At 38.9% G+C, this 72,089-nt stretch overlaps 2 protein-coding genes across 3 annotated transcripts; one reads left to right on the top strand and one right to left on the bottom strand.

Annotated features, from left to right (window-relative positions):
* Positions 1–9,219: 9,219 nt before the first annotated feature.
* Positions 9,220–34,480, top strand: LOC104239157 (copper-transporting ATPase PAA1, chloroplastic). Its single transcript, XM_009793706.2, has 17 exons — positions 9,220–9,802; positions 9,881–9,934; positions 10,530–10,683; positions 14,610–14,684; positions 14,801–15,078; positions 16,716–16,949; positions 17,182–17,280; positions 17,415–17,564; positions 17,721–17,867; positions 18,138–18,188; positions 18,285–18,463; positions 21,121–21,259; positions 23,259–23,356; positions 23,457–23,697; positions 32,087–32,290; positions 32,934–33,014; positions 33,515–34,480. Exons 1-17 carry the CDS (start codon positions 9,341–9,343, stop codon positions 33,761–33,763), a joined length of 2,895 nt encoding a protein of 964 aa, XP_009792008.1. The 5' UTR covers positions 9,220–9,340; the 3' UTR covers positions 33,764–34,480.
* A 105-nt stretch (positions 34,481–34,585) lies between these two features.
* Positions 34,586–45,999, bottom strand: LOC104239155 (potassium transporter 7-like). Of its 2 annotated transcripts, none has more exons than XM_009793703.2 (10): positions 45,314–45,999; positions 42,756–42,984; positions 42,406–42,654; positions 42,203–42,253; positions 41,063–41,323; positions 38,071–38,123; positions 37,796–37,910; positions 37,325–37,579; positions 36,061–36,583; positions 34,586–35,664 (listed from the first exon to the last, which is right to left on the bottom strand). In XM_009793703.2, the coding sequence occupies exons 1-10, from the start codon at positions 45,602–45,604 to the stop codon at positions 35,130–35,132; spliced, it is 2,562 nt and encodes an 853-aa protein (XP_009792005.1). In that variant the 5' UTR covers positions 45,605–45,999; the 3' UTR covers positions 34,586–35,129. The 2 variants fall into 2 exon arrangements, with proteins under 2 accessions (XP_009792005.1, XP_009792006.1); XM_009793704.2 differs by having other exon boundaries at positions 45,303–45,392.
* Positions 46,000–72,089: the final 26,090 nt, after the last annotated feature.

The following is a 72,089-nucleotide window of genomic DNA, read 5'->3' on the forward strand; positions in this document are numbered from 1 at the left end:
ATAGACTCTTACTACCGTACAATAATGCCCTAGTAATTTCTCTTAATATTTTAGATTTTAAATTAAACATGTTTTGGTAGACCCAGGAAGTTCAGCTAGTATTATCCAATGGAGAGTACTGGAGCAAGCCAAGTTGACCGAAGTATCATCCGACCACAAATCTTCTCGCTGGGTTCAATTTTGCAAGCATGACAACTCGAGGAGAAATTTTGTTGCCTACGAATGCTGAAGTAGTAATGAAGACGATCCTTTTTGAAGTAGTAAACGATGATATGGGCTACAATATTATCATTTAGAGACCATGGATATATAAGATGAAGGTTCTGCCATCAACATATCATCAACTGTTGAAAATCCCAACTCCCGTAGGAATTAAAAAATAAAAGGAGACCAACCGTCGGTAAGGGAAATGAACACGATCTCAGTTTCCAGTAGCAAAGGGAAGGATCATGCAACATAGCAATTATAGGAACCGACGTATGCTCATATGCTGAACGAAGTCAACCAGAAGGATGAGGAGTCGGAATCCTATCAGGCACCAAGATATTTCCAGGTACTAGAAGAAAGGGACGTAATAAAGTCCACAGTGGAAGAACTCGAACAAGTCGCATTGTTTGAAAAGTTCTTGGAGAGGAAGTTTCACTTGGGGACAGGACTAAACCCCGAGCTCAGGCCAGGATTCACAAAATGTCTTAAATTTAAAATTGATTATTTTTCATGGTCGCACCAGATGTGGCTGTGCATAAGTTAAGTTTAGATCGGTGAGGCAGAAAAATGCCCTATTACCGAGGTCACAAACAAATTCTTCAAAGAAAAGGTAACTCGTTTGCTTAATATTGGTTCGATCCGGAAGGTAAAGTATCCTGACTAGCTAGCTAACATAGTAGTAGTTCCTAAGAAGAAAAATAAACTTCGCATGTGCGTAGACTATACAGATCTAAATAAGGCGTGCCCCACATACTCGTTCTGATTGCCAAACATTGATCAAATGATTGATGTGATGGCAGGGCAGGGCACGAGTTAATGAGCTTCCTCGATGCTTATTCGGGTACAACCAAATCAAGATGAACCCAGAGGATCAGGAAAAACTTCATTCATAATGAACTTTGGCACATATTTCTATAATGTGATACCTTCGAGCTAAAGAACGTCATAGCCATTTATCAGAGGCTTGTAAACAAAATGTTTGAGAAACAAATAGGGAAAACCATGGAAATTTACATAGATAATATGTTGGTTAAGTCTTTGAACATAGGTGATCATCTTAAACACTTACAAGAGACCTTTGACATTCTAAGGAAGCACAACATGAAGCTTAACCCCCGAAAAATGTGCATTCGGAGTCAGCTCCCGTAAAATATTTGGGTTCATGGTGTCGCAAAGGGGGATCAAAGTCAATCCTAATAAAATTAAATCCATCAAAGACATCCTTGACTAGCTATCAAATGTGAAAGAGCTTCAAACGTTGACAAGAAGACTAGTCGCATTAAGCAGGTTGAGTTCCCGGTCTTTAGAAAAATGTCATCACTTCTTTTCACTTCCCAAAAAGAAGAACAACTTTGAATGTACTTCGGAATGCCAGCATGCTCTGAAGGATTTAAAAAGGTATTTGTCGACCGATTGCTGATTTACTTAGCAATCTCGGAGGTAGCGGTAAGTTTCATTTTAGTCGTTGAAAACAAAGGTACGAAATCTCCTATTTATTATGTTAGTACAAATTTAATGGGAGAGGAAACTCGCCACCCACATCTGGGAAAATCGGCCTTAGCTTTCGTGGTCGCCGCTCAAAAGCTTAGGACTTATTTCCAATGCCATCTGATAGCCGTGGTGATAACCTTTTCCCTACGGAATATCCTTCACAAACCTGAACTATCAGGGCGACTAGCCAAGTGGGCAATCGAAATGAGTGAATTTGACATAGAGTACAATCCTAGAACAATGATTAAATCACAAGTTTTGGCCGACTTTGTGACCAATTTCTGTCCAGGATTGCTACCTTTGGCTATCAAAGAAGCAGTGACAGTATCGGAATCGACGTCAGGAGTTTGGACCTTGTTCATGGATGGAAATTCCAATGTGAAAGGGTCCGAGCTCGGCGTAGTGCTGATCATGCCTTCGGGAGAAACCCTGAGACAAGACATAAGAATTGTTCCTCTTAAGTCGAGTATGAAGTTTTGATTGCATGACTCGAGCTGGCTTAAGGACTAGACTCCAAGGTCTTAGAAATCAAATATGATTCCCAATTGGTAGTAAATCAGGTCTACGGGATCTTGGAAGCCAAAAGAATCTCATGCAACAATATATAGTGAACGTCTAGGCTCTACTTGCATGGTTCAAGGAATGGTCAATTATACACACCCCGAGGGAAGAAAAGGCGGAAGCAAACGCACTAGCCAATTTAGGATCGTCCACAAAAATGAAGTGATCAGACTCTGGTATGGTCATACAGCTTATGCATTTGGTATTGGACATAGACGCCTATTATGAAGTAAACACGACCAATTTGTTCTGGGACTGGATAAATGAGATCCTTGACTATCTTGAGCACATAAATCTACCTGAAGATCCCAATGCATCTCGGACGCTGCGCACGAAAGCAACTCGATATTGCTTTAGGGGAGGTCAATTGTTTAGAAAATCTTTTCAAGGCCTGTTGGCCCGATGCTTCGGAGCCTCCGAAGCTAATTATGTCATGAGAGAAGTTCACAAAGGAATCTGTGAAAATCGCTCGGGTGCGGACTCATTGATATTAAAACTTATTTGGGCAAGATATTACTAGACCCGGATGGAACAAGACGCTAGGAAATATGTTCGGAAATGTGATAAGTGTCAATGCCATACACCGTTGGTAGCCAACCGATAGAGTTATTACACTCGACTCTATAACCTTGGCCATTAATGAAGTGGGGAATGAACATAGTCGGTCCGCTACCACCCCGCCCCTGGTAAGGTAGGATTCTCTTAATTTTAATTGACTATTTTTCTAAGTCGGTTGAAATAGGTCCTTACCAGAAAATCGATGAGCGCGACGTAGCAGATTTTTTGTGCTAGAACATAATTTGCAGGTTTGGGATACCAAAAGAGATAGCCTGCGACAACGGGCCACAATTTATAGGCACAAAGGTCATAAAATTCCTTGAAGATCTTAAAATCAAAAGAATCACATCATCACCTTACCACCCGAGCGCAAACGGTCAAGCAAAATCTACAAACAAGTTTATTATCCAAAATCTCAAAAAGAGATTGGAAGCATCCAAAGGCAAATGGCCCAAAGAGCTGCTGGGAGTACTATGGGTGTATCGAACAACGACCAAATCAAGCGCGAGGGAGACTCCTTTCTCTCTAATATACAGAGAAGAAGCCTTGATCCCGGTGGAAGTAGAAGAACCTACCCTGAGATACTTCCGGGAGGACGAAGAAACAAATGACGAAGCATTATTGGTCATATTGGAGTTGCTCAACGAACGCAGGGACTTGGCGCATATAAGGATGACAGCCCAAAAACAGAGAATGGGAAGATATTACAATCGAAGAGTCAACCTCCATTATTTCAAAGTAGGAGATTTGGTTTTAAGGAAAGTAACTCAAAACACCAGGAGCTCAAGCTAGGTATGACATGGGAAGGCCCATACCGGTTTTCAGCTGTCACCGAGAAAGGGTCATACAAATTGAAAAATCAAGGCGGAGTAAAGTTGCCGAGCAACTGGAATGTGGCACACCTCAAAAGATACTATTGCCGATGAGCACTGCCTATACTGAAAGTATATGTTGCACTCTTTTTACCTTCGTCTAGTTTTTATCCCAATTAGGGAATAAATTTGTATCATCGGGACCAGGGACTGCGCGGCCAGTCTCATAGAAATAAGTTGTACAAATTAGCCACAAGTAGTGGCAGTTTCTTTTTCGCACAACAAATGTTTATGGACTTTCGAAAATGGAAGGAATTAAGTAAAGTCCTTTTATTTTTATCTTGTTTCTTGTCCGAACGATGAATTAATTTTATCATTTGAAAGTTAAACAAGTACTTCAAATGCTAATGCTGGAATGAACATGAGACATCCTTTTGAAGAGCACCGTAAACATAAGAAGGCACACTCTTATGACACTCTCACAATAAATGGTTGATTTCGGAAGAATTTATGCTCGGAATTCAAATGCTATTGAGGAAAACTGCACCCGAAGCCTTGCATAATTCGATGCAAAGAGAAAAACTTGTCCAATACTTAAACGAAAAAGTATTTTTATATAATTACGTGCCAAGCAGCACAAATACAAAAGTTTGAAGTAAGAAACAAAAAGGAGAGAAATAAAAATGCTAAACTATTGCATCCCTAGAATCTGGGGGAAGAGAAGCATCTGCGCCCCTAAGATAAGTAAGTGAATCTGTCGCCGGCTCAAGGTTTTGACCTTCATAATCATCCCCTTCAAGTTGTTCACCCATTTCTGATAACTCAGAAATGGAACCAGAGGAATCAGTCATATCAGGTTGGACCGGAAAGCCTGTTCGGGCAGTGGACTCCAGCTCACAGGCCTTGGCGATCTCCGCATCAAAGTCAATGACACCCGTTTTGGCCTCTTCCAAGGTTTTTGTCCTCATGCTATACATAAAGTATATTTTTTCAAAAATGAGGGGAGTCGCTCGGTGCTGAAGCTCTTCCTTAAGCTGGTTAACCTCGGTCGAAAGGTTATTTCTCTCAAAACTAATGGCCTGAAGGTTGACGTCGAGGTCACGGATAGTGGACTTGTAAACTTTATTATTCTCCATGACCTTCCTATACTTCTCCTTCATCCGGGCATGCTTCTACTCAGCAGCATTAGCTTCTTCACCTTTGAAGCTCAAGGCTGCCTCCAAATTATTCAGTCTTTCAATAGAGGCAGCCTCACGATCGGTAGCAACAAGAACGACATTTTGGACCTCAACCCACTTTGCCTTGGCTTCTTCAAATTTTACCCTTAACAGGGCGGCCTCTTGGCTGGGGATCACTAGTTCTTGCTCGTTTTGCTGCAACTGAGCCTCGAAGTTAATGGCCTCAGCAACTTGTACTTCCAGTTCTAGGAGGCGAGCACCAATTTGATCCCACTCGGCCAACAATTGATCCCACTTAGAGGTGAGTTTCTCTTTGTCAAGGATCAACCTCGGAAGGCCCTCGAAAGCAAGGAAGTTAGCCTACAAAACAAAAGTACAAATTAAAAATCATGCCATAACAAAGATATAAAGAACAACAGATGGAACAAAGATCATACCACCACTATGTCATGTATGGCATTGTTTACCATACACTCTCCTAAGAGAGACTGTATTTTATTCCTATCCTTCTTTGAAGCCAGAGGCTTCAGATAATTGGCAAGTTCTACCGGTCGGGACATCAGATGACATTCGGTAGAAATTGAGAGGGAGACGCTCCTCCTCCTCCTCTAAGGATCTACGGAGGGGACTGAATAGTTATGCCCCAAGTTCCCATAAACTGGGGATTGGGGAGGATGTACATCCTCCTCTCGGATGACTGCGGTCGGTAGAGAAGATGTAGTAGTTGCTGGTGGCAAAGAAGGAGATGAAGCTGATGGCGTTATAGGTTAGGAAGCAGATACGGAAAAAGGAATGCTAATTATTGGTTGCTCAACAACCGAAGATGTAAGAGGCTTGGTACTCAGCCTCGCAATACTGATAACAGTGGGCTCGAACATGAGAGTTGGCATCCTCAACCATATCAAACTCGCCTAGAGCGCTTGGGCGTCGTCATCGGTTGGTATTATTAGCTCAACAGATTGAGCATTTTGTTGAGCTGATGAAGGTCATCGTCTTCTATGCAGAGAAACCCCTTCATCACTGGCTTCTCCTTCACCATTGATGCCCATAGTGGTTGCAGCAGGCTCGGGCACGACGCTCTTCGCCTTTTTATTTTTTCCCTCGACCATAGAGGAACATCACCTTTTTTATTGCTTGTTGCCGGGGACTCCGAGAATAAGTACCTGCACCGGATGCAGATCCGGCGACACCCGTTTGAGTGAAGGCCTCCTGCAGAAACATCGCCCCATCTTCAGGATCAGCCAAAACGTCCTCCTCGGGGATGGTAACAAAGCTTTGTGAAACACCTGAATTCAACAAAGGAAAAATTAGTCGGTTTTCTTATATGTGGGATGAAGACAAGATAAGTTCGAGAATCAACTTACCATGATTTTTGGCCTTCCACCCGTATTTGAGGGCCCGTTCTTTCCATTGACGGGTCTCGGGCATGGTGATATCCAAAATCTTCTGGACCCACTGGTCCAAGCCTTCGACCATTGGTGGTGTCCACTGAGTTACTGAAATAATGAAAAAAGAAGGATCGATGATAACATGGAATAGCCTTCAACTAGAAGAAAGGATCGACGGTTTATTTACGTGTACAATTCCATGATTCAGGAAATGATGGGGTTGTGAACGGGATGATGTCCATGGTGGCAATTACAACGAAACACTCCATCCATCCACGGTCGTTGTCATCATCCATGTTGGTGAGTAGAGCACGGTGACCATGTTTACTGAAATTTATCATTCCCCCATGAAAAATCTTGGGGGAGTAAAGGTTCATCAGTCGGTCCAGGGAGAGCTCTTCCCCCGTCTCCTAGCATAGACGCCGAAGATAGGTGACCGTTCTCCACATAGAAGGGATCACCTATGCCAAGCAAACCTGGTAACGGAAGCAAAACTGGAAGATAACGGAGTCAAGCCCTCCACTCAATAAGAACGGGCCCAAAGTAATGGGGTACATGTACACGTACATAAAATCCTTCTTGGAGAAGGTTACCGACTTTGCTAGGTCAAGAGCGATCATGTTCAAATCCTAGAAACAACAGTCTTTCTTTATAGTAAGGATGCTAGACAGATGAATGGAAGAAGAGTATATACCAATAGTCCATGTGTGGGAGTTAGTAGAAGGAAACTTCCCTTAAAATCCTTAGTCGTAGTAAGTTTTCTGGGGATAATGGTGTTCAGCGTAGGAGGAGCATCTTCATTAGTACTTTCTTTGTTCTTTGAAGAACTAGATTTTTTAGAAGAAGAAGCCATAGTTAACAAAGGGAAATAAGGTTTTCTCTTAAGAAGAAGGTTGAAAGTAAGAGTGAGTTGAGTAAAGAAAGTTTGAAAAATTATGAAGTATAAAAGAAGAAGATTGATGCGTATTAGTGAAGGAATAGGCGGTTAAAATCGTGGCCATGATTACCTCGAGAACTAGTGAACGTGTTGCTAAATCATGGGAGGCATGTTCGGGGCATTAAATGCGGATTGACGTGCGTCTAATCAACTGTCATAAACTTTTCAGAGGGGGTCAAAGAATTTTCCGCCAAGAAAGGTATCTTCACCAACTTCCTGGTGATACAAGGATATGCCACCGGAAAGCAAGGGGATATCTGTATACAAGGATATGCCACCGGAAAGCAAGGGGATATCTGTATAAGGCAAATTATGTTCATATTAAATACTCGCATAATAGAGCGGTGCGTGGAACCGAAGACAGATGGAAAGCAAAACAAATCGAAATCAAGTCCAGGGGCAGCAATCTCGGTTGTCCCCGAAGGGAATGTTGCTCATAAAGACAAACAAAGGCCTGCTACCTGGGAACATTCAATGAAGAATATTCTATAGCATTAAGTACATGGTCTGTAACAGAGAATATGACATTCATAGCTTGCCGTTATATATTTTTAATAGCCCCCATAAATGTTATTTAAGAGGGGCTTGATTCAAGGACCTTGTTCCCTAGGTGCAACTATAAATAGTGAGTTCAATAACCATTGTAAAACGACAGATGATCTGACAAACTTATGCTATAAACTGTTGAAAGCTCAATAAATATTTTATTTTCTTACTTATTATATCGTTATTATTGCTTTCGGAAGTTCTGCTTCCGGAACAAAGTTCTATGTCGTCTTATCTCGACTTCAACGCTAAGTCTTATATTTTTATTTAATCTATTTATTATTTTGGGATCAAATCAATTGGCTTGTCTATAAACCATGTATAACTTCAAATATATCATTTACGGGTAAACATATATGGTAGTAACATAGAAAGAATCTGACTAAAAAAGAACGAATATTGAAAAATAAATGATATCACTAGATAGGAGGTTGTAACTTTAAAGCAAATGATTAATTTTATCCTAATAGTTAGCTTAACTTACATCGATCTCACGTTATCCTTTTTATTTTTTTAAATTTATCTTTCTCCTTTCCTATCCATGGTCCAAACTCCACAGTTCACTTGAAAAACGAGCAAATCCGAATGATACACAGAAAGACCCACTGGTGGGCTGGTGATATGATTGACATCCATGTTTATCACGTGCTTGTTTACAATAATTCTTAGAGTAAATATTAATCCATCCGTTTTAATTTATATGAACCTATTTGACCGAACATAAAATAAAAATAATAATTTAAACTTATGATATAAAATAAGGCACATATAGTTTGTGTAGTTATAAATCATTGTATAAAAATAAATTGTTTTCATATATGAAAGGAGTCGTTTTTTTTTACACGGATTAAAAAGAAAATAAATTTACTTAAATTAAAATTGAGTGAGTATTATTTATTGCACGAAAAAAGACGTCGATAACCTACAGGCTACAATTGACAAGAAAAATAATGAAACTATTAACTAGAACTTCATTTGAATGTTCATTTTTGTAAGAATGAAGAAACATATCAACTTATAGGTTTAAAATAAAAAATTCGAAATATTCAAACCGATTAATTTGAGACCGAACTTAAAAAATCAATCCAATCCGAGCTTATTTGAATTGGATCGTCATTTCTTCAATCAAAAAATCAAAAATTCAAACCAAAATTTTCATGTCCATTCCAAACTGCTCGAACATCCACTCTTACGTCTCTCATAATTTTTTTGGTAAAATCACTCAAAAGTGTTTGTATATTTTTTGGAATGATTTGCCAAATAAGACAAAAATATATTCTAAAAAAATAAAAAATCAAAACATCTCAAAATATAACTTGAGAGCTGCTTTATGGAATGTTTTTTTTTTTTTTTTTAAATAAATATTTTCTTCAGAAAACGTACTGTAAAATAGATAGATTAGTCATTAGTCCAGTAAAAAGGATAGAGAAGTAGGTGGGGTTTCCTTACACGTGACCGTAAAGACTGGAACGCCACCTACCGCTAATTGAATTCATGTTTTGTAATTACCAACTTACCCCTAGGCAAGTTCACGCCTCGCTCTGCTACTGACTGCTTCATATTCGGAAGAGAGGCAGTCAAAGGTGATAGAACCACAGCCATACTACTGCCAAGTAATCCGTTACGTTACTGCAGAGAGAGTAGCTCAGTCGAAGATCTACTATGGAGTCGTCACTATTGACATCACCAGCGGCAATTTCTCGTTTGGGAGCATCGACAACTCTTAATTGCAATTGCAGTCCTTTAGTTTCTCAACTTCACCGTCACTTTTCTACTCGGCCGACTCACTTTGTATTGCTGAGTCAACTCGCTCGGCTCCATCTTCGAGCCGTATGTAACGGTGAGGTTCGAGGTTTGAACCGGTTCGGACCGGTTTTGCTGTCGAAGAGCTTGGCAACGGCGAATTTGCGCCCGGTTCGGAAGGATTTGCGGAGCGTTTCTGGCTCTGCAGCTTCGTTTGCTGCTGGCAGTGGAGGAAATGATGGCTCCGGTGGTAATGGCGGCGGTGGCGGTGGCAATGGAGGTGGTGCGACGGACGGCGGTAAGGAAAATCCTAGTGTTGTTGCTGAAACGAGTGAAGATGTATCCGCTTTGTCCTCTGACGTCATTATCCTCGATGTTACCGTAAGTTACTCGTTTTAGATATTGCAATATTTGTATTGACATTGAATATTCCTCAAATTTGTGTGTGCACATTTCCAGGGAATGACATGTGGCGGCTGTGCTGCGAGCGTGAAGAGAATTTTAGAAAGTCAAGTAAGTATTCAAAATACAGATTCTTCTCTTTAATTAAGCTTTCATGTTCTATAGCCCAAAAATACTGCAGTAGATTGATTACAAGGTTTGCTTTCGTAACTAAAGGAGGAGCTATCTCTGTTCTTCTTTTGGACTGTTTGGTTCCTTAAATAATATGAAAACGGTTGATTGCATCAACATAATTATTAGCTCTCAGTACCAAAAGAAAAGCTAAAAAAAAATTCTCTTGTCTTACTTAGCCTAGAGTGTTTAATTTTCCCAACCATGGGTGGATCCATATTGTGGACTCAAACCTCTATATATAGTTTAAATTAAAAGCACTCTCTCTCTCTCTCTCTTATGAACCAAGTCTGCATTCATTATCACAAAGGAAAAGTGGGTGCGGTGGTACTTTGTAACCACTGAGTTAGAAGTCCGAACATCCCAAGAACAGTTCAGTTGTCTATGATTTTTGGAGTGCATAAATTGCATAATTCACAGATATTTATGTGTTTAGCTAGCCTTTTCTTCTATAACTTGTATTCCTAGTTCACGTGTTTTCTATTTCCTTATTCGTATTTCTTTCACTTGATATTATGAGTTTCTTTATCAACAGCCACAAGTTTCTTCTGCAACTGTAAATCTTACAACGGAGACAGCAATAGTGTGGCCAGTATCTGACGCGAAGGTTGTACCAAATTGGCAAAAGCAGATAGGGGAGGCCCTTGCTAAGCATTTGACTACTTGTGGGTTCACATCTAATGTTCGAGGTTAGCATTTTCTTTATTGTTGATTTGATCTGCTTCCAATTGTACTGTTGCATTTTATATGTTGTATCATTAGCATAACAATCTCATTGAAAATCTCCAAATGTGGATTGTGTTTGAACTAACTTTCTCTGACTAGCATTATTGGAACTGTAGGTGTATATGTAAAATTAACACTTCAAATGCCGGACAGGGTGCTATACTAAGGAAATAGATTGTGCATAGAACATCTTCAATGGTTGCATGTTTGTGAAAGATTCTGCAAGAGCAGTTGCAGACTTCCTATATATCTTTTTGGTGTTTAATCTTCCTACCATCTCAAGGTTCCTCTGCTTTGGTAGTGACCATGCTAAGTTTTAGGTCGCCACAGTTGATTTACAAGAACCTATAGTAACTCCGGACCATTTTTTGGAGAGCGATTTAAATAGCTGCCTGACATTGTTTCCTTGTTTATTATTTATCTAAGGTGAGTGGTAGTACACTATTGATTAAGAGGAAAGGAACAAGCTATGAGATTACAACAGAAACCCACCCACCGTCTTCTCTCTCTCTCTCTCTCTCTCTCTCTCTTTTTCTTTTTTGGGGTTGAATGATATTGCTTTTCATCTTAAGAATAGGAATTTAACTAAGAATATCTCTCTGGGTTTGTGCTAAATGAAAGAATAGTATTCTGTTTTTGGACCATTAGCACCTCTTATATTTCAAGCAGATCAGAGACTGCAATAAACTTGGGGTTTTTATTACTCATGTGAAGCTTGGTGGGTAATTGACAGGTGAGGGAGCGATTGAAGGGGATTTTCCGTCATGATATGCAAAAGCTTTGTTGAAATGAGCAACCATTGTCCTTCATGGTATGTCCCTGTTATATTGACTAAAACCCTTATCACCAGCACCTCTTAGTCACTTCTCCCTACCTTTGATGAAAATAGAACATTTAGGTCAAAACAATGATTTTGATTTTGACAACAAGGTCCTTTTCATCTATAGGTGAGAGTTTCAGCGGCAAGTATTGGTGGATTTGTTGAAGAGAGGGATTTCTATGATGAAGAGGCTCGTGCATTTTGAATAATTGTACCAAGACAAGTTTATAAATGTTATTAGTTAATAGGAGCCATCTTCCTGTAAAAGTTCACTGTAGTAGTTCAGGTTATTAGTTAATGGAAGATCATTAATCATTTATTGTTGATTCATTTCACACTTTCGCTCCATTTTGTATATCTTTTGTGTATTAGTTTAATTTATTAAGTGATCTTCTATTTATGTTGTCAAACACATGTGATCTCTATTCTTGTGTAGGTTCTTTACCTTTTGGTAGAGAGTTATCCCATATTAATAAAATTATCAACCTTATTAAAAACACATATGATTGTCTAATGTTTTATTGGTTAACTTAAACTGTTGTGGGCGGCAGCCTATTAATTAAAAGGCACTCTCCTAGAGTCAATTCGCATAAAAGGTAAGGAAGGCACCGTGAGGAAAAGATCTTTGCAACTGAAGTAGACTGCATGAGATAATTGTAGGATTATAAAGTTAGTGATGAAAAGGATAAATTTTTGGCAACTCATGATCATCAAATAGGAGAAAGTAGTTTAAATGGATGCACTTCTGAATTTTTTCCTGGATCTGCTTTTCAATGTCCAAATCTTAACTTCATTTCATTATCTTTTGAACTCAGAACTCAGAGGTATTATTTTGATTAAAATAGTTTCCTTCACTTCACTTGTGTAACAATCCAGTTCGCTAGTGATATTGTCCGCTTTGGGTCTAGGCCCTCACGGGTTTAAAATGCGTCACTAGGGTCTAAGGTTTGTTAACTTATATACCCAGCATCCCTTTTGTGTTTTGCCGATGTGGTACTCTGTCTAAAGTCTGGGATATTACATACACAAATTTTTAGCAAAAATTATTCCTTATGTTTGAGGGTAGACTCACCATTGTCCTTTAAATATGACCTTGAGCATTATTTGTCCTTTAAGTTTATAAAACTTGGGCATAAATAGTCTAACTGATGAAATGGACCAATTAGAGCCTTAGAAACTAACGGAGTCAGGTGCCCTCCTCACGCTGTGTTTTCTCCCGACAAACCCTTCTTCCCCCAATTTGTTTTTCCACCATTGTGTTTATCTCTGCCACAGTAGTTTATGCCAGATTTTATCTTTCTAAGTGTTACACTAAAAATTAATTACAAGAATGCCAGTGAGAACAAAGTTGATGCTCTTTTTCGGCCGCAAAAGGAGGAACAATTGTGGTTTATGGTATAAATATTAAATTCTATGTATATAAAAAAACAACTTCACAACAAAAAATTCAATCTCGAGATCTATCATCTATGTAACGGACTTCCCCGATTTCTCCTTAAAATATCCTCAAATGTATCTTAAATTTTTCTGATTGTATTATGTAAGTTTTAATTTGCAGAATCTTCCTCAAATTATCTTGTATGTAAAAAATCATATCCGAGTTTCCAAAAATATTCCAGAGCAGATGCTCGTAATCAATCTCTAATCTTGCTAAATTGCTTTTATATATAATCTTCATGATCAGATGAGTTCTCAGCCAGTGAGCATAACGTGCTTCACCAACTATTAAAGGGTAAGCCATGTACTGAAATTTTAGGTATTTTCTAGGGTTTAAGGAATCTTCAACATCAATAACACGCAACTACAAATTGGCAATCCATGATTCAGTAGTAAGTTGGCTATGTTTGCTCCCCGACGAGCACGTTACCCGTCTTTGTTGAAACTAACTTGCGCCAATAGCTGGAAACACATGTCGAAAGCGGCAATCTAAAACTTGAGCACGTCTGTAGTATTTTGCCTTTGCCTAAATCTGTGGCTCTGTGCCGTCTTGATGGAGGCGTTTGACATGCTCGCAGGGAGAAAACAAAGACAGGAACGTGCTGAAGGGGAGAAAACAGAGGTAGGGGCTTTTGAAACTTCTCGCGTGCAAGTCACGTGGAATTCTTCCGATCCGTTAGTTTCAACCTCATTCTGTTAGTTGTACTGTTTGTGCCTAGGTTTTGCAAACTTAAAGGACAAATAGTGTTCCGGTCCATATTTGAAGGACAATATTGAGTCTACTCTCAAACATAAGGGATAATTTTGACCAAAAACTCTTACATACACCCTTTTTATGGACTCAACGTCCTCGCTAAGGTTTGCCCCACCGCATGGGATTCCCCTAGACTCAGCACTGAGATTTGCCCCACCTAATCGGGATTTTGCCTAAATTCAGTTGAACTCTGACCCATCATCGGCAAGGCTGACACAAGAGCGACTTTGATACCATCTGTAACAGCCCAGCCTGCTAGTGATATTGTCTGCTCTGGGCCTAGACCCTCACGGGTTTAAAACGCGTCATTTGGGTCTAAGGTTTGTTAACTTATATACCTAGCATACCTTTTGTATTTTGCCAATGTGGGACTCTGTCTAAAGTGTGTAATGTTACAACTTGTGCCCCCCGCCCCCCCTCTTGCCTCCCACTTAATCAAATTCAAGGTGCATAAAATGATAGTGGAAATGGTTTGCATGTGTAAAGGAATAGCGGTACAGCTGTGAACATGAATAATGGTTAACATTTACTGGATGAAGTGATTTTACAACACCGTATTTTTTTTGATGAAGTTGTACGACATCATAGTTTGTGTTTGTATAAACTCAATCTAGTTAAACTTGTTTGGATGATTAGCATAATTTCTTGTTTTAATGCTTTTCTTTGGACCTCCTAGCTTTGTCCCAACACTTTGTTTATGTCCTGGAAGAATCAACTAGAAGTCATTTGATCATTGTGGTTATCCCCTAAAATATCATAAATTCAAGGAAATAATATCATCAGCACTGATATCTTCCTTCTTGATCTGATTGCATATCACCTTCTTGTTTTAAGTGTTTGCATGTGTATTGGCGTGACATGGATCTATTTCAATGCAGATTCCGGAAGGGAAAACTTCTTTGAGATATTTGAGAAGAAGATGAATGCAAAGCGTATTCAGCTGAAAGAAAGTGGTACATACCTTACTTAAGAGCGCCTCTTCTAGCCATTTTCTGAGATTTCACAATTTAAGGGACCTATTTTATCAGGATGTAATAACCTCAACACTAATAACCTAATGTTTTAACAGGTCGGGGGCTTGCAGTCTCATGGGCTTTATGTGCAGTGTGCCTTGTCGGCCATCTCTCTCATTTCTTTGGAGCTAAGGCTTCATGGATTCATGCAATGCATTCCACGGGTTTCCATATGACTCTATCTCTGTTTACATTGCTTGTACCTGGTCGACAACTTATTATTGATGGTCTGAAAAGCCTAATTAAAGGATCGCCAAACATGAATACATTAGTTGGTCTTGGGGCCTTGTCATCGTTTGCTGTCAGCTCAATGGCAGCCTTAATACCAAAACTGGTAACTATTTTTACCAATATCCTGTACTTGGTTCTGGTGAATTAATGTTTCATCTAAAGATTTGAGTATACACTTCATGTAATCAGGTTCTGCAGGTACTGTGTACTTGGGGTAAAATACTGGAGTATAAAAACATTTCCATTCATCCAGTCCCCTTTGACTGTTAAACATAATGATTTTATGAAAATCTTAAATAGCAGCTTACAATAGTTAAACAAACCCCTAAAACTTAATTCTGAACCTAAAGCCGTTAACATGCCCAAAAATATGTCTAATGTAAAAGGAAATGGTAAAGATAAGGTCTGGTATATAAGATCGCTAGTATTCATTTGCTCCCTGCTTCAGAGACGTGCATTGTGCTCTCTTTGTATTATTCTTTACTGCCTAAAGTTGTCACCAAATTCTATTTAAACACCTCAACTGAGGCTTGTATCTATTAAGCACCTAACAACATTCAAAGTGTACATATTGAACACTTCAATCACAACAGTTAAAAAGATAGAAGTGCGTGTAACTCAAACACGAATGACATGCCAACTTGACGAATGAGACGAGGACTAGTGGCATTAGTGCTAAAAGATTATTTAAAAATTTGAGAAAAAAATTATTTCCGCATAATCCCCCCCACCCCCCCACCCCCCACCCCCAACAACCACCACCCCACGAAGTTCCATCTCTTCTCCAAATCTCTCCCACCATATCCACCAGCCCTAAGATATTTTTTCATTTAAAATAGACTTAAGGTTGCAAACTTGCAGTTTAGCCATAATTCTTAGGATTGAAGAACCTTAATTAATCTAATTTTAGAAAGGTAGTGGTTAGGTTCCTAGCGGCACATAGAAGCGGCACCAATGGCGAAATCTCTGGCTAAAGAAGAAGTGGCGAAATCTCCGGCTAAAGAAGAAATGACTAAATTTTCTTCTTCTTCATGCCACAAGTTTGCACCATTTCAACCACAATTAACCAACAAGCAGCAATCAAAGAATTTGGAATAGGTACACTCTGAATGATGTGTAGGTGCTTAATGGGTACAAGCCTCAGTTAAGGCGTCTAAATGGAATTTGGTGACAACTTTAAGGGGTTGTCTATGTATTTGGTTTTTTATGTGTATAATGTATCTAACTATCTATATATTGTCAAATAGGAAAATCGCTAGATGGTTGATATCATCTCTTACTAAGACAAAGCTGAGTGTTATCAGAATATAAGTGGGAGCATAATTGAAAGTAAAGCAAGGAGGCTCTTTCTGAACTTCTCTAAAGTGCCTTAAGACTTTCAGCCTAAATATGTTTTATTGTTTGTTGAGGCTCCACCATTTGTTTTTCTAAATGATTTTTCTTCCGGTAACTAGTAAATTTTTTGTTAGAAAGGTTTGCTAAGCCGTAAATAGTAGGTATTAATCAATGAACTTTAGGAGCAAGCATCCTCTATTAAGTGCATGCAATTATCTATACAAATAAGAATCCCTTGTATTCTTCACTTGGAGGCTTTAGAAACTTCTTTCGTTGTCCTTAAAAAGAGCATTAACTTCCCTATAATACAGTATTGCATTGCTTCCCAGTCGTTCAGAGTGATTATTGTTAGCTTTGAATCAGTTATACCTGCAGCTAGCATTCATCTAACTAGCTTTGCTCTAGGGTTGGAAAACATTCTTTGAGGAGCCTGTTATGTTGATTGCTTTCGTCTTGCTGGGAAGAAATCTTGAGCAGAGAGCTAAAATTAAAGCCACAAGCGATATGACAGGCCTTCTCAATGTCTTGCCATCTAAAGCAAGACTTGTAGTCAGTAGCGATTCAGGGGAATCAAGCTCCACTGTTGAAGTTCCTTCTAACAGTCTGTCTGTCGGGGATCAGATCATTGTTTTACCTGGGGTAAGTAAAGATGTGCTTGTCTTCACGTTACATTGTACCTTATTAGGTCTCCCTTGATCTGTTTTCAGTGGTATTGGGACAGTTCTTACTTGAATCGGCTGAGTTGTCGATCTCCCTCCTGTTATCTACTAGCTTAAAAATGAAGCATATTATTTGATCAGTATAGATATTCTGATTAGAAATAGCAAGCAATAGCAGTTGAATTTACTGATACCTGTTTGTTGAAATTCAGGACCGTGTTCCAGCTGATGGAATTGTCAGAGCTGGTAGAAGCACAATTGATGAATCAAGTTTTACTGGGGAGCCTTTACCTGTAACGAAGTTACCTGGGGTAGTCAACCTATCTTCTCATATCAATAACTACTTTATTCTTTTAAAATATTGCTCTATGGATGGACAGATATCCAATTTAAACACCATCTTCAATTCCTATAATATCATGATAGATATATTCTTATGAATTAGGCTGAAGTTGCGGCAGGAAGTATAAACCTTAACGGGACACTTACTGTTGAAGTGCGACGACCAGGTGGTGAGACTGCAATTGGAGATATTGTTCGATTAGTAGAAGAAGCACAGAGTAGAGAAGCTCCTGTACAGCGGTTGGCTGACAAGGTTTCCATTTTAAAGCTGTTTTTTCTCCTTATGTACACAATATTTGGCTGTTGGTGGGTTACGTGGTTCACCCAAATGACTGTCTAATATTGTTTGCAAAAGGAATTTTATTTGTAGGCTTGTCCTGAAAAAAGCTTAATTGCTTCTATTAACTAGGTTGCTGGGCATTTTACCTATGGGGTAATGACACTTTCTGCTGCCACATTTATGTTCTGGAACCTTTTTGGTGCTCGCATTCTACCATCCACCCTTTATCATGGAAGTGTAGTTTCACTAGCGTTGCAGCTCTCATGTACTGTGCTGGTACGTTAATGTATAAAACCATATTAACTGAGTTGACTTTCAGTAATCACCAACAAGGTTCAAATCTGACTACTTCTGCATCATCCCACAAGATAATTTTTCAAATCTGATTGAGTAATCCTTTATAAAATCTTTTGATTCACTACTGCTGTTTCTGTATTGTTTTTAGTTTCATTGTCTTTTTCTGCATCATGTAAGCATGCTTCTGCCCCATGGTTATATTTCTATCTCTTTGTTTTGCCGTAATTGACTTCGGGTTTGTGGTTGTAGGTTATTGCCTGTCCATGTGCACTTGGTCTTGCCACTCCTACTGCAGTGATGGTAAAGACATACATATCCTGTAGTGCTGTCATACTAAATCCAGGCATGATCCTAACAGCTGATGCACTACTAATGATGAGACATTTTTGTGTAAAGGTTGGAACCTCACTTGGTGCCACTAAAGGCTTGCTTTTGCGTGGTGGAAGTGTCCTAGAAAGATTCTCAACGGTGAATACAGTTGTTTTTGACAAGACAGGGACACTGACTATTGGTAGACCAACTGTGACCAAAGTGGTGTCTCAAGGTCAAGGCTATCAAGAAGATCCAGATGCAAGGTTGAGTGCAAACTTTAAATGTATTTATACTACCTCTCTCATGCCTTTGTTAGGCGTTTCAAAATGCAATCCACTTTCTTTAGAAGGAACTTCTGATCGTCATCAATATAAAGTTTTGATACATAAGAGTATCAAAATGATTGTTTAATAAGCAAAAATGGGTTTCATATAATTTTTGAATTATATCAACAACAAAAAAATTGAGAAACTCTTAAAATACAATTTTTTCTTTTCTATTCTTAAAACACACAAGCCTCGCTTGTTTTCTGATAAATACTAAGCAATCCGTACTTTAACTCTTTCACTTCATAGACATCTCGTGCAAACTAAGATTATTATATTAGGATGAAATGAGTAAACTTTTGTGAGCTTCTATAATTCCATTTTTGCGTTCTTCATGTCATGTAGATTTGACTATTCTCTGATAAAAGTATTTTCTGCCAGGGCACTTTAAAACTCTTAATATACTACGTTACTGGGAAATGAAGAGTGATTGAAATATGGAAAACTGAGTGATGCAAGTTTTATTTATCATTCAGGAAGACTTCGTTAGTTTTATTTGCATTGCAGGTCAATCACAGGCATATTAGGTATCCAATTTTTGGGCCATAACAAATAAGGAAATTGTTTTTTCTTTATAGCATTTTCTTTTAACGGAAAAAGACCAAAACAACCCTCAGACTATTCGATTTCGTACAAATATGCCCTCAGTCCAGCTATTGAGCCAAAAATGCCCCATCGTTATTTTTTTGGCTCACTTATGCCCCTATGACTAACGGTCCTGTCGAAAAAAAATTAATTAATATCCACGTGTCAACTTCCTATTGGCTGAACTTAAAGTCCACTCCAAATAGAATTAAACCCACCCATATGTGAAGGTCCGTAAGTGGATGGAGGATATTATTGTACCAAATCCAATAGTCTAGGGGTTGTTTTGGCCCCTTTTTTTTTATCATCTTCTTCATTTTACATTTACCATTGGAGCTGCCATTTTTCGGAAATGTTCATCAAAAGACCTTAACTTGCACTCTCAAATGTCACTTACAGTAGTAAATCTCATTTTCTTTCTCATCATCATAAGATAATCTAAGAACCTTCTATGAATTCTTGGACTTCAAATTTGCGAATAGTCTAATTTTTCTCCTCAGAATTTTTGTGATTTTTGTAAAATCGTAGTAAGATGTTAGACCCAGATGGTAATTTATTGTAGAAATTGGAACTTTTATGGCTTCATCCTTGAACAAAATCCCATTTTCACAACAAAAAGGGACATTAAATCGGAAAAAATTAAAGATTTCAAATCGGACCCTTTCGATTAGCATAGCATTCTTGTTGTTATTGTTTGAAAATGGAGGAATGGAGCAAACATGGTGTCAGCGTGATTACTACGGAGGAAAGGGGGTGGTGGCAGCCCATGGTAGTGGTAGAGTTGAGAAGATTGAGAAATTAATTTTTTTGACAATCAAGAGTTTGACCTTTTTTAGGCGGGTCAGATTTTTGGGTTGGAAAAGAAAATGGGTTCCGGGTGGATATTTGGGTCATGGTTTAAAGTTGGACCAGTAAGAAGTTTCCACGTGTAATTTAAATAACCTTTTTTTTAAATTTGGCGTTGACTGTTAGTCATAGGGGCATAAGTGAGCCTGAAAGACAACGGTGGGAGCATTTTTGGCTCAATAGGTGAACGGGGGACATTTATACCAAATCGAATAGACTGAGGGCAGTTTTGGCCCTTTTCCGTTCTTTTAATAACATGTTATTTTCATCAATAAACACTTGTTAATAGATTGACTTTGTTTGAAGAATACACCATCTACTGGATAAATTTTTAAGTCTCTCTCTTACCTTCTTTTTGACTTCATACTAAACGAACATCCACAAGAAAAGCATCCAATGTTTGTATTTCCTATTTGTTCTCTCTTAATAAAATGGAGATAGGGTCTGATCAACCCCAAAAACTAGCTCATAAGGTGAAGATTGCGCAAGACCCTATACGGAGGCAGTAGTCCATTCCTCCAACTAATGTGGTTCAACACCTTTCTGCACTCTCAAATATCTCGTGTGGACGACATAACGTGGCTGAATATTCGGTAAACCAAGAATTAGGATGAGTGTGGTTGTGATACCATGTTAAGAAAATATTGTGTCTAACTCGACCAAAAGTTAGCACATAAGGTGAGCATTGCCAAGATCATGGAAAGAGACAACAACCCATTCCCTCAAGCAATATGAAACACTTAACATTTGTTCCTCATATACTTGTTTCGTACTGTTTGAATGATGAATATACTAAAAAGAGGAAAACCATGTACATTTCTGCATGATGGAATAAGAGCAACCAATAAGCACTTAACGTCCTTTATACTCATTGCTAACTCATCTCTTGTTTTAGTTGTTCACTTCTTTTTCTCTGTCCTTTCCTTTTCTAAATAACCTTCTTATTGCTGCTCTCATCTGTTGCTTTGAGAGTTTCCATGTTGCACTTTAGTTGCCAATCTTTGGATTTTATTTCTTTGATCAGAAAATTGAACTATGAAAATGTGTAAAGTTAAAGTGGACTTCAGACACCTTCTGGTAAAAGAAAAGGTGTACCTTCTGGTAAAAGAAAAGGTGTTAACGATATTTCTTCATTGGAGATAATGAGCCAAGTTTTGGTGCAGACAAGATTCAACTTCACCTTGTCAGTGGTCAGAAGTTGATATTCTGAAGTTTGCTGCTGGAGTTGAATCAAATACCAATCATCCAATTGGAAAAGCAATTGTAGAGGCTGCTCGGACTGCGAATTCTCCAAAATTGAAGGTAAGTCATGCCAAGTGCTCCTTTTAAAGTGTGTACCTATTTCTATATAGGAAGAGTATCCAAATTATGCACATGCCCTTTGTATTAGAAAATCTCAGCCCTTTGAATTGCATGATATATTAACAGTATTTGTCCATGTTATCTTTCTCTTACGTGCGCGCGCACACGCACATATATCGGCAATGCAATGATAGTTTGGTTTTACAGATATTAGTAAATCATCATCTGCACTATGCCTCAAACTTGTATGGTTCTCCAAGTTGAGATTTTTGAAATTTCAGCTTCTTTATTAGGATAGTCAAATGGAATTCAAAATACCTTTTATTTTTTTGTCAACGAGGTTTCAGTTTGCCCCTTGACACGTCTTCTTTGAGTCTGTTGAATTGTGTGAACATCATCTAAGCTTAAGTTGTTAGAGATAAACACTTTTATTTATTTATTTATGTATGGTTGCAACATGCCGGCTCATGTGCAGGCATGATACTTTTCTTTGACCATGGAACCATTTTGTTGGTGGATACATGTGCGACTCAGAACAGCAGCATGCTGTCGTGCCATGTTGCATTGCGTGTACATCTCATTTAAAAGTTTAAGCTGTTAGAGTCTTAGAGAGGAGATTTATTTATTTATTTAGGTCTGCAGTAGAATCCGTCATGTTTAATTGGGTGTTGCTTGGTTATCTGACTGTAACTAGCTGGATTTCAGCTTACAAGCTTGAGACCATAACTCTGTCTTAATTAGGGCTTGTTGAGGAAGAAACTTTGGGGTATTTTATTGCTTATTCCTTTGTGTAAGACTTCACTACTCTCTCATATATATGTATGTATGTATGATCACATGCTGTTGTTCTATTTGTGCTGGCTGAGCATTAAGGTGCAGAGGAGACTAGGCCTTATTTGTTTGCACTTAATGGAGGTCTGCATCTTAATCATTCAGATTTCAGACATTAAGTGCGTTTGTTTTTAAAGTCTGAATTTTAATTACTCAGATTTTAATCATTAAGTGTCTTTGTTTTTTTTACTTCACAACTACTTAATGGGTCTGTATAGGTCTGTATGATTAAGATATGAGACTTAATTTCATTAAGATGTTATCATCCATATTTATTATTAACTGACGCCATCGCCTACCATTATCAACTACAACTATGCCACTCACCACCACCATACTCAACCATCATCATCATCATCCTCATCATAGTCGCCACCATTGTCAGACTACCACCACCCACCATCCCCACCAATCCCAACACCAACATTCTCAATGACAACCAACACATCCACCTCAACTACCACAACTAACCACCCCATCACCATTAACAACCATAGCTGGCACTGGCCATCATTATAAAATATAAACTACCACTACCCACCACCATCTTCCTCAATCACAACTACCACCATCATCACTCGTCATTATTAACTATCACCACCCACCACCACCATCCTCAACTATAATAGCTACCACTACCAATCACCACTAGCTACTACCCTAAATTACCGCCAATCGCTGCTTTTAGTCAGCATTCACAAGCAATATCGTTAGCCATCACCGCTAGCAACTATCATATTTTCAAAAACTATATATTTTATTGATGGAATATTAGATTAATTAGTAATTTATTTGAATTTTATGTTATTAATTTTTAAACAAAGGTAAATTTTATACATTTATGTGTTAAAAGTCAAACAGTCTTAATCATTTAGTATTCAAATCTTAATACACATCTTAACATTCAGATGTATATTCAGATTTAGATATCTTAATCTTTATACACATCTTGATATTCAGACGTGTATTCAGATTCAGACGTCTTAATCTTTTAAAAAAAAAACAAATGAGGCATAACACCTGGGATTTCATAATTTAATCTAGGGATATAGTTGGGCTTAGGTGTTTGTTCTGTCCACTGTCAACGTGTAGCAGTGTGAGCCTCCAACTTCTTAAATGTCAATGTCTAGCAGTGTGAGCATCCAATTTCTTAAATGTGTACATGCAGGTTTTGGATGGAACATTCATGGAGGAGCCTGGATCTGGTGCTGTAGGGTATATTGATAATAAAAGGATTTCTGTCGGCACACTGGAATGGGTCAAAAGGTAGCTTCTTCTTTTTGCACTTATCACTATCTTTTTCTGTTGAACACTATTTTATCCTTTTCAATACAGTCCCAGTTAGATGCATCTTGAAACTGTGTAGGCATGGAGTTCTTGAGAATCCGCTCCTAGAATTTGATGACTTTAAGAACCAATCAGTAGTATATGTGGGAGTTGATGGCGTCCTTGCTGGTCTAATTTATGTTGAGGATCAGATCAGAGAAGACGCAAGGCATGTTGTAGAATCTCTGTCGAAACAAGGGATTAGCACTTACTTACTGTCTGGTGACAAAAAGAATGCTGCCGAGTACGTCGCTTCTGTTGTTGGCATCCCTAAGGAAAATGTAAGCGGTTTCATCTTTCTTAAGACCAGAATCCATCTTAGTTCTGGGACCATTCTTTATATCTTTTTGTGTATTACAAGCTGCCTAATGGACCTAATGATTCCAAAGGAAAAGATCCACAATAAGTAATATAGCTAATGGATCATCAGAAAAAAGTGATATAGCTAATGATAGGAAGTAACTGCTGCGCTGAAGAGAAATATGCATCGTAAAAGCAAAGTAGCAAAAACTGCTAGGAGGAAGTTTTTATGAGCTTTCTAATAATAAGACCTTGATCTCTGGTCATCCTTACAGAATTTGTACTTCGTGTCATTCATTGCCTTTTTATTGTGATAAGAGAGAATGGTAGAAGTCCATAACTGACAGTTCGCAAGATGGTTCTTAATAGGATGTACAGCTTATTATGTGGTGACGACACCAATATTTGAACTACACTGAGATGTGAAAGAATTAGCTCATTATATTGTTTCCACAATTCCACTAGTTTCGGTACATAATGTAGGTTCTTTATGGAGAATTAGCTTAGCAGAAATTAGGGCCAATGTATTAGTCCATGATAGCTAATAGGAATCAGCAACCGTTTCCTTTTATTCACAGTTGATAATGGCTAACTAAATAGAAATTTGTTATATCAAATTTTCCTGTTCCCCCTGCTTTTTAAAAATGTCCATGAAAATGGATTAATCCGGTCAATCTTGTTGGAGTAGAGCGAGACATATAGTCATGAAATTAGGTGTTCTGTGAAGGATATGGTAAATTAACTAGCAGATTTAAGACGAATACTAACCTCTACGACCATCACTGTGCATGGAAATTCTCCTGTTTTTAGTATGTTCAAACTGAATAAAAGTTGAAAGATCTAACTTTTTGGATCAATTAGTTGGACCTTCCTCCTAATATAATAAAACTAAAAAGGGTTATCAAAAAAATATAATGAAACTAAAAGGACATCTCTCTCGTTCAATAATATTTGACACCTCTCCACCTAATGATATGAGCGGATTAAAATTGCATGTGTTTTGACAAAAATTCTAATCCTCCTGTCATACCCTATTTTCTTTGTTCCCTGAGCGACATATCCTTTCATTGTTATTTGGTTATTCCTTATTTTAGTTTCCAACTTTCAGATTCTCAAATTGTGAGGATAGTGAAGACAAGCTGCCGCCTTCATCCTAGAAACATCCTAAGAAACTAACTATAAAAATAACCATAGTTCAATGCACCTTCTTTAGCGCACAATCAAAAGCCTCCTTTATCATTCAACACGAATTCCTAACTATTCCTTTAAATCAATCTGTACAGATTGATATAGAAGGACAACAAATGGAATCAGAAATAGAAAAGAAAGCATAGGGACCAAACAGTAACGAGAATAAGTGGTACGGAGGTCTGATGCTGGCTGGAATACTCACGAAGGAATGACCGTGATGGTTGTTTGCAGGCTGGGATGACATTTGTGCACCACTGCAGGGGGAAGGGTAGTTAATCCACATGAACAGTGGTGTGCTGGTGTTGGTTTCCTTAAATATGGAAAGGTGGGGCTCGGTGGAGTTGAATGGGAGAAATAGAAATTAGTCCGAGGAGGAGATGAATACTCTCCCTCCTCCCTCCCTCCCTCTCTCTCTCTCTCTTTTCATTTTTCAAGTATTAAGTTGCTTCAAACTTTTTTTTTGAGAGGTACCAATTTTATATAAATATGATAAAGTAAACCTTAGCACAAAGATTGTGCTAGAGTAAAACAAAGTTGCAAGACCCCCCAAAAAGAGCAAAAAACCTAGTCTTGTGGCGGTTACAAGGATCCAATGAGGTTAACTACAGACTCTACATCCTCTACAAGGGCTTCTTTACACCAAAAGTGAAACAAAAATATACAATCCATCTGTATCTTCTTTCAAAATTAGCTCTATCTGTAAAGCATCTTGAGTTTCTTTCCTTCCATATTGTCCACCAAATACATGCTGGAATCATGCTCCACCATTTCTTCTGCCTCTGTCAAATAGCTGGATCATTCTAGCATGCCATCATTTCTGCAGTTGTCCTAGGAACTGTCCAGCTCAACCCTTTCATACTCATGAATAAATACCACAACTTGCTGGTTATTCTGCAATGTAAAAAGAGGTGACTACTTGTTTCAATCTCACCTCCACACAAAAGCACTTTGTGCACAATGGCATTCCTGTTCTCATCAAAAAGTCATGAGTCAGAACAGCTTCTTTGATACAAGCCAACCAAAAACATGCTATTTTAAAAGGGAATTTCACCTTCCAGATGTGTTTACAGTGCCATGGCCCTGCTTGTAGTTGTCCGGAACTATTTAAGTATCATATGCTGACTTCACAGTATATACTCCTTTGCTATTTCTTTCCCATACAATTTTGTCCTCTTCTTCTACAGTACCTTTGAAACTAACCAGCAATTTGAAGAATTCAATCACTCTAGTAAACTCCCAGTCATTGAGGAGCCTTCTGAAGGTAACATTCCAACCCTGCAGGCTCCATGTCTCAAACTTCTCACAAGGGTATCATAAGCTGGTGTTGCTATCATATTTTGCTGACACCATTTTGTTTTAAACGGATGTTTAACACTTCATAGTGGCGAAATAGATATGTTTAATGGAACATCAAACTAGGGAGGAGCTCTATTTACTTTTTTGTTAAATTAGGATGGTCAAAGTAATTAACCCTATCTTTTTGGGCTTTTTTCATTTTTAGCCCGCGCTAAAAACTATTTACATTTGGTAGCCGAAAAAGTGTATACAAATTATATAACATGCAGAATGTATATATATACAAAAAAAATACAAAAAATATACATTTTTCGGCTATTATGTGAGAGCGGCTATACAATTCATTTTCCCTATCTTTTTTATTTCACTGCCTGAGACTGGAGCTTGTCACTGTGAGAATGCATGGGAGAAAATATTATTAATTTTTTAAGGTGTTGTACAACGCCCTATTTATATACAATGATTACATAATAATAGGTATCTACTTTCTGATGTGGGACATTATACATGACTAACTACTTAACACTCCCCCTCAAGCCGGTGCATATAAATCATATGTACCGAGCTTGTTACAGATGTAACTAATACGAGAACCAGTAAGAGACTTAGTGAAAATATCTGCTAGCTGATCATTCGACTTCACAAACTTTGTAACAATATCTCCTGAGAGTATCTTTTCTTTGACAAAGTGATAGTCGATCTCAATGTGTTTAGTCCTCTCATGGAACACTGGATTTGACGCAATATGAAGAGCAGCTTGATTATTACACACCAGTTCCATCTTGCTGATTTCTCCGAACTTCAACTCCTTGAGCAACTGCTTGACCTAAACTAGCTTACATGTTGCCATAGCTATGGCGCGACTAGATCGAGCAACTACATTCTGTTTCTTGCTCTTCCAATAGACCAAATTACCTCCTACTAGAACACAATATCCAACGTAGAACGTCTATCAGAAGATGATCCTGCCCAATCAGCATCTGTGTACCCAACAATCTGCTCGTGGCCTCGATACTCGAATAGTAATCATTTGCCCGGAGCTGACTTTATATACCGAAGAATGCGAACAACTGCATCTCAGTGACTATCACAAGGAGAATCCATAAACTGACTTACAATACTTACCAGAAAAGAAATGTCAGGTCTAGTCATTGTGAGGTAATTCAATTTGCCAACCAACCTCCTATATCTCGTAGGATCTCTAAGAGGCTTCCCCTGTCCAGGCAGAAGCTTAGCATTCAGATCCATAGGAGTGTCAACAGGTCTGTAGCTCATCATTCCAGTCTCCTCAAGAATGTCTAAGGCATACTTCCGCTGTGAAATAACAATACCTGAGCTAGACTGAGCTACCTTAATATCTAGAAAATACTTCAATCTGCCCAAATCCTTAGTCTAGAAGTGCTGAAAGAGATGCTGCTTCAAATTAGTAATACCATCCTGATCATTGCCTTTAATAACAATATCATCAACATAAACCACCAGATAAATACACAGATTAGGAGCAGGATACCGATTAAACATATAGTGATCAACTTCACTACGAGTCATGTGGAACTCCTGAATAACTGTGCTGAACTTACCAAACCAAGCTCGAGGGGACTGTTTCAAACCATATAGTGACCTGCGCAATCGGCATACAAGACAACTAGACTCCCACTGGGCAACAAAACCAGGTGGTTGCTCTATATAAACTTCTTCCTCAAGATCACCGTGGAGAAAATCATTCTTAGTGTCTAACTGATAAAGAGGCTAATGACGTACAACGGCCATGGATAAAAAGAGACGAACAGATGCTACTTGAGCCACGGGAGAGAAAGTGTCACTATAATCAAGCCCAAAAATTTGAGTGTATCTTTTTGCAACAAGACGAGCCTTAAGCCGATCAACCTGGCCATCTGGGCCGACTTTGACTGCATAAACCCAACGACAACCAAAAGTAGACTTACCAGCTCCCTAGTGCCACTCGCATGTAAAGCAGACATCTTGTCAATCATAGTCTGTCGCCATCCTGGATGAGATAGTGCCTCACCTGTAGACTTAGGGATAGAAATAGTGAACAAAGATGATATAAAAATATAATGAGGTGATGACAGACGATGATAACTTAAACCGACATAATGGGGATTAGGATTAAGTGTGGATCGTACACCTTTGCAGAGTGCAATTGGTTGACTAAAAGGAGACAAGTCCGCAGTAGGTGCAGAATCTGATGCAGGACATGAATCACTTGGGCCTGATTCTCGATGTGGACGATGATGATAAGTCAAGAGTGGTGGAGCTGCAGAGAGTGGAACTGGAGCTATAGGTGGTGGAGCTGCAACTAGAGCTGTAGGTGGTGGAGCTGGAGTTGTAGCGGAAGATGGGGAGATAGTGATTGAATCTCCAAAAGATAAAATTGGTAGTACTTCAGAAATATCTAAGTGATTACGTGAACCTATGAAGTATGATTGGGTTTCAAAGAAGTAACATCATCGGATATAAGGTACCGTTGGAGGTCAGGAGAATAGCATCGATACCCCTTGTGCGTTCTCGAGTAACCCATAAATACGCACTTAAGAGCACGAGGAGCTAACTTATCTTTTCCTAGAGTAAGGTTATGAACAAAACACGTACTTCCAAAGACACGGGGTGGAAGAGAGAACAAAGGTAAGTGAGAAACAGGACAGGGAATGGAACTTGATTCTAGATGGCTGAAGATGGCATACGATTAATAAGATAGCAAGATGTAAGAACTGCATCCCCCAAAAATGCAACGGAACATGAGATTGTATGAGTAGGATACGAGCAGTTTCAATAAGATGTCTATTCTTTCTTTCAGCTATCCCATTTTGTTGAGATGTGTACGAACAAGATGTTTGATGAATAATCCCATGAGAGTTCATAAACGGCTGAAATGGGGAAGACAAATACTCTAGGGCATTATCACTATGAAATGTGCGGATAGAAACCCCAAATTGATTTTGAATTTCAGCTTGGAAGGTCTGGAAAATAGAAAATAACTCAAATCGATTTTTCATCAAAAATATCCAAGTGCACCTGGAATAATCATCAATGAAATTGACAAAGTAGCGGAATCCCAAGGTAGAACTGACCCGACTAGTACCCCAAACATCTGAATGGACTAAAGTAAAAGGTGACTTAGCTCGATTATCAAGACGTCGAGGGAAATGGGAGCGGGTATGCTTACCAAATTGACATGACTCACACTCTAGAGTAGACAAGTGAGATACACCGGGTACCATTTTCTGAAGTTTTGACAAACTGGGATGTCCCAACCGTTTATGTATTAAATCTGGTGAATCGGTAACAAAACAAGTTGTTGAAGGAAGACAAGATGTGAGCCCATGTGATTTTGCAAGGATAAGGTAATAAAGTCCATATGATTCAAGCCCGGTACCAATGATTCGCCCTGTGCTGCGTTCCTGTATAAACACAAGGTCATCAAGAAATAAAACAGTTGGCTAAGCGACTAACAGCTATGAGATTAAAAGGACTACCGGGAACATAAAGAACTGAATCTAAAGGTAAGGAAGGAAGTGGACTTGCTTGACCTATTCCAGTTGCCATGGTTTGAGACTCGTTGGCCATTTTGACTGTTGGGAGAGATTGAGAACATAAAATAGTAGTGAAACGAGATTTGTTACCAGAAATATGATCAGATGCATCTGAATCAATGACCCAAGACTCAGAGGTTGAAGATTGGGAGACACAAGTCACGATATTATCTATTTGAACAACGGAAGCTATTGCTGAAGATGTTTGTTTACATGCTTTGTACTAAGGAACTCAATATAATCCGGTAAAGAAACCATCTGGATTGGATTCAATGAATTAGATCCAATGGGTTGTGAGTTAAAGGCTTCTGATACGAATGCCATTATAATGTTGCGCCAGAAAAAGCAAAATTTTTCTGGAAATTACTGTTCACGCCGGAAAATATAAAAATGGTCGGATTTTGATTTAAACTTGAATGAAAAGACTCGGAATAACTCCTGAGTAATCTGTCCAAAAGAAGTTTCGTCGGAAAAATCACTGTGGCCATCGGAAAGTCAGTATAGTTGCCGGAAAATCTCAAAGTGATCGGAATAAAAAGAAAAGGGTATGGGTAGACTCGGAATTACTAGGCGATCCGACTGTTCAACTAGAACTTTTTCTAAATCTGGCCGGAACAGGGCTCACACGCCAGCGCGTGGGTTAGATCTTGCCGGAAAATATCTTCCTTTTCCGGCGCGTGAGGGCACGTGGATGTGTGTTTTTCGGTGGGGTTGACTGGAGTTTGGTCGCTGGAGCCTGAGGAGTCTTGTGGTGGTGTTGGTTTTTGCACAGCACCAGCAGAAAGTGATTTGCTTACGGACATCCTTCTAAGTCGCCGAAAAATTGCACGGCGACGAGGTCTTTCTTCCCGGAAGTTGCTGGAATGATGCACAACGATAGGTTTCTCACTAATGCTCTGATACCATGTGAGAATGCACGAGAAAAAATATTATTAATTTTTTAAAGTGTTGCTCAACGCCCTATTTATATACAGTGATTACATAATAATAGGTATCTACTTCCCGATGTGGCTCTATACATGACTAATTACTTAATAGTCACCTTATTGGCTCTTTAGTTTTACTGTTACAACCTCTAGAAAGGAATATGTGGATTAGTACTGTTACGCAACGCCTTCCTGATGTTCTTTGGAAGGGCAACGTAAGGCTAAGCAACCGATGTCAGTGCGGTTGCTGTCCGCCAATGAGGTCCCCTCTGCACGCTAGACTAGATTGTCAGTGCCGTGCGGGAAAACCAATGTCATGAGCAATTGCGGAAGCTGAGAGAGAATTGGGTTTTGAATGATGATGATGATTTTATTGATGACTGAAATGCTGATTACAAAGATGTGGTGTCGAGGGGGAGAGACACCAGAAAAATGCTTGCTTGAAATGTTTGATTGTTTGGTCCCCCTTAATAATGCTTAAAAAAAATAAACCAACATTACATGACTAGTCCTAATAAAGCTGTAGAAGCACACTGAATGAAAATGATGTAAACTAACCTATGATTACAATGAAAAGGACTTAGTTTATTACAAGGTAGAACTAAGTCCGATGGCAGCAACTTTGTCTTGCGGGTCAGGGTCTGCGCGCGCGTTGCTGTGGGCGCGCGTGACACTTGCTGTGTTGGCCTGAGGCTGGGCGCTGGTGCTTGGCATCAGGGTCTGTGCGCGAGGCGCTGCTGGAATGGGCCTGCAGCTGGGCGCTGGCGAGGCATCAGGATCTGCGCGCGCGGCGCTGTTGTCATTGGCCAGCTCTTGGGCGCTGGCGAGAGGCATCGGTGAGGCGACAGAGGCACATGCGCGCTTGTCACTTGGCGCAGCCAAGACCACGGGGCCGACCATGGCGCTAGGCATTGTGAGGCTTGCTAGGCCGCCAAGGGGTCATGGGGCGTGTCTGGAAAGCAGCCCATGACAGTACAGAGACCTCTGACCTGGGAGGTTTTTATTGTATGTTTAGCTTTTGATAATATATTCAAGATGTAATTTTATTGGATTCAATTGGGAAATGCATCTCTTATTGCTCTCTGTCATCTTTTCCAAAATTAAAGGACAGCATTCTACGTAAGTATGTCGGCAATAGAAGCTAAAAGACAAGTGCAGAAGTGGAATATAACAAAAATGCTGGTCCCAGATTGGCTGTACTCATTAGTCTTGCACATTTATTAGAAATAAAATTTTTACTGCATTTCTTTTTGGTATTATATGCATGTTTACTTTGGTCTGTATAAGCACTGCCTTTGACAGAAATATTTGTTGAACTGTTTTAATCCTTTTGCTAAAACACATTACAACAAGTTCTACATCACTTAATTAGAAATGCCAATAAGATAAATGGTTGAATTCAGGTATTTTATGGAGTCAAACCAGATGAAAAGAGTAGGTTTGTAAGCAGACTACAAAAGGATCAGAGAGTTGTAGCTATGGTCGGTGATGGAATAAATGACACTGCAGCCTTGGCATCAGCACATGTAGGAGTAGCTATTGGTGGTGGAGTTGGAGCTGCAAGTGATGTGTCTTCTATTGTACTGATGCACGATCGGCTATCTCAGGTTTTCCTCCTCTCTTTTTTGCAACTTCCTTACCATTCATGTTCTTTTGTGTTTTCTGGAACTAGAGTAACCTTGCTTCAAGCTGCAAACATGGTCTCTTGTTTTTTTCCCCCCAAGGTTTCATCTTGTTATCTATCCATCTCTCTCCACCTTCAGAATACATGCCGAAAATATTGTATTTCTACAGGTATAAATAGTTATTGCATTATACTTAAACTAATGGGATTGTTTGGAACGGATAACTACTTTTTCTAAAAGAGCCATTTGAATAATGAATTCCCTGAATCCCTGACATAGCATTTGGGAATGAAAAATCCCATGCTTATATGTTAATTTCTGAGCACCTTGAATAAGTTGACTGTTCAAATATGCAATACCTAGCCTCAAAGGACCATCTGCAGGTGCTTGTCACATACACCTTATCTAAACATTTTTACTTACCTTGTTAGAGAGAGCACAATTTTAATTAATCGTGTCTTCTATATGCTCATGTACAGGTTTTGGGTCGAATATTGAATCTACAAATATACACACACACACATCGATACATTGATCTAGATCTGGATACTAAAATTTCTTTATGATGTTTTATCTTGCACGATGTGTTGTACCATAATTTTTGAACAAAATCACCTTGCTGCAGTTGCTCGATGCTCTGGAGCTAAGCAGGCTAACCATGAAGACTGTAAAACAAAATCTTTGGTGGGCCTTCGGATACAACATTGTAAGTTTTTTCATCTTAGCTGTCTATTAAGCGAACAGGAAGTGTTTCTATGTGCATTAACATTTTGGACAAATAAACTGGTTAATCCATAGAGAACAATGATTTGCTACATGCAAAACATTGATTAAGGACTTAAAATGACCATTATTAAAGCGTATTCAAACTTGTGGGAGGGGAGAAAACTCTTGCTTCTTGTCCTCCACGGTAAGTCGTTCCTTTTGGACACCTAACCAATATCTGTCAGTTTGCTTGAAATCACTGATGGGAATGCTCTTTATTCTTTCTTTTACCTTGTCCCCTCTCTTTCCTTTTGGTGCATTTCCTCTTTTTTTTCAAGATCTTGAGTAGTCGGTCACATATTGAAGATCTAAAGCTACGTATATGTCACATATCTGATTCCATATTAATCTTGCTGCTGATAATTTGTGTGCAATTGTATCCGCAATTGAGATTTGGTTTCTTCTTCATATTGTCTTTCTTCTCATCTTTGCTCACAACAGGTTGGAATTCCAGTAGCTGCTGGAGTCCTGCTGCCGTCTACTGGAACCATGCTTACTCCGTCAATAGCAGGAGCCCTCATGGGCTTGAGCTCTATTGGCGTGATGACGAATTCATTGTTGCTGAGACTCAAGTTTCAATCAAGGCAGAAGGAAATTCATGGACCATCAGTAATAGTTGAAATTCCTTCTGATGCTTCTGATAGCTTGAATCAAGAAAAGTTAAGACACCCGTATCCAACCTCCAGATAGTGTCCGACAAAGCCAAGTCAGTGATTGATTCTGACATTCAATTATCCTCGGCTTCAGATACCTACCAATTGAAGGGATCCTAACCGTGTAACTGCACAGTTTAAAGGGACGGGAATAGTGGAATATGCTCAGCTCAAGCTTATGCGGTTTTATATGGTTGGGAGATTGAGAATCATTTTGTTCATCACAGACTACACATGCTAACTACTTAGTGAGTATATAAGTTGCTAGGCACTGAATCGACCTGTCTAGGAGTTGCATGCAGTTTGGTTAATGATGTGAAGTGTAATTGTCAGTTCGTGCCAAGAAAATGCCACTGGTAGATCTCAATGAATTTGAGGTACAGAATGTCGTCCATTATCGCCTTTATTTTTCAAAACCAAGATCTACACACCATGCCAAATGAGGATGATGGGCTGCAATAAAGATTAAAAAGATATAGAAGATAACGAAATCCAGTTCCCCGTCAGTATGGATTGGAGGAGGAAAATGAAGCGTTTGGATATAAATCAATGCACTGTAGTCCAATCTTAAATTTTGTTGGAGTTGGCAATGTCATTCTATCATATTTGGATTCATTACATTCCAGTGCTAAGGTGTTACGTCATTTAAGGTAAATTCTGTAACTATAGATAAATATTGCGCTTAAACCAACATACAAGTTTAACAGCCAAATCTTAAACTAAGATGGTCCATATATCATTGGATATTGCTTTCTTTTTGTTTCTCTTCAGTATGTTAGCATTGATTTTGCGAGTTTGTAAATACTTTTTCCAAACAACTTTTGGTCTGATTTTGTCCATTTTTTGAATAGTCACCGAATTTCCATGAATAGGGTCGAACTTTATTTTGTGGTATTTTACATAAGATTCTCTTTAAGAAACTATTACACGTTTTTTGTCGAGCACATTTGCAATAAATAAATATAAAGTAGAGCAATGTAGGGATTCTATTCCTAAATGAACTCGTCACCGCAACGAGCTGCAAACACATCAGTCATCCCACAAGCAAAACCTATAAAATTTATACACAAGGTTGAACATCATGCATTAGTAAAAAAAGAATTACAATTACATGGATTTGCATGTCTTGGCAATCATTACAGTCCCAGGTGCAACCCGACAAACTTGGGTGATGAATCCGTTGTACAACTATAACAAACGCAAAATCTTCCAAGCTTCTAAGACGACGGACATCAAAATTCAGCTCTGCGATAAGCAAGACAGGCGTGTGGCCGTTTCTGTGCATCCATCAATCAAATTGTGTGGCATTGATTATGCTGTACATAACAGCCAAGTTGTCCGATAGGCGATTACCTGAATTTTTGCCAAAATAGCTCATATGGACCTTTACAGAAAAAGCCAACTCACACCATATACTGCATGCCAACTTGCACTAAATGTGAATGTGGTACACTCAAATTGGCAATTCCCCTCCTACTATTCTTTCTCAAGAAAGCGTAAAAATAATTTATGATAAGCTTCTTAATGAACCATGAATCCTTCCTTGCCCTAACATCTCCATGACCAAGAAGATAGACCACACCAGATTCTTTGGCCTTGCGAATGAACGAGAGCTCCTTGTCAAGGGATTGTTCTGCATCAGACAATAACGACTCAGAAGAAGTCCCAGGTTTCAGCTCTTCTGAAGTGCTTTCTTCCATAACTGCCTTTCCTGTGCCCCTAAAATCCGCCAAGAGAGGAACGCCTAGTGAATAAACACTTCCATTTGGAGCTACAAGGACCCTCGAGAAGGCATACTCTTCTTCAGAGTTCGAACCATCGCCATCACTTTCAAGTGATCGCTCCTGAGCTTCTCTGCGTATGAACTTCTCGAGACTTTCAATGAGCAGTTGCTCAAAAGTGTGGTGATTTTCTTTACGAGCATCCTTGTACCCATATCTGTGGGTCCAAAGTTTTGACAGAGAAATTAGTAGCCAAGAAAACTTAAATGCACATCAATTGCAGAAGAGAATGCAAATATTACGACAGAAAACTGTTGAAATCTATAAGCATCCAAAGCAGAGGGCATACGAAGATAAGCTGGTCGTTTAGCCATTACTTGTTTACAGAAAAGAATTAACCATCATACACATAGGTTTGCCCTAAAGATTTAAGAAATTTCCAGCTTCTCAAAGGTGATGGTCCACCACACATTCATTTAGCCATCTGACATGCAACAGTCTTAATAAGGTTGGTCTCAAGATTTGTGCAAGCGTGTAGATTTATTATAGCTCTCTGTCACATCAGTTGGTCTATGTAGTGAAGGCACTAGCAAAACAGGGAAATTTAGTATACCTGGCAACACAACGGAATATGTGGTAGCTTTTGGGGCAGACTCGCCGGAACAGAAACCTTTCATTCTGAGGTACAACTGGAAGAGGAACATATTTTATACAAACAAAAATGATCATGGAATGCACAGCAGGTAGAGTGGTGAGAAAGTGTCCGAATATGGCTGGTATTCCCTTTGCTAGTTCATTATAAAGCAAGCCAATTCCAGGAGCTCTGATAGTTCCAAGGTTGGGGCCCAGTTCCCGCAACAAATCCATAGACATCTTTTGCTTGACTTCAGTTTCATACTTCAGCTTGCTTCCATAATTCCAGATGTACATAATCAGGAACAAGACTACAGCAAAGACAAGTATAATCCAACTTCCATCTCCCACACTCCATAAAACAGATGAGAAGAATGTTAACTCCAATCCCAAGAATATAATGAGAAAACTTAGCACAATTAAGATGTTGATCTGCCATATCAGAAGCATAACAATAGTAACCAATATTGTTGTCATCATCATCACCCCAAGCTCCGCTACAGCTGTCAAACAGGGTTTGCATAAGAAATCAACAAGGCAGTCAATAAATAATTTGATGAAAACTTGGAAGCACCTTATGTTTTTCATCTAAAAAGACAACTCTCTAAATTGAACACCAAAAACTACAAGAATGTTTTCTCCTGTCTACCATGGTTCACAAGCAATAACTCTTCATACCAGAGGTACGTTAAGTTTCTTCACGAATAAATCAATCATTGTACGTATACTACACACTTCAAATGTACTGTACCACAAAAGAATATGTAGAACATCTGATGCATGAGAATTAGGGTTTCAATGACAACAAACCAGCATTTTGTCAAACAGTTATACAAGTGTTTCCTGTCATCTTCAAATTTTGATAACTTGAAAAATAAAAGTAAAGTATTGAAAGATAGTACGACATTAAAGATTTTCACAAATGAGTTTGAAAACACACTATGTTTCTGAAACACCAGTCAAATCAATGTAATAACAAGTTAACAAGATGGTAGTTTTTTATTATTATAAGTGACCATGTTATATAAATAAAAGAAGCACAACGATTATGTAGTGGTTACATCGGAAGACAAGTTAACAAATAACAAGACAGTAGATGGACAAGGTATTTCAATTTTGTATCTACCAACTTTCAAACATTAATCAGGAAGCTCCATGTGCACATCACAACAAACAATAAATATTAAGGTAAAACAGAAAGAGCAATCAGCAACGAAATTGCAAGGTCTAAAGAGAAAGATTACCATAAGCATTTCCAATCTCATATATACTTGAGATAGAGCAGACCAACACCAAAGACAACGCCAGAAGAAACCAGTTCATGCCTGGGATATAAATCTGACCCATGAACTTCCGAGACGTATGAACAATCTTAAGGCGAGGGAAGCAGCCTAGAGCTGTAGATTGTTTAATGCAAGAAAAAGTTGCTGTGGTCATTGCTCTACTGGCAATCAAAGCAGCTATATTGGCAATCAAGAAGACAGGCCAGAAAGCTCCACCTGCATACAATTGCAGAATTTCACCCATCGAGTACTTTGTCTGTGTGCCCTTTTATATTCAGAAACGTATCTGTAATGAAAACTACACACAATCATGACACTTCTGTTTCGATATGTATTGTTATATCTCCCATCATTATTCTCATAATTTTTTCAAAATTAATTATAAATAAACAAGATGTTTTCAGAGTGAGCGCTGCAGGACTAGAAACTTACTTGGCACAGAAGAGAAGAAAGCTTGTGTTGTATCGGCATGGTTCTCCATCAGGTAAGCAGCTTGACCAAGGTATCCCAATAGAAGGCATGGCAGCACAAGGAACATAAATGTAAGCTGTAAATTAAACAACGTTATATAATCAATAACTATCTGTCAAATTGGACATCATTAGTGGCATATAAGAGGGAGGCAGGGTTATCCCAAAGATGCATGGATCTATGGTATTATATTAATTGCAGCACCCATTTCCACCAAAAAAGTCTCTGCTGCATACCTGAACTGACCTCACGGAAAAATAGCAAAGATCTGCAAACATTGCCTCAGAACCTGAATTTCAGAATTAGTGATCAGCTGTATATCTCAGAAAATATATTTAAAAACAGCTATAATGGAAAAATTATAAACACAACATATCCTAGAAACTCGAAAAGGAGATACTCGATCTGTTGTATGCATATTATAAGCCCAAACAAACTCTTCGAGAAAAAGGGTGATACAACAGATAAGCAAAAGCTATCTTTGTCCAGGTGGTACAAGAAAAACATTAGGAAAATACTGTGGGCCAATATCAATGCCAAGGTTAAAGGTTTATGCCATTCAAAATCCATGCTCTCGCAAAAGAGAGGTAAAGAAAATAATTTGTCAAACCCCTATGTGTATTCTCTAGTTAAACACATGGAAGAGCTATACCCTGGCGGGTTGGACCAAAACCCAAAAACTAAGTTCTTGAAGCAGAACAATCAGCAGAAGATTAAACAAGTAGAACTAGGACACAATAATTAATAGGCCAAGCGATAAATGAACACGAAGAGGCGTTTTGTTATGTTTTCCTCACAAGACAACATGCTAATTAGAAGATAGATTAATTTTTAGAACTGGTTATGTTGCATATAAAAGTTTGACCCAAAGTTTTACCCTTTAGAAAAAGTTAGAGGACAAAAAAAAGGGAAAATGATACTATATAGCCGCTCTCAAAATAATAGATAAATATATATATTTTGTATCTTATATACAAATTTTATACACTTTTTCGGCTACTGAATGTAAATAGTTTCTGGCGCGAGCTAAAAGTGAAAAAAGCCCAAAAGGAAATGCATGTCTCTGAAAGAGGCCCTTACTTAGAAGGGCTTCGCGATCTCAGTGGATTCTATTTTATTGTAACTGCATTGACCACGCAGGTTACGACAAGAAAGAGAGAAATAACTTAAAGAAGGCAACTTTCATACCCTACAATGGAAATGAGAATACAGCAATGAGAACAAGCTTATTAAGGTGATCAGAAAGATAGTCAAGATGGAAATTTGATCAAACACCAGATTGGGAAGTGAAATGATAATTGTTTCACACGTAGCATGACTTCTACTGGCTCTAATAAAAAACCCATCACTTTTACAGGCAAATCTTGTTCAAGCGGAATCTGCAAAATGTACTAATCAGTGTCAAAGGAAACAACTTAAAAGGCATCCATGTCCAAGGGCCGCCTTTTTACCAGAACTTGAAAAAAGTTCATGCTGAAGCCCTATCTATCCAGGGAAATCTCTGGAGCTGCAACCTTTTGGTGATTCACATCAAGCAATATATGAGTCCCAAAACTTTACTTCTACAGTGGAAGCCAGTTTAGTAAGTCACTTCAGCCTGCAAATACTTATCTTGCCGTAACCCCTAGAACACACAGAAACCCAATCTCGTTCTCTTAGGGCTATGATAGCACTATGTTTAAATTGACTTCCCCTAGGGGGGAGAGAGAGAAAATAAGAAATGGATAGGTTTAAAATGATGTTTCTTAGCAATAAGTTTGCAGGAAAATGCTAATGAAGTAAATTGCAAATACATCTCATGTTGTGCCAATATGAAGAGAATAGAGAAGTCCAACATTCAGAAAGCAAGCTCAGTGGAGCAAACATCAACCTTCTTGACTCAACTCAATTAAACCCCATGGAAAAAAGGTGCTTACAAGGTTGGACAAAATCATGAGGGACTTTCTCTGGGAAGGAAACAGCAGCTCTCACAAGTATCACTTGATAAAATGGAATAAGGTCTTGCAGCATAAATGCAATGGTGGACTGGGGGTGAGAGATCTAGACATGCACAATAAAGGTCTGCTAATGAAATGGCTCTGGAGATATGGCACATGTGAACCAAGTCTATGGAAGGAGGTGATCAACGCAAAACATGGGCTTAACGACAATTGGAGCACCAAAACTGTCAATGCACCCTATGGAGTAAGGCCCTGGAAGTATATTAGCAAACTGGGGAATGAATTTTTTCAGAATATTCATTTCAAGCCAGGCAGTGGAATTCACATTAAGTTTTGGAAGGATAGATGGCTAAACAACATTGCTCTCATGGAGGACTATCCCAGCTTATTCAACATTGCCTTGGACAAGAATTCTTCAATTGCTCATAACAGGGCAATAATAATTTGGATGTGCATCTCAGGATATCTGTTCAAGACGGGGAGATGAAAAACTTGATGGAAATGCTAGCAAGATTGGAGGCCTACAACATTGATGAGAATGTTTCAGACAGTATGCGATGGGGCTGTAAGGGTTTTTTCAATGTTAAAGATTGCTATAGGCTACTTAACAATCAGAATCAGGTATTGCACTCATGGCCTTGAAAACTGATATGGAGGACAAAATTACCAGTGAAGGTGACATGCTTCAATTGGATTGCCCTTCATGAAGCTTGCTTAACACAAGATAACCTTAACAGAAGGGGATTTCAGCTGGTCGACAGATGTTATCTTTGCATGAGGTACCAGGAAACAGTTAGCCGCCTATTTCTGCACTGCCCAGTAGCCACAGACCTATGGAACATGTTCTACTGTAATTTTGGCCTACGTTGGGTCATGCCACAGAGCCTGAGAGAGGCACATATGAGCTGGAGTCTTTGGGAGGTTGATAAGGCCATCGAGAAGATCTGGCTTATGATCCCTGCAACTATTTTTTGGTGTTTATGGAATGAGAGGAATACAAGATGTTTTGATGGCACCTCAACCCCAAACCACTTACTCAAATCTAAATGCTTGCTCAATCTTTTTTGCTGGACAAAGTTGTCCCCCGTAAACAGTATTGGACACCTTTTAGATTTTATTAGCTCTCTTGTCCTAGATTGAAACTTTGTTTTGGGGCAAACAATGATCTCCTGTATTTTTGTTTATTTTGCAAATATGCCTCTTCTAACTTTGCATCTTCTTGATGCCCTTTTTAATGAAACATATTACAGTGTCAACTATCAAAAAGAATCAGTTCTCAGGTGTCTACCTGTTGCACACAAAAGACAACCACCAAGAGAGTACCAGGCCTTTGTTGAGTTTCGCTTGAAATAATAGTATATGTGAACAGGATTAAATGCCCTCCAAACACGAGAATCATACTTAATGAGGTTGTAGACACCAATACCACCCAGGGAACAAAACCATATAAACAAAGCAGGACCAACAACAAGACCCACTTTACTTGTCCCATACTGCTGTACGCTGAAGAGAATTACAAGAAATGCCACCGAGATCATCACTACTTGATCTGCAAAAGAAAATAAAATCTAAGAAACTTGAAACAAAAGGGCTTGAAGGTGCAAAATTATAAAAGAGTGAATGGACTTCATTTTCTCGTCTGATTATAGAAAGTTAAATAACATTCCGGATTTAGTTTTAGCACTTTCTGCTCAAGTGTTCAGAAAATGAGTTTTTTATAAATCAGTGTTGGCCCAAATTATCGGATCTTCAATTATACCAGCTAGCCAATAACTCACAGGAATCCCCTTCATGCAACCACATTCATTGAGCTATGTGCACTAATTTTGCAATAATAATTAAGGACTTCATCACCACAAGATTCAAAGAACAAATACTTGAGAGTAATTGGGCAGCAGCAATCCCACATCAAACTTCAACAACATTAGATATGACAATCCAAAAATAAAAGGCTAGTAAAATCACTACATCATCAGATGATATAATTTGGCCTATATTAAGGTCATGATGGGATATCTCATATCACACAATTAGTCTTCCTTTAGCAATCTTTGTTCTGACATTATTCACTGGCAACAAATACTCAGCAATGCAACATGCAACATATTCATAAAATCCTTCAATTACTGAGCCAGGTGATGGCAGTGAAGTTTACACCTCGTTGCCCGTGGACTATCAGAATATAAAGCAAATTTGAGCCATTTCTTGATTAGCCTGTGTCATCTTTGCAAAGAGTGCTTACTTTCTATATATAGTTCCAATTTCCACAGATGTCCTTAAAGGGGTGGTACAATGAAATTTATGAGCACGCCATTTGTAAGACTATTTCAGTTTGTGGAGCTTTTATAACTGACAGAGTAATAGATCAATAAAAAATGGCAATGCTATCTATTTCAGAAAGTGAACAATTTTATACAGGTAGCATTACCTTGCTTAACCCCAGAAACTCCGACTTTTAAGCCACCAACAGCTGACATTACTGCATCAACAATAGTTTAAAACAAACATTAAGTACAACAAAGAAACAAGGAAGGCTGATTTATACAAAAGAAAAAGGAACCCAGAGGACCATAATACAGCAACCATCCACTTCTCAGAACCAAAAGAATTTGTAAAATGTCCTAGGGATACCTGACATAGCAGGTGTAACAACACCATCAGCAATCACCATTGAAGTGCCAGCAAGAACTAAGATCAGAAGAAGCTTTTTCAATGTCAATGAAGCCTCTAGTCTTTCCTTTAGTTTTAAAGATCTCTCAAGTTCTGCAGATGGCACCTTTAGTCTAAAGCTTGATATGCGAGCATCTGATGGAAGTTGATTGGGGAGAAGATTAACCTTTGCATGCCTACAAAGCAATGAGTACAAAGCAAAGGTACCACCTGCAGTTATTAACCAACTAATTGGATAAATAAGAAGACACAAAACATAAAGTGTATGGTAAATGTCATGAAACAATTAGCCAGTTTAAATGATAGCTTACCTTCACCGTCATCGTTGGCCCAAAGAACAATAAGGACATACTTAACCAAGGGAATGAGGATTAAGGTATATAAAACAAGGGATAATGCACCAAGAACATCTTCATTGCTATTGACTGGGGCCTTACTAAACATCACACTAAAGGTATACAAGGGACTTGTTCCCACGTCGCCAAAAACAACTCCAAGAGTCTGAAAGACCAACAGGATTGTCCTACCCGCTGAGACATCCTGCAAAATACATACAAAATTTAGATAATTCTGCATCTGTTGTTCAAAATCAAAATCATGTAAGTTTGGTCAAAACATAAGTCAAATAAAAGCTAGCATTCCCTGGAAAGGACCTTTACCCAATGAAGTTAAGATAAAAAGCAGTATTGTCAAAGGTTTGTTTGAGGCATGCTTCAGTCCTGAAGCAAGGTGCAAACTAGGCTGAGTGCTTCGCCTCCCTTGGGCAATGCTTTAGTTCAGGCACCAAGCCGCTACGGCTTACATCTCATCACCAATCACCCATAGGCTATGTATTGAAGAAGACAGCACTACACAATAGCTATTCCAATAATTCTTTTGTCTAAATAATTGTTGTTTTTGCTTATTGTTATTTTCTTGTATTACATGTATTTTTTCATTATATCTTCATTTGCACCTTTTTCATTAAAGTTTGCACTTTATGAGCTCTTTGCGCTTAAAATCCAACAGACTAATGCTTTTTCTATTTTTTCGTGTTCGATAGAAAAAGGAGCCATTAGACAAAGCCAAAAGCAAATTGCAAGTGAAGGTTCTCATATTAAGTCCATCACTGATCGGTGGTTGACTCATTCAAGAACTTAGATGGCATTTGCATCAAAATTCGAAGAAGAGCTTTTTGCACAAATAAAATCTTTTTAAAAAAAATCAACCTAACAACAGGAAAGAAGAAATTTTCAGTTTTTAGGTGGTGTTGCTTCAAAATTTGAAGAAGAATTATTGCAAAAAAGAATATACGGAGAAGGGTTTTTGCGGAAAAAAAATACATACATATATAATAATAACTTATTTTCAACCAATCATCAAGAAAGAAAAGTTTTTTCAGTTTTCCAAATAAAATTGATATCCGTTAGTGGTGCCTGACTTGGTATTTGGTTCAAAAACAACTTTTGCAAAAAAATTTGAAAAAAAAAAAATTACAAAACAAGTTTCCAGATTTTTTGAAGCAAATGCGAACCTAGAAGCTTGTAGTAACTATATCATCTTTCTAGTATTTGTTATTAGTACCTGACTTGGCCCATTATGACTAGCTGGTATTAGCTCATGTGTGAAGCATTACCATTTATCTTGTAGCAATAATAGCCGGCAGATTCTTGGCCCCCTTATTTTTTTAATGGTAAGGTACTGTGGATAACAAAAAACCACCACTAACAGATTCTAGGCCCCTTTTGCGCCTTGATTTTAGCCTATTTTGCTGGCAGCATCATTTTTCTTTTAAAAGATTTGCAGGCAATGACACCTTCTCAAAAAAAAAAAAAAAGATTTGCAGGCAATGACACTGGCAGAGCATTCACTGCAGAATGCTGGCTTTCAGCCATTTCTTCGGGCTGAAAGGCTTATTCCTCTGCACACAGCTTCAAGTTTGCTGGATAGTCATTTCACACCTTAATTTTCTATAGGTATAGCCATCAAATGACTTCTGGCCTAGTCTCGATCTAGATTGGAAATGTTTTTGTCTCTAACAAGAAGGTAACTGGCATTCACATGTCATTCGTGGTAAAGAAACTATAGGATATGTGAACTTGGACAAAGGACATTAGCTTAGTCAGAAAGGTGAAACTTCCAGTCAGATTAAAACAGCACTAAGTGATAAATCGGCATTGGTGAGCTGTAAAATGCATGATTAAATGCATTAATTTAATGGGATGGAGTGCAAAGTTTCAGTAGCTGAAGGAAATGTCAGCTTGCAGATTTACTGGAGCATTGTCACAAACAGAATAGGAGAAAAAAAGATAAATACTTCTCTGATTACTAAGAAAAGAGCTAAGCACGCACCTAGATCCAGTTCAACAACTTTGTATGTTCTTTCCTTCTTCATAAAAGGCTTAAACAAGCTTGAGTTTCATGCTTCTTTCTCTAAGCTTGACTAACTCTTTCTGTCCATTTATTAAAGTTCTTGTAGTCTTCTGTTTATCTACCTCTAGTACATCAAATGAGCATCAACAGACTCCACATTTCAGTTCCTTCTTTTGTTGTTGTTAAGAAAATGATCTCACAACAAATAGATTCTATGATAGGTTGATCATGTAAAGAAAGAACAGCAATACAGCGTTGCACCAGCCGCTGGCATTAACTAGCAACATTAGTAAACTTCATTTTTTTCAACTTCTTCAGTTATCAATTTGGAATGGCATTGGCCCAAATAAAGCGAACGGATGTAGAAGTTTCATATAGCTTATCACAAATAGTTTACTATTAAGGCGTAGTTATTGTTATATTAGTCTGGAAGGTATAAACTGATAGTATAAGAAGCTTCTAGAAAAATTAGTAGGATTAATAGCAAGTGCAGATAAAGAAATTACCAAAAATTCACCTCATAGTCGTTCTTTTGAGCACCGGGAACATCAAGAGCTTCCACATCAAACGAATCAATACGAGGACCAGTACGGATCAGCTTCTGCTCCGCATTATCCTCATCATCAGAGTCCAATTCCAAGCCATTTAGCGGTGTCGAATCGCCATCTCCATCCACAGTATCGCGATCAACACTATCAATCTCCGAATCATCCTCGTCCTGAAATACCCAGCGTGATTCAATCGAATCCATAGACGCTAATCTGCCATTTTGCCGGTCCCTTTCCCTCTCTAAACCCTCGTCCATCATCTCAAAACTACTCTCAGGCTTCGATTAGTGCGCTTGTGAATCAGAAGTATGCCATTTCGAAATGACGGAGTATATATACGTATGCATTTATGTAAATATAGACGTAATGGTGTAGAAAAGCAGCTGTAGCTGAGAGAGTGCAGTGAATCGAAACCCTAAAAGTTACAGAAGGTTTTGGATGAGATGAAGATTTTCAGCTGCGTGTGTCTGTGGTATGGATCGAGCAGTGAGGGGTTACGTGGGTGGCAAGTGGCAACGCCTTTTTGTTTGAAACAGCCAAAGCGTGGTGGTGCACGCCGTGAATAGAGTGAATCTGTGACTGTGACTGTGACAACCCGCGCTTGCTTTTTGCTTTTAATATCTATCAAGGTGTATGCAGCGTAACCCCTCACTGCTTTGAGCCGAGAGTCTGCTGGACACAGTCTTTGTGCTCATTGGGTAGAGCTAAGGTGTGCCTACATATTACCTCCCCATACCCTATTTGTGGGATTACACTGGATTGTTATTTTTGTTGTTGTTGTTGTTGGTGTATGCAGCGTGATGGCTGCATACATGTTCCAATGCCAATTTTCTTTTATTTTACTTAGAGTTTAGCAGATTACTTTTAAGTTTTTTTTATATTTTTATGTAAGGTTTATTTTTTAACTTATTGTAAAGTGGTCAATATTCTTTATAATCAATTTCATCTAATAATTCTTTATCAATTGACAATACAGTCAATCTATTTAATCCTTTTTTAAAATATTATTTTAAAGAGCTCCATGTTGAGGATGTATTAACGCTTCAATCCCTCTTTCTCTTTTTTAAATTGTGTAAATAAGTAATCTCATTGATATTTTTTATTTGACAAATTTAAATTCTAAATTAATATATAATATAAAAACAACATCTACATTATAAAAATAACAAATGTTAAATTAAAAGAAAAAATAGTAGAAATTGAAAACAATAAAGCATGATTCTAGAAGTTGAATTACTTGATATTAAAATATAATTTCATTGTTCTACTGCTTAAGAACTTGAAAAAAATGAAAAAGTATGTGTACTTTAATCTATTTGATGTTCTTTATGTTATTTTTTTGAGAGAATAAACAATTCAATATATAAAAAAATGTACAAAGTATAAATTTTAATGAGACTGGAGGAAAAAAAAGGTATATTGATGACAAAGTATAAATTATTAAATGATCGCTATTTAATCATTTTTAACATAAAGATCTTATATCTTTTAGTTAAAAACATTCATTGCTTTTTCAAAAAACTGAATATAAAATTCTCTAGTAAAAATTGAGGCTAATTTGGGGACCTAAGACCATTGCCTTAGTGACTTTGGCCTTAAGGCGGGTACTCTATATAAACGCATGCTATGTTATTTGATCAATTAATCTAATGAGATAATATAATAGCTTTAATGGTTCTTTAAAGGAGGGCCTTGACTTATTTTGAATACTAGTCTTGTGTATTGCGCGTGTACTTCGTCCAAATGAGCATAAAATTAAGAGAAAAAACACATAAGTATTATTATATGAAATATTGCATTTAAATCTAATAAACTTAACTTTAAAACTCTAAGTTCAGCAAGAAGTATTCCGACAAACAAATCAGAATTACCTTTATAGTTTAAACTTATTGTATTCACATATCTTCCGTTTTGGCCTAAGTCTAAATCCCACTGCATTTTAGGCTTTTCTCTTTTCTAGATTCTTTCTTCCCAGTATAAAAAACACGTTCATTAAAAAAAGCTAATTACACATTTTATTCACCTCAAATAGAGATTATGAGAAATAAAAATATTTATATGTAATGTAAGCCTCATCACTTTAATTAATCTTTTCAGAATACAAATTAGCTCATTCATAATTTTGAGATAATTTTATATAATTTTTCATAGTAATTAACACATATTTTATGGACTACTAAAAATAATATGTTGATAAACATCAAATTTGAAATGAAAAATAATTTTAACTTCTAGCCATTTATTCTAGATAATATAAACATTAATTAATTAATAGTATTTTATTGGATTATAGTATCTTTTATTAGTGAAGATGAAAAAAAAAAATATTGCAAATATTTTATTGTTTAGTTGCTGATTTCGGTAGTTGTAAATATTAGGACTTCGTACCTAATTTAAACAAGAAATAATTTAATAAAGAAAATTACAATTTTTATACTAAATATTAGAAAAATAATTAAATTACGTTTTTATCCAATATAAAATTTATTTTAAAGAATAAAAAAAGATAAACAATATTCTGTTAAGGGATTTCATGATTTTAATATAGTATAGACTAACAAGTTACATTTAGCACTAATTTAGCCTTCAACAAAATGACTAATAGTATATTTGATTTGCGTTCAAATATTTGATTAAAAATAAGGAAACGTGGTTGAAGCATAATATATTATCAAAATACTTTTAGTGCAGGTTGCAATCAAATGCAAGCATACACTTCATTAATTGAACTTCCGGCTATCTCTTTGTCATGGTACATTCAAGTAAAAAAAATTGAAGATCCAACTGTACGGGTCCAAATTTGAACGATCACGACTATTGATGAATACGACAAATGATGAGATCCTCGTAGTTCTACGTTCTGTGAAGGACGATAGACAAGCGAACAGAAACTGCACGACTTTTACAGTAATGTAGGTCCAATAGGGGGCATTAGGAATATTCCTTCGGATATTCCCTATAATATGCCTTTTAGGGTTCAGAAAAGGTTTTGTCCCTTATATATAGCGAGAAAACAACCTTGTAAAGGGGGCTTTTTGGCTTTTCTAGCTAAGAACACTGATTGTGATATTTTTCTACGTAAACGATTGGCATCTTTAACGTTCGATCATTCGTCAAGGAATAGTATCCACTACATTCATCTTACATACCTTTTGTTCTAGAGATTATTATACTTAGCTAAGATTTACCTCTTCATTTTCTTTGATTGATTTATTCAAAAAGGTTACAATATCTTTTGAGTCAAACAATTTGCGCCGTTTGTGAGGATTTCTATAGCTAAGATTTTAGTTTCGTCTAGATCCTTGAAAGGGATAATCACCTCTTCTTAGCCTCGAAAAGACCAATAATGGCAGGAAAGGGGGAAGCAAGATTAAAGGCAATAGTAGGTGTCACGAACAACATTCTGGATTCCATCAACGAAGCCGGCAGGGAAGGCAATGAAAACGTAACACCAAGCGTTACACCTGAGGGACGCACGAAAGCGTGATTGTCTCGCGCGAGAGGGAAACCTCAACATCCGCAGTAGGAAAAGCACCACCGGCTGTGAAAAGGCTATTAGAAGAGTGGTTGACAAACACCTTGAGCAGCATACTCGACAAACCCGTTCAAAGCGATATCGGAGGCACAATACACGCAGAAACCGCAACTGTCGCCGATGAGCCAGAAATTCCACGCACATGTAACACTCATGTTGTCATTGATGCAGGTAACGATACATATGCGGCCATCTTAAATAAAATGGAAGAGATAGAAAATGAGAACAAAACGCTCCGCAATCAGATGAAGGAGCATTAGGAAAAGGTCGATAAAATACCGGGCGCTCCGAAGTTGCTACCAAAATGTGACGTAGGCCGATTCGTCGAACAACCATACAGTAAAGGGGCGGCTCCCCACTCTATTCCAAAAACCTTCAAAAATGCCGCCATACTTGTAAATATATGATGGCACTACGGACTCGGAAGATCACATAATCCACTACGTCATTATAGTAAAAGGCAACGATCTGTCGAAAGAACAAGTGCCATCGGTGCTGCTGAAAAAGTTCAGCGAAACTCTGACAGGGGGAGCGTTGACATGGTATTCCCAACTACCAGCACGATCAATATCAACGTTCGAAGAAATAGCAGATAAATTCGTCATCGCTCACGCGGGAGCGAAAAAGGCAGAGGCCAGGGTAAATAACATCTTCGTCGTCAGGCAGACGACAGGCGAAGGACTTCGGGATTTCCTAGCCCGATTCAACAGGGTAATAATGAGTCTGCCAAACGTATCAGAAGGGATAGCGGTAGCAGCCTTCCAAAATGGGTTAAATAGAAACGGGTCAAAAGCAACCAAGAAGTTGCTAAGCAGACTCATGAAGTATCATCCCACCACGTGGGAAGAAATCCATAATGCCTATCGTGTCGAAGAAAGGGCAGACGAGGATGACCTAAATGGTCCGATCCAACGGCTAACATCGGTCCAAACTGAAACAATGAGAGATCGTCGCAACGATGGTCGAAGGGACCAACTATCCCGTTTCAATAGAGAAAGGCATCAACCCTGTATTCGGACATGCATCCCACCCCCTCCATGAATGCATCCGCCACACCTTGACACACCGTGACACATCGAAATGATAGATGTATGCCTCCACTGTTATCTACTCATAACTTTTGTGTTTCTCCTTCAGAAATAGTGTATGCACCAGAAAAGCTCGGCACAAAGGTGCAGTGGTCGCAAAAGATGAAGTCAGATCTGAGCACACGGAGATCGAGTGTTCTGTGTGAATTCCACTAGGAAAGAGGACACAAGACCGAAGACTGCATAGATCTGCGATAGGAAGTGGTAAGAATGCTAAATCAGGGATACCTGAAAGAACTGTTGAGCGATCAAGGATGGGTTAACTTCGCTCGTGGACGCGATCAACCTCAAGGACCCCCAAAACCACCTTCACTAGCTCGTACCATACAAATGGTCATTGGCAGCGGTGATGACACGGTAATCAACCATGTGAAATTCACCACCTCACACTAACTCAAGCGGACAGTCACTCACGAACGGTACGATGACCTCGAAGATAGTATCATCTTCGATAAGTCAGATACCAACGATTTGTCTTTCCCTCACTATGATACTCTGGTTATAACTTTACGTATCGCGGATACCGATGTAAAAAGAATAATGGTGGATGACGGAAGCGGCACGTGTATTATTCATCTGCGAGTCTTCATGTAGATGAGACTCGAGGATAAGATAGTACCATGTTGTATAACACTAACAGGTTTTAATAATGCAGTGGAAAGAACCTCTAGAGAGATAGTGTTACCCGTTCTGGCAGGAGGAGTCACTCTGGAAATGACGTTTCACGTCATGAACCAGGAAACAATCTACAACGCCATTATAGGGCATCCATGGATCCATGCCATGCAAGTCGTCCCGTCAAGTTTCTATCAAGTAATCAAATTTCCTACCCCATGGGGAATATTCAGCATCCGAGGCGAGCAACGCATTGCCCAAGAGTGCTACCGAATCGCCCAAGATTGCACACACGCCCAACAACTAAAGGGGGAAAGTGGGGAAGCATAGCAATCAGCCATGTCGGGAACCAAACCCGACATACAAATAGAGGCCATCAAAGACCCGGATGTCGTATAAGCATGCAAAGCAATCGTAGAAGACCTCGACCCCGTTCAACTGGACAATATCGACAACACGAAAAAGCTTATATCGGACACAACCTCTCAGAACCAGGTAAGTTCCATGAGTTCCTAAATAACAATGCCGATTTGTTTGCCTTTTCCCATTCAGATAATCCCAAGGGACATCGTCGCACACAGGCTGAATGTCGACCCTCTTTACCCGCCCATATGACAAATGAAGAGAAAGTTTAATGTCATAATCAATGAGGCAGTCAGCGAAGAAGTTGATAAGTAGCTCACTAATGGTTCCGTCTGAGAATCAAAGTATCCTCAGTGGGTCACCAATGTAGTCATGGTAAAAAAGAAGAACGAAAAGTGGCGGATGTGTGTCGACTTCACTGACCTAAACAAAGCATGCCCAAAAGATTCTTTTCCATTACCACATATCGACCAGCTCATCGATGCAACAGTAGGACACGAACTATTAATCTTCTTAGATGCTTATTCTGGTTACAACCAAATTCTAATGGCAGAAGAAGACCAAGAAAAGACCACTTTCATCACTCACCAAGGAACATACTGCTACAGAGTCATGTCGTCCGGACTCAAGAAGGTAGGGGCGACGTATCAAAGGTTAGTCACCAAGATGTTCAAAGAACAACTCGAAAAGACCATAGAGGTCTACATCGACGACATGCTAGTGAAATCGAAAAGGAAGGAGGATTGCATTGGCCATCTGAAGGAAGCCTTCGAAATATTGAGGCGATACAGAATGAAACTGAATCCCGAAAAATGCACCTTTGGCATAACCTTAGGAAAGTTCCTTGTTTTTTTGATGTCGCAAAGGGGTATCGAGGTCAACCCAGATCAGATCAGGGCCATCGAAGGAATACCAAAGACATTAATCAGCAAGAAGCATGTACAAAAGTTGACAGGACGAAGAGCCGCCCTATCGAGGTTTATCTCACGATCATCAGACAGATGCCATAAATTTTTCAATATACTAAGAAAGGACCACGGGCTACAGTGGAATTCAGAATTGTCACACCTCCTTTTTCACTACACCCCGTAAGGGCATAAAGGAGTTTTTCCAATTAAAGGACAATCAGAACGGGATTTATTATTATTATTCAGAGTCGCCACTTGGGAGATTAATGGTGTCCCAAGTCACCGGTTGTATCCCAAACCGAGGAAACGTATGACTCTGTTAACAGTTCGCGAACCAGAAATCTGAGTAAGGAATTCTGTTAACCCGGGAGAAGGTGTTAGGCATTCCCGGGTTCCGTGGTTCTAGCACGGTCGCTCAACTATTGTATTTGATTTTATCTGATTCTAATACATGCTAGCTTATGTGCCTTTTACTCGTAAACCGCTTTTATCGTTATTTTAAAAGAATTGCAATGTCGTGAAAATGCGTTTCAAACCACGTCGCAATCAATGCACCCGTGATTTTCAACACATTTCGACTCCGTTGAGATTTGGATTTGGGTCGCATCAATGCACACCCGAGTTTAGGAACGTAATTTTAATAAAGTCGTGCTTAATGAGTCTAGCATATTATTATTTTGGGGAAGGCCATGAAATTCGCTAAACGCCCTATCCTGAATTCTAAGTATTTTAACACAATATTCATTGAGGGCCCCACAATTTATGTGTTTTGTTTTGCGAGGCTCGTCTCATTTTATTAATTATAGGACAAACCTAAAACAACTACGATTTTCTATATTTTTGTTTCTAAGAATAAAGAAAAAGAGGTCCTAAATAATTGGAGTTACTTAAACAAAACATATTAATAAGGACCCTTTAGCAATTCTGGACTCAAGTAATTGGCCCAATCCCTGCTGAATTGAAACCAACCAGGGAGTTGGGCCTTGAGAACATGCTGACCAGTCTGAGTTCCCATTGCAGAGCGTGAGCCACACCTTGTGCTCAGCTTGTCCCATTAGCAAAAATCAGGCGAGATCAACAGCAGCATTAATGTATCCGTGTTATAATTCAGGGTCTAATTTTGTGTTAACACACACGTGATGCACTTACCATGCTGAGTTTGAAATTCTACACTAATTCTATGCTAATAACGTTCAGCCCAGTTTTGCTTCAGTTCCTAGTTAATAATACTTCCTAACTCATGTTGCAATTAACTTTAACTAATTATCCACAATCATTCAAATATCCAATTATCAACTAAAATGCAAGTCCATAATCAATTTTCAAACTTATGTCTTTTAACAGAGTTAATCAACAAACTATTCTAGGCTAATTAGGGATAAGCAAATCCAACAGTCAAATTACACGTCCAGCTCTAAACTAACTCCCAATTACCATTACTAAATACAAACAATGTGACTCCAGGATTACACTGCCAGTTATTAAGACGAGTGAGGACTGTGAATCACAAGATCGCTTTATGCTTTGAATAACTTCTGATTTTCAAAACTTAACTACACTAAATGAAATTAAACTACAACATGTCTAACAAACGATCAAATGTCTCGAACAGTCCATGAGTCTAACAGTCCAAACCAATCTAAATCATTGTAAAACAATTTTAATTACAGTCCAAACTACTACAATCAACTATGATAAAACACGGCAATAACTGAAGCTTCCAATGAAGTTATACGTCCATTTCATTTCATTCCAACTAGACAGCTACATGATTTGAGATTCAGGACATGTACCTGATATTTAGACCACAAAACAAAGAAGAGTTGGAAGTCAGCTGAAGCAACGCACGAGCAGCAGTAGCAGTAAGCAATTTTCAATGGTACGGAACAACAAACAACCCAGAAAATGAATCCAGAAATTCCAGGAAGGTTCAGAACTCAAATGAAACAAGCATATTAAACCAAAACCCTTGAAATGCACTCAATTATACTAGAAAGGCATCAGCATATTTTCACAGAACCAAATCTCAATCAAACACAATCTAATTAGACCCAAAAACTGCTTGAAATCACCCAGCAACCATTCTGAACATCAGCAATCAAAGAGTGAACTAGAGGATGTGAATTAGTAACTAGAACATCAACATCAGTCTACAATTTCCAATGAAATAGTGTTTTTTTTTGAGTTTTTGTTTGTTTTTAGTTTTTTTTTTTTTGAAATTTAAATTTCTGCTTCAAATCTGAAAATTTCAGAGAGAGAGAGAGAGAGAGAGTTTTGGGGGAATTAGATGGCTGAAAAAAACCTCCCCATTAAGGCATTTAAGCATGCCTTTTATAGGCAGAGCTGAGGGCAGCCCTTATTTTCTGTTTACAAATCAGTCATTTATCTATTTATTCAATTAGTCCCTTATTTTGTAACTTGTTACCCAAGTAATCCCATTAAAATTATTGAAATCTACACTATAACCACTTTGGAATGTTCTAGAAGATTCTAGTTTCAACTATCATGTGTTACCCAATCCTAAATATCTGAAATACCCTTGAACTCAACCTGAAATTACCTACTTCAGTTAACTGACCCAACCCCCTTAACATTAGTTAAAACTAACAGCTATAACCAATCTCTTAAATCTAAACTAGTTGCTGAATTTCAAACCACCAATTATCGTTAACAATCACACTAACTAATCAATTATCCATAATAACATCAGTATGAAACTGGAATATTAAATCCATCTAAGGAAATTTCTGACTAACATCATTAGCTTAAACTAATTAAAAGCCATACTAAATAACAAATTCAAACTAATCGAGCCCAGACGAAGTCAATTAAACTACCAAAGCAAAAGATCGAACTAATGTTTAAAACGGAATTTAAACTAAAACTAGAACAACTTTAAAAACAGAAACAATATTGAATCAAAACAGAACAAATTCCAATCTACCAATCCAACTAAAACCAGAAATTAAAACGAACTAGAATTAAACAGTCAAATCGGAATATGAAATTAAACAGAATTGACAAAAATTGAAAGTAAACTATAAAGTAACAAGTATCAAAACAGAAGCAAAAGAGGAGAACTAAACAAAGAAAAGAAAAGAAGAATCAAACTTCACTGACACGGCTCAAAATTGTATTACCTCTCGATTTAAAATTTGCCTGATTTTGGTGATGTTTGCATGCCACTGATGGTGAATTCATCACGAGGGAGGTGAGGTGACCATGTGGAATCAATTTGGTGGAATTTGGAGAAACCCGGGTTTTGTCGGAAAACTTCGATTTAATATTCGAACATATCTGGTGAGATTCGAAGGACGAGGTTTGGGGGGTTTGAAAGAGGAGGTCAAGTCGGTTCCAGGGTGTTAATTTGGTTGGATTTGGAGAGGGTGGTGCTCTGGCCGGAAAACTTCAATCAAAGATTCAAAGCTGTCGGAGTGGATTCGAAGGAAGTCAGTGGCATGGTTAGAAAAAGTGGAACGAGGAGATTTTCAGGTGTATTTCTGGTGGTCGTTGGCGTAGGTGGCGTTCGCCGGCGGCATGTTACACCAGAGAGAACAGGGGCGGCTGGGATTAGGGTTTGGTTTGATTAGGAGGGGGATCTGAGAAGGGGGGGTTAGTTTCGGACACTAATATACCAAACGATCCGAGCTTCTCGACCGTTGGATTGATTAACCTCGACGGTCTGTATCAATAAGCAACCAAACGGCGTCGTTTTGGTTTAGTAACAGGTGGACCGGGTATTGGGACGGTTTTGGGCCGGTTTCTGGGGTGTGTTTGGTCTGGTTGTGTTTTTTCTTTTGAGCTGGGTGAAATTAATTGAAAGGGCCCAATTGTGAGCAACCCTCTTTCATTTATTCCCCTTTTCCTTTTTAATTCTCTTACTCATTTTTCAATTTGTATTTTTGTTTCATTTTTCCCTAATTTTATAAGGATGCACAATTAAAAATAAAAAATCCTAATAGATGTCAAAGCTAAATTAATTAAATTCTAAAATTATTTAAAACCTATTTCACGGCAAATTCACAATTAAAACGATTAAAATGCAAAGTGGACTATTTTTGTGATTTTCTTCACATTTTGTTCTAAAACAAATTAACCCCTAATTAATACTAAAATATGAAATTAAATCCTAAATGCAAGTGCATATTTTTGTATTTTTCATATGAATTAAAATGCACATATAAATGCAACAATTAGCAGAAAATGAAACCAAAATTCACAAAAAATATAAAATAATAAAAAAATTAATTTGTTTGAATTTCTGGGAATAATTTGCTTTGGGCAAAAATCACGTGCTCACAAGAATGCGTCGACCCCTTGAGAAAATTGAAAGCGTATATGTCCTTGCCGCCACTACTCGTCAAGGCAGACCTGGGCGAGTGCCTTCTGGTGTACCTAGCAGTCTCCGAAGTCGCGGTAAGTGCAGTTTTGGTCCGTAAAAACAAAGGTACACAATCTCCAATTTATTATATCAGCAAAACCTTAATTAATGCTGAAACAAGGTACTCCCACCTTGAGAAACTAGCTCTGGCATTAGTCGTAGCTTCACGAAAGCTTAGGCCATATTTTCAATGTCACCCCATAAAGGTGGTGACAACCTTCCCCCTCAGAGGTATCCTACACAAACCCGAACTATCAGGTAGGTTGGCCAAATGGGCCATAGAATTAAGCGAGCGCGATATAACATACCAACCGTGAACTGCTATAAAGTCGTAGGTGCTCGCCGATTTCATCACCGATTTTAGCGTAAAAGTATTGCCAGAAGTAGAGCAGTTTGGACCTCTGGGTCTTCTACACCGACGGTGCATCTAATGCATCGGGGTCGGGACTGGGACTCATCCTCGAGGTTCCTACGGGCGAAGTAATTCGCCAGTCCATACAATGCCCCGAGATGACTAACAACGAGGCCGAGTATGAAGCTGTGATTGCAGGATTGAAATTAGCCCTCAAATATAGCGCTCGACGACTCGTCCTCCATTGCGACTCTCACTCGTGGTGAACCAAGTCACTGGGACTTTCCAAATCAAAGAACAGATACTACAAAAGTACCAGTCAGAAATTTACAAACTGCTGGCAGAATTTGACAAATGCTGCCAAGACCAGATAACCAGGGCGCAGAATATCAAAGCGTACAGTCTCGCCAAGCTAGCTGCAACCACCAGAAATATCAACAAGGAAAACGTGGTCACTCTTCTCCATTTCTCAATAGACCAGGTCGAGGTACATTCTGTAAACCTAACTTGGGACTTGCAACCGTATTGTAACATATTTGCAGGATGGAACGCTCCCACAAGTTAATAAAGAGGCCAAAAAGCTTCGAATACAAGCAGCCAGATACGTCCTCGTAAACTATGATATTTACAAAAGAACATTCGGCGCCCCCTTGCCAAGTGTCTTGGGCCAAATAAAACAAGGCGAGTACTAGAAGAAGTACATGAGGGGCACTGTGATGCCCATACGAGAAACCGTGCCCTTGTCGGATGCCTCATCCACCCCAGATACTACTGGTCTACAATGAAAAAAGAAGCCGCAGATTACGTCAAAAAGTGTGAACAGTGTCAAAAATACGCCCCTATGATACACCAAGCAGGAGAACTCCTACATTCCTTCACTTCGCCATGGCCATTCATAAAGTGGGGGGTCGATATTGTCGGACCCTCCCAGCAGGACGAGGTAAGGTATGCTTCCTTTTGGTTTTAACTGACTATTTTTCTAAATGAGTGGAAGCAGGTACATACACTCAAATACGTGAGCAAGAAGTTATCGCGTTCATATGGAAAAATATAATATGCCGCTTCGGCATTCCCAAATAAATCAGCTGTGACAACGGACCTCAGTTCGTCGGAAAGAAAATGATCGAGTTTTTTGAAAAATGGCACATCAAGTGAATACTCACCACACCATACCATCCCGCCGGCAATGACCAAGCCGAATACTCCAATAAAACGATACTAAATATATTGAAAAAGAAGCTCGAGGGTGCCAAGGGGCTATGGCCTGAACTCCTGCCATAAGTACTATGGACATACCGCACTATGCCAAGAACTAGCACAGGCGAGACGCCATATTCACTAGTCTACGGGGCTGACACGGTTATACTCGTCGAAGTCGGAGAACCCAGCCTGAGATACTCCAACGAAGCGGACCAAGCAACGACGAAAGTAGGCTACAAGATCTGGATAAAGTCGAAGAACAAAGAGATATGGCCCACGTAAGAATGGTATCCCAAAAGCAACAAACAGAAAGGTGCTATCACAAGAAGGCCAAAGTACGACCGCTCAAGGTCGGAGACTATGTCCTCAAAGCTAAAACACAAGCAGCAAAAAACCCTAATGAGGGAAAATTGGGGAAAAACTGGGATGACCATACAAAATCACGGCGGCAGCAAACAAAGGAGCATTCCAATTAGAGACAATAGAAGGAAAACTACTCCAAAACAATTGGAATGTCGTCCATCTCAAATACATCCACTTCTGAAAAGAGGCGCCACCTAAGTCGTACTCTTTTTCCCTCATCCGGGTTTTGTCCCAGTAGTGTTTTCTTGGTGAGGTTTTTAGTGAGGCGGCAAGGGGGACGTCTCGAGGTCTAAAGTATTGTTCATTACCCCGCCCGTCGACGTGATCTCCAGGCCGAGTAATGAAGGGACTAGGTATAGACAGCCAAATCTCCATTGTATGTACAAAGTCAACATGTATTTCCTACAGAAATATAATCAAATCTCCAATGTGTGAATGAAAATCCCAATAGCCGGGGCCATCGACAAAGCACGAGTTCGACTTTATTCGAACCATGAAGGGATCCTACTTCGACGCCAACTCGAAAGTAACATCCCAATGGCTAAGGCCATCGACAAAAGCATGAGTTTGACTTCACACGAACCACGACGGGATCCTACTTCGATGCCAGCTCAAAAGTAACATCACAATGGCTAAGGCCATCAACAAAAGCACGAGTTCGACTTTATTCGAACCACGACGGGATCCTACTTCGACGCCAGCTCGAAAGTAACATCCCAATGGCTAAGTCCATCGACAAAAGCACGAGTTCGACTTCATTCGAACCACGACGGGATCCTACTTTGATGCCAGCTCGAAAGTAACATCCCAATGGCTAAGGCCATCGACAAAAGCATGAGTTTGACTTCACTCAAACTATGACGGGATCCTACTTTGATGCCAACTCGAAAGTAACATCCCAATGGCTAAGGCCATCGATAAAAGCATGAGTTCGACTTTACGCGAACCACGACGGGATCCTACTTCAACGCCAGCTTGAAAGTAACATCCCAATGGCTAAGGCCATCGACAAAAGCATGAGTTCGACTTCATTCGAACAATGACGGGATCCTACTTTGACGCCAGCTTGAAAGTAACATCCCAATGGTTAAGGCCATCGACAAAAGTATGAGTTCGAATTCATTCAAACCATGACGAGATCCTACTTCGATGCCAGCTCGAAAGTAACATCCCAATGGCTAAGGCCATCGACAAAAGCATGAGTTCGACTTCATTTGAACCATGACGGGATCCTACTTCGATGCCAGCTCGAAAGTAATATCCCAATGGCTAAGGCAATCGACAAATGTATGAGTTCGACTTCACTCGAACCACGACGGGATCCTACTTCGATGCCAACTTGAAAGTAACATCCCAATGGCTAAGGCCACCGACAAAAGCATGAGTTCGACTTCACTCGAACTAGACGAGATACTACTTCAATGCTAGCTCGAAAGGAGCATCCTAGTGGCTAAGGTCATCGCCAAAAGAAAAAGGGTCCGACATCACTCGAAGAAAAATCGACTTAACAGTTCTACGAGTACCCGGGATATCATAAATATTACAAAGATCATCACCGAATCGACAATAATTTCTTCATTACAACAAAATATTACTAGCACCTATCTTTATAACGGGCTCAAGCATGCCCTTACAAAAATCCTGAAGCAAAAAGTAAGTACAAACCAAAAATTACACATCATCCCCGGTAGCATACACATCTTCATACCAAGAGTCATAGGCAAGACGGTTCGCATCATCATAGTTGATATCATCCCCGTCAGGCGTAAGAGGGTCGTATCCACATGCCTCACGAGCTTCAGCATGCACGCCCAGAAGTTCTACTTTATATACCCTCTCGTTAGTACAAAGAGCCTTGTACACATCGAGTAGGGCCTCAGCATAAACCCACAACTCATATAAACGATGAGGCACGACGGGATAGACCGAGGCACAAGACGTAGAAGGTTGCAAGCATCGACCCGCGTCCTCCATTCTCAGTGATGCCAATTGCCCGGTCAACACAGATAGTTCCGCCTCCAACTCCTTAACATGCCTTTCAAGCCCCGCTACCTTGAGCGCGGATGTCTCTTCCTCCTTGGTCTGCTCTGACCTACTGAGACGGAGGGCATCCTCCAAAATTGTCGCTTCAGAAATAGCAACCGCCAGTCTATCGACACTCACAACTGATATTGGATAAGAGAAAAAGGACATACAACTGTTAAAAGATGTACTATTCTGAAATTTAGGAATTTAGGTCAGAATATTCCCTTTTGATGCCATTTTTGCACACTTTATAAAAAGGAACAACATTCACTCACACACAGACATTTTTTCATCATCAAATTTACTGCACAAAAGTTCCCTTTTCTTTGAAAATTTCAAACTTCAGAAAATCTTAGAAAATTTCCAAAAAAAAACTTCTCCCTTTGTTCACAAGCTAGAAATGGTTTGAAATAAAGAGCTTTCTTGGGTTATTTAGGTAGGATTTCTGGGTTCAAGTTGTGGGTTTTTGGGTCTGAAACTCTGGTTCATTTGGGGACTGTTGTAGTTGTGTTGGTTACTGCTGCTGTTTCAGTGTTTCTGAAGCTTTCCAACAGTTCTTTCTTTCATTTTGTTGATGTTTTCAATTGTTGTTTCAAGGTACACATGTTTCTTCCATGTTTAAGAGCCTGTAAACGGAGTTTTAAGATAAATACAAGTTGATCTTTGCTTTGCTAGTGTTTATATATCTGTATGTTCCTTGCTTGAAGTGCAATCATGCTGAAAATTTTCTTTCTTAAATGAATGGTTTTTTTTGTCTCTTTGGCTCATATCATGAGTATTTATTCCCTTGTATGAGTCCAACATTAGTTGTTTTGTTCATTTCAGTTTATACATATTTCTCTTTTGTTACATTGGTCATGTAGCATGTTAGACTCTCATAATTGAAATTTGGTTTATTCATTGAGTCCAACCCTTATATGGTTAGACTCATGGATTAAACTTTTTCCCCTTTTCCCTTGGGTCATCTTGCAGCATAGGGTCGAGGCCCTTGTTGGTTCATGAGTTTAACCTTTAAATATGGTTAAACCCAGGGATCACTCTATTTTGCATTGTTTGAATGCTCTCCTAAGAGTTGTATGATTTGAGAATGGTTCTGCAGCAAGTCATCTTTTCCTCTCCTTTCCTGTTATAAGTAGTGTGAAGTCATTTAGGATTTATTTGCAAACCTTGAGCCAACACCTACAGATTTGGTCTCTAGTTGACCAAATCAGCAAGTCCAAAGGCTAAAAAATCCAAAACTCTACTATTCAAGCCTGCTGAAATCCAGTGTTGTTCATATGAGAGGCACAACTTTAATGGATAAGCAATGTTCAAAAGAGGCAGTGTTCATTGGTCATATGGGGATTGTAATAGTTTAGTGGCTAGATTAGTATTTTATGTATTTAATAGGATTACCATGTAATAGTTCTGATTTTCTTAGAAAACTATATTCTGATATGAAAAGTTGTAATAAGTGAAGCTTTAACTTTGTTTTAAACTATTGGTAGGACTGCCATAATATTTTCATAAGTATAGTGGCACAATGGGCTAGGTTGTGAGCCCAATCCGTAAGGGTAGTAAGTGTTATTTTCATTTAAAGTAGGGCTGAATTTGAGGCCCAAATGAATTTGATCAATGAAATGAATCTGGACCTGGGCCATTGGGCCTGGGTCCTGAGCCCAGATCCAGGCTTTCCTTTTTCCTTATAAATCATGATTTAAGTGTATGCTTCTCTTATTCTTGCAAATCATGTGGTTAACTTTCAAACTGGATGGCAATTTGATTTTCAAGTTCTGATTTTATTTTAATTAAGCAGCAAACTGAAATTTAGTTGTTGTAAATATGCAAGTGCTGTTAATTTTAGAGGTGGATAGGCCTAGTTGCAAAATAGGCATGCCTACATATAAGCCCAATATGGGCTGTTTTATTTGGACTCAACAAAAACATTTTTGAGTCCTTTACTCTTGAAGACGGATTCCAACCTAAAATTAGGTTTAAGGCTGCCGATCACCTTTAGTTAAGTGACCAATGGGCCATCGTTGGCCCAACCCCTCCAAGAGATAATAATCCCAAGCCCGGCCTTCCCATTTTTAGTTAAAAGATTCCCTAGTTTGAGTTTCAAAATTAGTATCTGTAGTTTTAATTAAATAAAATGCAAACCCCTTTTAGTAAAAATAGTTTGAGGCGTGCCATTTTCCATTAAATAACATATGATCCTCATATAGATATTAACCTAGTAGTAAAATAACCCTAAATAAGCATAGTTTACTTTAGGCTCGATTTAGACTAGCATTGCGACTATGTATACGTTCGCGTAACATAATTGCAAATTTAATTCTAAAAATAGCTCGAGGGATGCGTTCCCGCAACTTCAACCCAACTTTTCCTTAATAAAATAAACAATGCATCATTAATTGTGGACACGTTCGAGTGACATGATTCTTGGCACGCCAAAAGAAACAAGTATACGTACGCATAACTTGATTATTTAACTATAGATAATTCAAGTGATTAAAAGCGGTAAAAGATAAATGCACATAGGTCCTAAAAATGAGTAGCTAAACAACTTAAGCCAAGTAATAATCACTAAGCGACCGTGCTAGAACCACAGAACCCGGGAATGCCTAACACCTTCTCCCGGGTTAACAGAATTCCTTATCTAGAATTTCTGGTTCGCAGACTTTAAAAAATAAAAACTTCCTCGATTTTGCATTTAAAATAAAGCGGTGACTTGGGACACCAAATAAACTATTCCAAGTAGCGACTCTAATTAATTAAATAATTCCATTTCGAATAATATCACTTTAATTGGAAAAACTCCCATATACCTTACGGGGTGGTAAAAAAAGGAGGTGTGACAGCCACGAGTCTCGAGGAAGCGCCTTGGTATGTAGACATTGCAAACTACTTGGCGACGGTATTGTTCCTTATGACCTTTCCTCTGTTCAAAAGAAAAAGTTCTTTCGTGATTGTCGCATGTATTATTGGGATGAGCCTTATCTATTCAGGATTTGTGTTGATAACATGATCCGGAGATGTATCCCCGAGATAGACCAGTCTTCTATTTTGTAGGCATGTCACGCATCACCATATGGTGGGCCCTTCGGGGGAGTAAGGACAGATGTGAAAGTCTTGGAGTCGGGGTTCTACTGGCCAACATTGTTCAAAGATGCACATATATGGATAAAGGGCTGTGATGAATTCCAACGAACCGAGAACATTTCCCGCAAACATGAGATGCCCATAATTCAGGAGGTAGAAGTGTTTGATGTATGGGGGATCGACTTCATGGGGCCGTTCGTCAGCTCATATGGCAACAAGTACATTACATGTCCAAATGGGTGGAAGTTGCAACACTCCCTACAAATGATGCAAATGGGGTACACTCACTTTTGCAATCGAGCCTTTATTAAATTGTTGGAGAAGTATGATGTACGCCACAAGGTGGCCACCCCATATCATCCACAAACAAGGGGGCAAGTGGAAGTCTTAAATAGAGAAATAAAGAGTGTGCTGACTAAAACTGTGAATGCAACTAGAACAGATTGGGCAAGGAAATTAGACGATGCATTGTGGGCATATCAAACCGCTTTTAAGACTCCAATTGGCATGTCTCCATACAAGTTGGTGTTTGGGAAAGCGTGTCATTTACCTGTAGAGTTGGAACATAGAGCTTGGTAGGCGTTGACACGGCTGAATCTTGATAGTGAAGCGGCGGGAACAAGTAGAGTTACGGAATTGCACAAGCTCGATGAGTTTAGATATCACGCTTTTGAGAGCACAAAATTATACAAGGAGAGAATGAAGATGATACATGATAGGAATATTATTGAGTGGAATTTTAAACATGGAGATACGGTGTTGCTATACAACTCACGTCTGAGGTTGTTTTCGGGCAAATTGAAATCACGATGGTCAGGGCCTTTTTGTGTGGTTGAAATTCACCCCGCAGGCGCTGTAGAGATTGTTGCGAGTAATGACTCTCGCATTTAAAGTCAATGGGCATAGATTAAAACATTATGTGGGCATGGGGGAAGCAAAGAAAGTGTCAGTGACCTATTTGATCGAGCCTCCAAGGTTGAGCGTACCTTAAATACGCGTATATGCATCGTGCTGCAATGTTAAATCAGGCGCTTCATGGGAGTCAACCCATTGATTTGTTGTATCCGTCGTGCCACGACATTAACTAAGGCGCTTGTTGGGAGGCAACCCAATGCGTAGTGATTTTTAGTGTAGTTAGAATTTATTATTTTTATTTTTGTAAGTACTAACAAGTGCAGGTAAGCTTGAGCGAGTGCTAAGTCCATTAGACGCTGAAGGGATAGAAAAACAATTTGAGAAATTTTGAAGCCCAGGTGTGCGGCCGCGCTCAGACCGCACAAATCGCCAAACATTCTGCCTTAGAACTGATGTAGCGTGCGTAGCTGCGCTCACCCCGCACAAATCTCCAACTATTCTGCTCAGGTTTGCCTCACGTACGCGGCCGCGCTTAGACCGCACAAAATGCCAAATATTCTACCTCACGTGCGCGGCCGCACTCGGATCGCGGTCAAACCGTGCATGTATCTCCGCCTACCACTTTAGTTAAAGTTATTTTTTTTTTTTTTATTTTGTTCTTTTAATTCTAATATTCTAACTTAACCCCCCCCCCCTTCCACAACCTGATATCCCCTATCTCTCTCTCTCTCTCTTAATCTTATTCATGCCTAACACCTAAACCCCCCTTACAAATCACAATTACACAACCTTTATCCCTCTTCCCAAAGAACCCCAACCTTTATACTCTCACATTAACGATCAAATCATACCCACTCCACCCTCCTTTCTCTTCTAACAGTCCCCTCACCTACCCTAACTACAACTCTACCAGGTAATATTACTTGTTTCAAATATTGTTGGGATATTTGAGTTCTTGATTATGTAGTAATTTTTTTAGTAGATTTCTTTTGCATTGTACTCTTGAATGTTAGTGGGTTTGTGGAGGTTATTGTAGATGTGTGTCTTGACATGTGTGGTTGATATTGGGGCAATTGTGGTTGAGTTTGGCCTATCAACTTGTTAATTGAGGACTCCGGTGAATGGTGCATATAATGTGTTTGTTAAATTGCCACAGTGAGTAGTTAACATAAATTGTGACCAATTGTGCGAATGAAGTCTGAGTGACCACCTTTGATTCACATCTCTTGTGTGTCGCTACTGATGTCCTTTATTTCAGGTAGTATGGCGCCCTCCAAGAAACGCCGGACCACCAGCGCTTCATCCAGCGGCCAAGCTGGATCCTCCAGAGCACACGTTTCAACTCCTGCTCGTCCGTATGATAGTTACAAGTTCGTCTCCACCGCAGCTCAGGACCGTTTTGGTAACAAGGCATCCAAGAAGCCCATACCGGAGAGGGGTATTGACATAGGGTCTCTTCAATATGGATGTCCCAACTTGTACAATGAGTTGGTCCGGTGCGGGCGGATGAAGCAAATTTGATGGTTGTACACAAATTTTATGCCAGCATTAGAGAACATGTGAACGATGTGTGCACAGTGTGTAAAAAGAATGTGGACACCACCTCTGCTGAGGCCATTCAGAGAGCATACCGGCTGCCCGCACCTGGGGCGGAGGTGGAGGAGGAGGACTACTATAAAGCTCATGGCAGACGATACACCATGAGGGATTTGTTCTTTGAAACAATATGTGTACCTGGAAAGGAAGTTGTGCGGATTATACATGGGCATAAGTTCCATTCAGCGGCACTAACTTTTGAAGGGAAGTGTTGGCTGTATGTCATCAATAATCGTCTGCTCCAGTCCTCCAACACCATTGAAGTGAATGGTCCTCGAACTGCATTGATTTGGTATTTCATGAATGACCACAATTTTGACGTGGCCAAGATTATTCACGAGGAGATGTTTACTCGTTGTCCGGTGAAGCGGTATGGTTTCTTCTTCCCTTCCTTAGTCACTAGGATATGTCAGGCAATACAGGTGCCGAAGAACTTGAGCGTGGATGGAAAAGTGCAAAAAGAGGCAAAATTTCGAGCGAATAAGGTGACTATTGGAAAGGACCCTGTGGCACTTGGAGGTGCTAATAGTGATGACTCGGATGCACCCGAGGAGGGAGATGATGAGCAGGAGGAAGTGGAAGCTGAGTCGCCCACCCATGAGCATGTTGCGGAAGTCGTAGGACCGTCTGAGGTCGGTCGGGTTACTCGGTTAGTGGCCTTAGAGCAGGAAATGGCAGGGCTGCATACCACTGTCACAGACTTGGGGACTAGAGTTGATGTTTTGGCCTTCCAAAATGCTAAATCAGATAAGAAAATCATGGGCTGGTTGCGTGCGTTGGGGCGGGCGTGTCACCTTGACCCTGACATTGTCTCCGATCAGAACTGATCTGTCAGGGAAGTTCCTTTACCTCGCATTGCTTTATTTTGTTTGACATGGGAATATGCCATCTTTTTAAGTGCGGGGTGGGGGATACTTCGTTTGTATGTTGTATAAAAAAAACAAGAAAAAGAAAAGAGAAGAAAAGGTTTTCTTTTGTAGGTAGTGTATCCATTCCCTCTTGGTTTTTCTTTGGACCGCGGTTCTTTTCCAAGGATTTTATTTGAACCGGGTGTAGTTAGTTTTTTTTTAGGTACTTATAGGATATGAGCTGAGATGGAGAGGATCTCTTAACGTTGTTACGCCTTGAATACAGTAGACACTTTAGTATGACGCTTAGTCTCAGTTGTTGATTCGTGTTAGAGTGCCTTAAATTGTATGTTCTTAACTTAACTTAAGTACTCAGATGAGAGTGTTTCGATAATCCAATCTGGAGTGAGTCATGTGCCATGTGTGTGTGAGATTTATTGTATTCTGTGCACTGCATTTGATGTGTAGAACTTGCCCTGTGTTTTTGCAAGGCGAAATAGTAGTTTTGTTCAGTATTGGAAGTGATATAGGCGTTTCTTTGTTGAACCAGATATGTATATATTACCCACCTAATTGTTATGTACCATAGTTGTGAGCACGGGATTTTTGCCCTACATGAATTACTCCAACAAATTCAAAACAAAATAATTTCTTTCAGTGTTTGCAATTTTGTTGGGTTTCGTGGCATTTTCTATTAATTACTTGCATTTGTCTGTGCACGTTTATTTTATTTAATTCATGAAAAATAAAATAAAAAATATGTTGCATCTGCATTTAGGATTTAATTTTATATTAATTGGCAAATTAGTTTGTTTTATAAAAATAAAAATCACAAAAATAATTCTTTTTACATTTTTACTTTTAATTTTGAATTGTGTAATTTTTCTTTAAATTTAGGATTTAATTAGCTATTGTAAATACCATGATGGTGATTAATCTAATTGGGTAGTTTAATTTAGTTAAAAATTATTATAGGATTTATTTTAATTTTGGGAAAAGGAAAAGAATTGTGGAATTGAAAAAGAAAAAGAAAGAAATAAGAAGACCTAAATCTGGTCTCAAACCCAGTCCAACCGTCCCAGCCCAAATGGAAACTACCCAATACCCGGCCCAACCCACACCTGACCCGGTCTGGCTTCCCCCCCAAACGAAACGACGTCGTTTTGATCAGTATTGATCTGAGCCGTTGATCTCCCCTTGATCGATCGGCTCAGAACTGAAGCCCTGGGAGTATTTAAGTGTCCAAATCTGTCCCCCCCCCCTCAAAACCCTTCTGCTCAACACCCCCACCAGAACACCCCGAAACCCTAACTGAGCTGCCCCTAAATCCACCACAGTCCGGTGGCGGCGCCACCTCCAAATGCCACCAAAATCACACCACCGAACCACCCTGCCCCCTCGTTCCGAATCCCCACTCCGTTTCCCTCGAATGTTTCCCCAGCTCCTCGAATCTCAGATCAGAACACGAACTCCAGAAATCCCAAGTCAAGATTTGGCAAAATTTCGTGTCGAATCTGAGTTTATTCGTGTATTCTTCATAAGAGCACACGATTAACCTCAGATTTGGCTGGAAAATCCGAGGATCTGAAGACCTAGGCTTCCCTTCTATTTTTTGAACTTTTCTCAGGTATTTATTTATTTATTTCTTTTGATTTAATCTGTCCCTCGTTTGTTCTCAAATTTTCTGTTTCTTCTCCTCTTCTCGAATCATTTTTCATTTGTTCCGGAATCTATTCATTCATGCATGAGTAGTCGGAGTCTTGTTTGGTTAGTTGTCAAATTGTTAGTTTGGTTAAGTTTAGTTAGTCAACCATTTAGTCTAAAGTGTAATTGTTCTGTGTTATTTGGTAGTCAGATAATCGCTAATTGGGCCGTCTCAGTTTCGATTTAGGCTGCCTTCTCTTTAGGTTTGTTTCGGATTGGGTTTAGGGTTTGGTCAGAATTTGGAAGCCTGCCCGTTGGACAAGTTTGGGTCTGGGTCTTTGTTCATTTGACCCTATTTGGTCCATGGTAAATTTCAGGGCACTTAGGGGTAATTGGGGCAATACACTAAGAGAATCTCTCAAGTAACCACCCAAGAAGTTCCTTGAAAGTTGAAAATAGCCTTGCTTGGATACCAAGTCAGAAAATAAGGGACTAACTCGCAATTAGGAAAACTGAGAAAGGACTAAAATAAAAATTGAACCCTTAAGGCTGCCATGTTTTTCTTGCCTATAAAGGCATCATTTTCTTGCCTTTCAAGGCAGACCTAAGAGATTGAAAAGAGATAAAAAAAATTCTAGAAAAAAACAAAAACAGCTGAAAATTATTGTTGCATTGAAATCCTGATTAGAACTTTTGAAGTTTGTTTCTTTTACGGCTGAAGAATACTTGATCCTATTTGAGATTCAAAATGGTTTGAACATTGGGTAATGAAAGCCTTGCCTTGATCTAGGGAATTGGTTCCTCTCTTCTGGACTGATTTCGTTATTGGTTTTGTTGAATCTGGGTGAATTTCTGTTACTGCTAACTTTGCATTTCCACTACCCCTCAACTATTTCCAGGTATATCCATAGCCCGGAAGCACTGACTAAATGCTAATCATGTAAATCGAGTGGAAATTCCATTGAATACAAGTTGTGTTTGATCTAGCTTTTCTCTGATTTTTATTGTCTAATACCATGTAGTATATTTGTGATGGTTGTGGTTAATTGAGCTGTCACTAGTATAGTATAAAATTGGATTTGTGTTTGGAACTAAAGGTTCAATTTCAATATTAAAGAGCATGTTTGGAAGGTGTATGAATAGGTTTTATAGGTGTTGTTCAGTATGATATGTGAATCATGGATTTAATTGCGCAACTTTATGTCTGCTTTGTAATCTGGATCATAGTTTGCTGAAATGCAGCAGGTTTTAGTGTTTTGAAGGACTAGAATATAGATGTTGGCTTGTATATGTATTAACTCATGCAAATACTGTTTTGGTAAACATGGCTACTGCAAGTTTTAAAGTTTAAGATTCATGTTTGTTCAGTAGGACACTTCACAGATTTCCTTCTACCATCTCGTTTAGATTAAACCAGCTTTCGAGTAAACTATTTTTTTTTTAGATTGATTCTGTGTTATAGTAACCAATGTTTGGTGTGGGGGGCATTTGATTGAGCTAGTTATCCATCATTCCGTGTTAAGATAGTATGTGTTTGTGATCGGATGTAACAGGGATTTCACTTCATGATTGGTTCGTTCTTTATGCGTTCATTTTTGTTATTTCGACCCTTGCTCGCACGTTGTAAGGGCTCGATAGCGAGTCCAGTTCGCAGTAGCCTTAGATGATTTGAAATTGGGCTCACTTTGGGCCTAAATGCGTGGGAATCAGATCTGGATCCTTTGTCGCCTTTTCATCCCCATTTACTGATTACTAGCCCATATTAACTAAGGCCCATTCGCCTAAGTTGAACAAATCAGCCCTGTTTTCCGATTAATGTCAATTAGTCGTACTTTTAAGTAATTTCAAGAGGTGCTATTAAATAGAAGATAGTGTGTGGCCCTTGTGAATAATTTAAGAGATCTCTTGATTAAAATAAATCGAGGTGCGCCGTGCCAAGCAAAAAATGACAATTGCATGACCTTTGTGTTATTAATTTTATTTTGATCCTTAGAGTTCGAGGTGTGCCATTTAGCGAATTTTTCATGGCCCTCGCAAAGTTAAAGCGCGAAACTACTTTAGGCGCGTTAGTTTAATAATATTATTTTTCTAAACTCGGGTGCGCATTTCATGTGACCCAAATCCAAATCCTAAACGTTGAATAAGATGTGTTCCGGATTGCGGGTGCATTTCATGTGGCGCAATCCAAAAGCACGTTTTAAACGACGTTCAATCTTCTTTAAAAATCAATTAAAAGCGGTTAAATTTGCACATAGGTTCAAAATGTTCTAAAATCAGATTATTAAGCCAAATATAACAGTTGAGCGACCGTGCTAGAACCACAGAACCCGGGAATGCCTAACACCTTCTCCCGGGTTAATAGAATTCCTTACTCAGATTTCTGTTTCGCGGACTGTATTACAGAGTCAACCTTTTCCTCGACTCGGGATTCGAACCGGTGACTTGGGACACCATAAATCTCCCAAGTGGCGACTCTGAATCGTTTAACAATAAATCTCGTTTCGATTGTCTTTTAATTGGAAAAACTCCTTTATTTATACCCTTTCGGGGTGTAAGGAAAAAAAGAGGTGTGATAGCTCTAGCGACTCTGCTGTGGATCGAACCTAGAATCTCTGGTTCAGGGTTCAAAAATTAGAGCTTAGAATCATTGTTATAGTTGGCTTTATTCATTATTTGATTTTGTTACATGATTTGGGCCTAATGTGCTAATTGATTGCTTTTACCGCTTTGATATTCCGTGAATTGTATATAAATTGTTGTGAAATCCCTCTTCTCTCCGAGTCTTCTAAATCATGAAAAAGTGAGCACTTCGTGTGACTTATTTTCTGTTAGAGTCATATTCCAAATTTAGAACGAGGTTCGGATAAGTTGCAAAGCCGGTGAAGCTTTTGTATTCCCGGTACGCTGGCCCCCTCGTCTCGAGCTGTCCGCTCGGGTAAGCTAGGTCTAGAACAATAAACCCCAGGATTTAAACCTAGTATAACAATACCTCATGTCGGATCCCTAGTAGGAACGTTTGTTTGCATCATGTGCAATTTGACTTTGGAGACTCAACACAGGGGTTGAGTCTGTCTAGGACAGGTGCACCTAAAATAAAAAAGACCATCCTGATGCATCTTACTTGCTACTTGTGCATTCATTTTCGGACTTGCATGCTGACCGGGTTATGAATATTGGGAAAAGTTGAGGTAAGAGAAATAGCAGTATGAAAGTTAATCGCCTGTTCTGGAAAAAAAAAAATCAATGTCCAAATAGTGTCAAACTCTGCCGAATTTTTGAGGAAAAAAAAGTTTTTGTTTTAAAAAAAAGTGTTTTATTTGCCAATGAAATAAAAAAAAAGAGTCTTGTTTTCAAAAAATAGTTTGTTTCACTCGCCCGAACTACGCCAGTTTGATTCTCATAGGGTGTGAGATACGTAGGCAACCCCCATCGGGTCCAACTTCCTTTTTGCAAAAATAGCCCAAAAGCCCAAAAATTCTACTTTAATTTGAAAATAATCAGGGCGATGTCATTCTTGTTAGAAACAGCCGAATGTCCCTAAAAAGAGCGTCGGAAGGCTGTTTTTGCAAGAACAACCACTTTTGGTCACTTTTAAAGGTTTTGACTGGTTAGCCGACACAACCTTAAAATCTTCGTTTTCGAAGTGCTGAAAGGCCGTGTTGGCAAGGCTGGATGTTTTGTGGAAAATTTTGAAAGCAGTCTTTTCTCTTAAGTCGAAATGAGTCATAGTTTTCTTTTAATTAAAATCACCTTAATAAATGTGCAGGATGAGCACAAATCAAAATGAACCTTTCTCAGTCCGTGAAGAGATCCCTTTGGAGCTACATATGTGGTGGCATGATTTGGGGGACGACATTAGGAAAGTTGTGACAAAAGCACTGAGCGGTCTTA

This window comes from Nicotiana sylvestris, chromosome 1, assembly GCF_000393655.2.
Source record: "Nicotiana sylvestris chromosome 1, ASM39365v2, whole genome shotgun sequence".
Classification (NCBI taxonomy): domain Eukaryota; kingdom Viridiplantae; phylum Streptophyta; class Magnoliopsida; order Solanales; family Solanaceae; genus Nicotiana; species Nicotiana sylvestris.

Coding starts and splice junctions, on each gene's coding strand:
- LOC104239157 (XM_009793706.2), top strand. CDS start 9,341: ATGGAGTCGTCACTATTGACATCACCAGCGGCAATTTCTCGTTTGGGA. Junction 15,079..16,715: donor CAGCCTTAATACCAAAACTG/GTAACTATTTTT, acceptor GCTTTGCTCTAG/GGTTGGAAAACATTCTTTGA. Junction 33,015..33,514: donor GGGCCTTCGGATACAACATT/GTAAGTTTTTTC, acceptor TGCTCACAACAG/GTTGGAATTCCAGTAGCTGC.
- LOC104239155 (XM_009793703.2), bottom strand. CDS start 45,604: ATGATGGACGAGGGTTTAGAGAGGGAAAGGGACCGGCAAAATGGCAGA. Junction 42,655..42,755: donor GGCCAACGATGACGGTGAAG/GTAAGCTATCAT, acceptor TAATAACTGCAG/GTGGTACCTTTGCTTTGTAC. Junction 36,584..37,324: donor TGAGATTGGAAATGCTTATG/GTAATCTTTCTC, acceptor CCTGTTTGACAG/CTGTAGCGGAGCTTGGGGTG.